This window comes from Pinus tabuliformis, chromosome 2_2 (assembly GCF_031772625.1).
Source record: "Pinus tabuliformis cultivar Carrire ecotype Pingquan chromosome 2_2, CPIR1, whole genome shotgun sequence".
Taxonomy (NCBI): Eukaryota; Viridiplantae; Streptophyta; class Pinopsida; order Pinales; family Pinaceae; genus Pinus; species Pinus tabuliformis.
In genome coordinates this window covers 1166742563-1166814651 of record NC_142300.1, presented here as the reverse complement: position 1 = coordinate 1166814651, position 72089 = coordinate 1166742563, and the positions used below count along the sequence as shown (strand labels likewise).

The following is a 72089-nucleotide window of genomic DNA, read 5'->3' as shown; positions in this document are numbered from 1 at the left end:
GGGCTTCCTGGTTGTGATGCTGGTTCTGTTGTAAGTCAATTGAACTTGTGGTAGCTGTAGGTTCCAGTTGGCCCATATACTTAATTCCTATGGTTGGGTTGGAAAGTCCTCCGTTGTCCATTGATGCAGGGCGAGAGTTTCCTTGATGTTCTGACATAGGTTTGTCCATATTGTTTCTAATGGAGTTTGATGATTTTTAAAAATTCACTTATTTATTTCCTTCCAAATTGTCCATAGAAGGAGGCCTGGAAGGATGGTTCATAACTTATTGAGAATTTTGCTATTGTAGGGCGCTGGAGTCCAGTTGCTGATGGTGCTTCTAAGATCTCCAAGAATTCTGCACGATCTCTGGCACCTAAATGTGAGCTTCTCCCAGAGGTGATTTGCCATACTGCAAGAATCCATTAGGTGCTGAATACTTTCTTCATTGTTTCGACAGTTGGGATAGTAAGAAGGACCATGAAATCCTCTTTTAATTAATTTATCCCAAGTGAGAATTCTTTGATGATACAGTAGCCATATCAAAGCAGAGACTTTGGGCCAGATCCCTGTGGTCCATATTCTTTTCCAGACGAGATCAATTGGTTCCTGAGATTGGCATAATATTTGGTATGCCTCTTTGGTGGTGTATTTTCCTTTCGGTGTGTAACCCCATCTTAGAACATCACTTTCTGTATGAACTCTGATTTTTCTATTGGTAAGCTCTTTGTGTAGCTCTAAATGATACTCTTCCATTGCTTGCTGTACTATTTTCCTTGCCGGTTTCCATTGCCTGTATCCTTGTGTATTTCTAGGAGTCCAGAATTGTGCAACATTGTCTGCCTGGTTAATGTTATTTGCATGATGGCTTGTTTCTGGTAAGAATGCTACAATTTTGGGTCTCTGTTGCCAAGAGTCCATCCAGAAATGAGCCGTTCTTCCATCCCTTATTTCCTAGAAGCTATGCTGGTAAATTACCTCTCTGTGTTGCTTGGCCGCGTTCCAGATTAAGGAACCTATAGGTGTAGTCGTGATTCTAATTAGCTCTTGTTGCGGTCTATTGTTAGCATACTTTGCTGTCCATAGTTGCGCCCATAGCTTCTTTGGACAGGAGACCCATTGCCACCAGATCCTGGCTCCCATCAAAGTATTGCTTTGTTCAGGATCTCTTAAGCCGAGGCCACCCTGATTTTTAGGCTTGCAGACTTTATCCCATTTGACTAGAGCCCACTTTCTGTTTTGTCCTGTGGAACCCCATAGGAAGTTGCGCTGCAAATTGCGAATTCTTTTCAGAACCCACTTCGGCGCTGCAAGCACTGAGAACAGATAAAGGGGAATAGCTTGAAGAACAACTTTGATCAGGACTAGTCTACTTGCCAGATTGAGAGTTCTATATGTCCAAGATACTAGCCGGTTTTCCATTTTCTCAATGAGTTGATGCCAAGAAGTATGCTTTAAAGCTGAGTCTATAAGAGGGGCGCCTAAATACTGGGACGAAAGCTTGGCTTGAGAGAAACCAATGATGCGAGTGATGATTCTTTGGGTGGATATAGGAGTATGGAAGAAAAAGATCTGAGATTTGGAGGTGTTGATGGTGGTGCCCGAGGCGTCTGAGAACGTGTCTAGAATAGCTTTGAAGGTCCTGGCTTCTTGTACAGAGGGGTGACCAAAGAGCATATTGTCATCAACAAATTGTTGATGGGTAATGGCAGGGGATCCATGGACAGAGATTCCTCTGAGATCATTGGATTGGACTGCTTGTTTTATGATACGACCTAGACCTTTAGCCATGATTACAAAAAGGAAAGGGGACAGTGGGTCACCTTGACGAATGCCTCTGGAAGGGTTATAAGGTTTAGAGGGGATACCATTGACAAGAACTGAGCAAAGAGGGGAGGATACGAGAGACATTATCCATCGAACCTAAGTTGGACTGAAGCTAAAGGCTTTTAGCATCTGACTTATGTATGTCCAGCTGAGTTTATCAAAAGCTTTGGAAAGGTCGATTTTCAGCAGCATACCTGCTTGTTTGTTTGATTTGAGCAAATGAATGGTTTCATGGGTTAGAATTATACCATCCAGAATTTGGTGACCTTCTACATATCCAGATTGCTCGGGAGAGATGAGGAAAGGAAGGAGCATTTTGAGGCGATTGGCTATGACTTTCGAGATAATTTTTTAGATTACATTGCAGAGGGCAATATGCCTGAACTTCTCCGGAATGCTTGGTTGTGCGACTTTGGGAATAAGGGCGATGAAGGTTGAGTTGAGCGAGGGGAGTAACCAATGCATTTATCTAGATTCCTCTACTACCTTCCAGACATCCGCTTTAATAAGATCCCAGAAATGATGATAAAAGTTGGATGTGAAACCATCAGGTCCTGGCGCCTTCCCGGCCTTGAGCTGATTGGACGCTTCTTCAACTTCCAGAACTGTTACTGGTCTCAGCAGTAATTTATTGTTCTCCTCAGTAATGAGTTTAGGTATGTGCTGTAGGATATCATTGATGGCACTTTGTCTGTCTACGGGTTGTTCTTGGTGAACAGTTTGAAAGTGCTTTATCAACTCCTTCTCTATGTCTTCCTGTTTTTCCAGTTTATCTCCTTGAGGGTTTAGAATATGTGAAATTGTAGTGTGCATTCTTCTTTGTATTGTTGTGTTGTGAAAGAACTTCGTATTTCATTCCCCTTCCTTGAGCCATCTGATTCTTGATTTCTGTCACCATAACAGTTCCTCTTGTTTGCCTCTTTCATCTAGCTAAGATAGAAGTGTTTGTCCCTGCCTTGCATACTCCTCTGTTCTGCCTTCAAGTATGATTTTTTGCTGAAGTTCGGTCATACTCTGCTCCAAGATTTTTTTCTCTTGGAAGATGTTGCCAAAGGTGGTATGGTTCCAGATTTTGATTTGTTTTTTGATATGTTTCAATCTTTGCTGAAATTGGTACATAAGTGAGCCTCCGTTGGGAATAAAGCTTTCCCAAGCGTCTTTAACCATAGTATTAAACTCAGGATGGGTAAGCCAGAAAGCTTCAAATTTGAATGGTTTTCTGTTGGAGTTTCCTGTATTCTTCCATTGTAAAGAAATAGGCCAATGATCCGAGCCAGCTAATGGAAGGATAGAGGCACTTATATCACCACCAAGATGGACGAAATTGTCTGAGAGTAGAAACCTGTCCAACCTGGATGCTATTTGGTGAGTACCTTCTCTTTTGTTGTTCCAGGTGAATATTCCATTGTCAAAGGGTGGATCCATAAGACTATTGTGTTGAATATATGCTTTGAACTCATTGCTTTCTTTGTCCAGCTTTCGTCTGCCGCCCTTTTTTTCCTCCAACTGTGTTATCATGTTGAAGTCTCCTCCTGTTATCCAAAGTGGATGGGCTCTTGGAGCGTTGAGGATCTGCAATGTTTCTAATTGCTTTATCTTTTGAATACTTTCCTGAGGGAAGTATACATTAGTTAGATGTCCATGTATGTTGGTGCCAATCAAGTGGAACATGGCTTGAATGAAATAGTGTGAAGCATGGATATTTTTTAGAGAAATATACTTTGAGCTCCATGCTATGGCTAGTCCTCCTGATGCACCAGTAGCGTCGACTATCGCAAATTGACAGCCCGCCTAGGCTTTGGAGAGAATTAGTTCTAAGGTACTGGCACTTCATTTTGTTTCTTGCATGAGAAAAATGTGTGGTTGTTCTTGCAGGATCATGTTCTTCAGCATTCTGTACTTCCTGGGACCATTAAGTCCTCTTACATTCCATGAAATGAGCTTCATGGTTGACTGTTTGGTAAGGATCGGTAATACTTGTTCAACTTGGAGCATCTTCCGGACTCCACTAGCATTTCTCCAATTAATATGGTACGTTGTAGATCTGTCTTTCTGCCTCTTTTCTTTCCATCTTTAATAATGTGTTTCCCATCCCATTTGCCTCCTTGTTGGATGCCCAAAGTATTGTGCTAATGCGCCCTTGAGAGCACTACTTCCAATTTTTCTGTCTGTCCGGTATTGAGTTGAAATCTTTTCTTTTGCAGGCTTGCTCTAGAGTTAAGATGTCTACTTCCCCCAGGTCAAAGCTTTTTGGATCCTCTTCCATTGAACTTTGCTGATTTCCCTCATCTTGGTGTGTTGATGGCTGAGAAGGTTCTGCCTGAGTATCATCTATGTCCATATTTTTTTCAGACCCCAAGGCTTTGTGAATAACAGGATTGGGGTGTGGATGCAAATCGGAGGTCAACTTTTCAGAGGGGATGTCCTTCACTGGATGACTAGTGGTAGCTTGGGTAGGAATGGGGAACAGAGGTTTGGAAGGAACAGAGTGAGGGTTTTCTAGCCTGGGCTCTTCTGAATCAAGCTGTTCTAGATTCGTCAGAATATGAAAGCTGTTGCTGGAGGAAGGCATAGCCGAAGATGGATCTACACTTTTGTGTGCTATTGGAGGCTTTTTGTTATGCTTTTTCCTGTTAGTTACCTTGGTGAAGCCTTCTGGATCTGACTTGCCATAAGAGTTTGTGGATTTAGGCAATATATTTAAGGGGCAGTCACGAAAGAGGTGACCGTGGGTATGGCAACACCTGCAACGAAAGGGTACATGTTCATAGTCAAGGGGCTGAATCCATTCAAAATCGTCGTGAAGAAGACTTACCGTGTCCGGTAGCTCATTGCCAAGCTTCATGTAGACGCAGATCCTCACATAAGATGTGTATCTCCGGATCTTAGTTTCCTCTGCTGCCTTTATAAACTCACCTAGTCCATTGCCAATGGCTGTTAGGGAGTCCTCATCCCAGTATTCCAGAGGAAGCGAATACAAGCGAACCCAGACTGGCGCCCAGCTGAAATCTTCCTTGTCGGGGTTGAATCTTTCGACCCAGTCACGCAGATACAAACCCGCTGCGTTGAAGAAGTAAGGTCCTCCATCTAAGATCCTATTCTAGTCTTCAAGGCAGTTGAAAGTGGCAGTGAAGAAGCCTTTAGGTCCCAACTGTAGAGTTACATGACCCTTGGGCTTCCATTTGGAGGAGATCCATCCTTGCAGAGCTTTTTCATTAGGCCAAAAGCCTATAAATTTGCCAATCAGGGCATGATCTTTCATGTATTGTATTTGTGCATTGATCCTGTGACCCGGTAGCTCGATCTTGGGCCTTTCCGTAGCGATGCGCTTGCATGTGGTCGATGAAGCCTTCGTCGGCTTGTCTGGCGACGTTGGTTTATCCGGTTTCTCATGTTCCACGTCTTCTGGTTCATTCTCCTCCGGCTGCTGCGCAGGCTGTGTTTCATCTTTCTCTGCTGTTTTAGTTTCATTCTCAGTATGGTTTTCCTTATTGTGCATTTTGGGGGAAGGCGCTGATGCCTCCCCCATTGGACTGCTCATTGTCCTTTGCTATCAAAGTTCCAGAGTCAGAGCTAACAGATCTGTTGGTGGATGTAGCGCTGTGTGCTCAGTCTGTGCGTCGTAGAAAAGTTTGTCAGGAACCCTAGTTCCTCAATGCACCGAAACAGATGTTAATTAATAATTTCCACTTGTTGACTTGCTCGATTAATAGTAATAGTGGATTCATTTAAATTGTCAGCAATATTATCAAGAGGAAGATTAAGATCAATAGTAGGATGTAGATCTATGCATTGTTGAAATTTATGTTTATAGATTGTGCATTGTTAATTTGATTTAATTTGGACATGCTATTCAAAATGGATGGATCTTCAATTACCAATACCTTTTCCTCACAGGGAGAAGGAAGAGAAAGGGATTCTTCTAAACATTCTATAAATTTGTCATTCGTAGGTTGATCTTCATAATCGAATTTTAAACATTACCAATTTAAATCTGAGAATGAAATCAACTAATTCTTTGTTTACTAACTTTCTCAAATTTTCAATTTCTTTGCATACTTGATCATGATTACAATTTGCAAATGCATGAACGAATATTGATGCATACTCATCCCAACTGTGGATTGAGGCAACCGAGAGCGATTCACACCAATGTTTAGCAACTCCTGTAAGAGTCATGGTAAAAATCCTACATAAGATAAGTTCATCAAGATCAATATTTGAATCAAAAAAATCTAAAGAAAATTGAAGAATATGTTCAAATGCAAAGGTATTACCTTTACCATCGAATTTTACCTTCGTCAAGCGTTTTGTGATTTCGATCGGAATGTTAGAATTCAAGGGTTGAGGGATACAACTCCAAAAAAAATGTTTAGTATGAGTCCTCTAGGAAAATGAGACTTTCTTATTCAAGACTCAACAAATACACTTTTCGGAGGCCCTCCTTTTAGCACCAAAAATGTTGAGGGCCAAAAATGTTTGCCTCAACATTGCGGGATAACCACCTGGTCAGGGACTTGAATACCGTCCCTTATCCGTTTGGATTAGTGGCTCTGAGTGGTTTAACTAGGTCCAATTACCTTCTCTCAATCTCCACTGATTTAAAATATGACTTTCATTCATCAATGGAGAAGAGACATCAGATTAACCCTCTTGTTGATTAGGTAAGAAAGTGATCCTTAAGCTGATTTGGGGCTCAGCTAAGCCACGACTAAGTTGTGACTTAAAATTAACCTAACTTATTCTAACCTAACTAACTCTATGGTATTAAGTTAATATTAATTGTTAATCCTATATGATGCTATGATAATGTTCTCCCTATGAAACTTGTTAATTTAATACTATTTATTGATCCTAAAGTAACACAATGTTAATACTGTACTATCATTAAAGTCATGTTAGGTACTAAAGTATTTCATATTTATCTCATATGTCAAATCTAAACTAATATATCCTATGATATTATACTAATTAACTAATTATACTATATAAAAAAATATACCTTATACTATACTAATACTATTTTATAATAGTCACTATACTATAATATATCCCAAATATTTCTAATATAGTTCTAACAATAATATTAAATATTTAATCTAATTTATTATAAGATTATAATATATCTATAATAAACTATAAAATGAATGTCAATTAAACTAAATAATGTTACTGTTATTCTAAGGAAACATTTAATTCAAATAAGATCTAATTAAATACACTAAGTAAAATTAAAATTATTCTAATTCTTTTATGTTATTTTTATTTATTGAAAGTTAATGTTAGAAAATTAATTAGTAATTTAGTATGATAAAATTAACTCTAAAAAAAATGAGAAAAGTAATTTCAAATGTTAAGTGTTATTGATTAAAAATAAATAAATTAATATACAATATATTACATTAATCCTCATGATTGATATTTTTAATGTTTTGAATAAAGATTAAAATCAGTGAAGAAGTTTGATTAATATAAGGGTTCAATCATGCCACTAAAGATTAGGATGTTTGCCTCTAAAGAAAGAGTCCTTTATGTAGAATTAATTTACAAATCAAAAACTAATTTAAAACGAAAATCCTATCTCAAACTAGAACGTGATAGCCCTCTCCTAATCCGAGAGTAAATGAAATAAACAGGGGGAAGGACTGGTTTATGAGCGAATTTACCATGTGATTTCCATTAACCAAAAGAAATAGTTCATATTAATTAATGGAATAAAAAGCAAAATACATTTGGGATTAAATGATAAATAGTTATCATTTATCTCATATATACTTCAATGAATTCATTATAGATTCGATCTCGTTTTGCCTCTTGGAGATAGCTCTTGTAAAGCTTCAATAACATATCAAAATAGAACCAACAATAGTGTTAGTATCAACAAGAAATACTATTTAGAATAAAGATCAAAATCAATTACAAAACTTTGACAAAAATAAAAATAAAAATTCAGCATTCCAGCGATAGTATGCATGAATGGAAATTCATTTAAACAATGCCAAAGCTTTTACAAAATACTCATTCCTTGTGAATTTGAGACCTATGCTCTTACTGCATGCAATAGTGCTAATCAATAAAACAGGGCCAAAAACCCTCTTTCAATCTCTTCAATCACTCTCTCGTGCAAAACAGAAGTGCATGAGCTCAAATTGAATCATAGTAGAAATTCCCCTCCCCTGAATCGCGATCCTTTGTTGTTGTACCCATGCTACTTATATAACTATACAAATTTGTTTTTTTCTCCTTGCGCTGAGGCTTCAAATCCTCCATTCCACCTTCAATAACCAATAGCCAATTGCAAGTGGTTGCGAGCTATTCATTCTGAGAAAAGAGTGGAGAGGATCCATGCCTGATCACATTATACAGTAATCCAATGTTCACGCCATACAATGGAGAAAATTCCAACAGAAGCAAGCGAATAATGGAAACAATACAAGTTCAATTTTTCTGTTGTGAAGTTATGGCAATTCCTATTTCGCACCCTATAGAAATTTTAATGCGGCCTGACATGGGGCCGGTATAAGACGATACAACACGCCGCTAGGTGATGAGAGAGAAAAAAAAAATAGCGGCGTGTTGTATTGCCTTATACCGGCCCCATGTCAGGCCGCATTAAAATTCCTATAGGGTGCAAAATAGGAATTGCCGTGAAGTTATGGTGCCTCATTCCTGCAACACAAATAATTAAATCATTATTTACACAAATAATTAAATCATTATTATTAGGCCAAAAGAAATCTCAACCAGATATGGCTTTTCGTAGTTAGATCACGTGTTCGTAATTTCTTGATTTACGTGATATGGAGTTATATATGGGATTCGTATGAATTTAACTACCACGAACTTCAATCATTGCTGATAATTTGCCATGTTAGTCAATCAATGCTTATCCATATCTCCGTAGTTACTAATACGTGTGGCAAGAATATCATATTTTAATTTTCCCTTTTTGTTTTTTGGTACAAAAGAGATATTACCAGGTTCAAGGCATAATTCGTTAATGGTTTAAATTTTGTTATGTTGTGCCGGAATATGCACACGTTTTTGGAGTTCACACGAACAAAAATTCAATGACTCTTTTCAACAAAACTAAAAAGGGTATAATGTTTGTATTTTAGATATTCTCCACGTTTTAATAAAAAGGGCCATCGTAATTTAGATGGATATGATATATATTTATGTTAATGACTCTTTACACATGTACATGTTTCTTATTTTGTTTTATTATATATATTTTAAATATTTACAAAATATTTTAATTATACATATATACGATATGTATGTGTTACATACAAAAGAGTGGTTTTGTATTATTAAATATATTTACAATATAATACATATGTATTTTATTATGATGTTGTTGTAATATGGGTGTTTTAATTTAGTTTTAAACATTTTGGCTGAATTTGTTTATTATTTATGATGTATTTATAATGTATATCAAAATTTATTTACAATATGGTTAAAGAAAAATTAATTAATGATCTATCTTTTTACGTAAGTAGGTGTCAAATCAAGTATAAAAGAGAAACAACCCATGATTCTCAACTGAAATGTAAGGGAATGTGGCAAACAAAGATGCCACATTGCTTTCTTGTGACCAGTAAGAGAATGTTGTCATGATCGTAAAAGTTAATCATCAATCATACAAGCAACCTATTGCAACAACCCATGCAAAAGCCACAAAGTCAAGTAGTTAGAACACATCTAATCTTCAAACAAGCAATATTCACAATCATCTAATTCAAATGAGCTCAAACATTTTTAGCTAGACATATAAAGACACGTTGAACTCACTTAGGTCATCCACATTTTACAAATCCAATAATAATGTTACCAAATGATCAGTTAAAAGGGTCTCCATGTGAGATTTGAAAGTGAAAAATGGGGGGGTTGTGTTTTACCACAATAGGGCCCTCCACAAAACAGTCGAAAATCTCCAATCAACACATCATGGGAAAACATAAACCAAGCCTATTACTCGCAAACAATTTTAACAAGATGTTCTCAATATTTACATATATCTGCGCACACCCAAAACACAGAGTGGCCATTACTTTTAATACTTCTCTATATAACAGTACGAGAGTTTCAACTCTACATATCTTTATTTCGATCCTATTAAATCAAACTATATCGATAAATAATCCATTTGCTATTTGGAAAAGAAAATCAATAAGATTTCGTGAAAACTTGGTCTCTATCTCGGCAATAATCTTGGAGTTGACTTTAAGGTTGACTGTGTTATCATGGTATCATCTTGAAGGATTGGCTTGAGAGAATAGGAAAGAATCCATGAGGGGATCGTTCCTCGTCCATTCATATCTTCCTTTGCTAAGTTGGAGCATATGAACCCTATTAACAATGGAGGTAGCTATGGAAATCTGGATTAGCTGCAAAAATAGGCCAATTCCGTAGCCAAATGCATACTTTAACAAAACAATAAGGTATATAGACAAATATGAAGAATAATACATTTAAGTGCTTACCTTTAACAAAACATTTTGTCTATTGCATTATTTAGTTTATAGGTATAGGAAAAAAGGAAGAAGTATAGGAAAAAAGGGTGTCAAGGTAAGACAGTCCTTGGAATATACAGTAACCTATCATAAATCAGAGTCATAGATCACATGCATAATTAAAAAATGAAATAAAATATTGATACTTATCTTTCAATCGGTCCTTTGCTTCTACATTTTTCCTTTTTCCTTTTCGCAGATACACTAGATCAATTGGCACATCCGGCAAGAACCAAGTACTTCTCTTCTCTTCAATCACATAGTGTACACCACACGCATACAACCACATATGACATATAACACTACACAATATATGCACCTACACCCGACATACAACACATACACCTACACTCGTCATACAACACAACACATGCACCTACACCCGGTGTAAACACAACACATACACCTACACCTGATGTACAACACAACACAATACATATACATACACAAAGTACAACACAATGAATACACATGTCACGATACCATGACTACCCAATTCACATACATAGTACCACATGTGCACAACACAACATGTATGACATCCACACAATACCACATGTACAATATGTACATAGTAACACCTGTACACAACAACACCTAGGCAATGTTTACACAATACCACATATACATGGCACCACCTGCACAACGTGTACACAACACCACATGTACACAAAACTTCTTACAAAACGCGTACACAAATGACATGTATATGACACCACCTGCACAATATGTACACAACACCACATACACAACATGTACACAACACCACATATGGAAGATGTACACAACACCATATATACATAGAACAACATATACAACATGCAGAACATACCACATATACGAAACACCACAAGTACAACATGTACAACTTATACACCACAATAGTACTGCACATCTAGAGACCGCAATGCCTCTACAAGACAACCTTATAGTGTCTTTCCACTATCCATGCTTATACCAGCATGTCACAGATCACACTACTTTCATTATGTTGATGTATCTCTCAGCATTACCTTCCATGGGATAAACATAGGCATAGTATAATCACATAATATCAATTCGTATTCACACAATACTAACCCCATAGACTTGTTAGGGCTGCTCTTCCCACTTGATTCCTCACGAAACCAGGAACCTCTTCATGCCATCAACTTGCATAAGAAATCATCCCTCAATGAGCATGATCCCTGAAAACCTTATCAGACAATGACATACATACATACATGCACATATACATATATACAGATTAGAAAAATCATGATAATTGTAGAAATTCCCACTGTAGATCACCTGATAATGCAATATACTAAAGCAAAATACTTGATCTACTTCTACAAACAAACTTGCGGAAGCTTAATCGATTATGAGCAAGATCAAATAGAGCACATATAATAGAGAATGAGAAAGAAATCACACATGAACACAGAAGAATACTCTGGGGAAAGCCACAGCTAAAAACCCTAATCTTTGTATTATCATACAAGTGGAAATATGTCCGGATTACACAAAGCTTTAGCTCACAAGCTATCCAGCTCTCAGTACAATCCCTCAGTACAACTCACAGATTGAATAGACACAAGATATGCCTTCCCTCAGCCCTCCTAACCTCCTATTTCCTTGCGCAGTTTCTCTTGGGGTCCAACGCTGCCACCTGTGTGAATTGGCCTCATCACACACTCATCAAACTCAGAAGTAACTGCGCAATCCCCAAGGAATGAATTCCTTTTGCATGCAAGAGATATCTTCAATGGAATATCCCAGCAACTGATAGTACATTGTCCCATCATCTGATCTCAACTGGGTCTCTGATTGAACTGACATGCATGAGTTATTTATGAGAGAATATTCAATTATCTGAAGTGCAGCAGTTACATGCATGCATGCATTAACTAACTGAACTCACAATTAGTTCAACAAACTGTTTGAACTAATCTAACTGGACTTAACTCAATTAACTGAGCTAACTAATTACAACTCAAAGTACAACTCATATTGATCTCCTTTAATCAAGGAGTAACTTCCTCAATCAATGGAGAAACTGTTGCATGTCTTCACATAGACTTCATGTTTGATTTTCTACAACTAATTAACTCAAGATGAATTAATTAATTAGTTTACAAATAGCTGATGATCACTTGTCAAAATCAGATCATCGACATAAAGAACAATGATCAATGGCTTACCTTCTACCATGATGTGGTAAAGGTTCACATCTGTTTCACTCTTGGTGAAGCCCAACTCGGTGAAATAGTTGTCAATCTTGGTGTACCAAGAATGAGGTGCTTGCTTCAGCCCGTACAAAGCCCTCTTGAGTTGGCACACATGTCACTCACGATCAAAGGTCTCAAAACTTTTCGACTGCTCAATGTACACCTCTTCCTCAATCTTCCCATTGAGGAACATTGTCTTCACATCCATCTGATGGATCTTCTAACCCATCTGAGTTAATAGTGCCAACATCGATCTGATAGATGATTACCTTGCTACAGGAGCAAAAGTCTCATCGTAGTCAATCCCCTCGACCTGTGAGAAACCACAGGCAACAAACCTTGCCTTATGTTTCTCAACACTGCCATCAGCTGCTTGCTTTACCTTGTAAAGCCATCTAGAACTCACCACTGACTTGTCCTAAGGTCTTGGGACAACCTCCCACACACTGTTCCGAATGATAGAGTCGTACTCTCTACCATAGCATCAACCCAGACTGGTTTCTACACTGCTTCCTCGAATGAAGAAGGTTCGGTCTCTGTACACTCCCCAACTAGCGCCATGTAACTAGTGTGCCACTCGGGTGACCTCCTCTGTCTGCGCTGAGAAGATGGTTGCCCCACATTCTCTCGCGCATCCATCGTGAACCTGTCAGCTTCCCTTGAGCGTTTCCACTCATCTCTGGAAGACTCAGCATGAGTGGATGTCTCCACTCCCGGATCCTCTGCATGCGGCTGCTCCGCATCAGTATGAGGCTCCTCCTCCTTAGGAATTGAAATTTCCTCCTTTGCATGCAACTTGAGCTCCCTCTCAAGTGATACTCGCTTGGCTTTCTGCTCGTCGAACTTCAGATATCTGCATACCACTGTCCTCTGACTAGTAGGCAAAAACACCCGATAATTTTGGGGTGTATCAGTGTACCCCACAAGTATCCCCAACTCAGCTATTGGATCTAGCTTCTTCCGGGCATCTTTTGTCACATGGCAATAAACTGATGATCCAAAGATCTTGAAGTGACTCACATCTAGTTGCTTCATGGAAAAGACCTCCATAGGTGTCTTCATTCCTAGTATACGATGCAGGCTTTTGTTCTGCAAGTATACTACTGTATTGCATGCCTGATCCCACCAATGAAGTTGGTCATGCAACATCACTCGAGCTGCGCCCATAATCGATCTGTTCTTCCTTTCGGCCACCCCATTCTGCTGCGAGTTATGGGGTGTCGTCAACTCCTGTTTAATTCCTTCTACAGTGCAGAAATCCTTAAACTGTTGGGAGACATACTCTCCACCATTGTCGCTATGCAAGGCCCTTATTTTCTTTCCAAATTATTTCTCTACCAAGGCTTTAAACTCACAAAACCTCAAGAAGGTATGATCCTTCTTTTGCATAAAGTAGATCCAACATCTACGAGAAAAATCATCAATAAAAATAACATAGTACCTTTGTTCAATGGTGGAAGCTATAGAGAATGGTCCACAAACCTCTGTGTGAACTCCCTCCAAGATTGCTCTAGCTCTACTATCTTGATCCTGAAAGGAATATTTTGCATACTTACCTAAGGTACAACCTTTGCATGTATCCGTCTGCTCCAGTTTTCCCTTGGGAAGTTCGGTAGAAATCTACTGCATGATCTTCAAAGCCCCATGGTGCAAGTGGCCCAATCTTCTATGCCATAGCTCACCAACATCTTAGCTCTGCACCAACTCATCTTTGGAACTCAATGTAGCACAGTCGTCTAACTCCATCTTGTAGAGATTCTTTACTTGAATCCCAACCCTCTTGGTCTGTCCAGTAATGATATGCCTCAGGAATACCTTTCCTTTACTAAAGACTACAGCATAGCCTTTGTCTTCCAGCATAGCAATGGACACAAGATTCTTCTTCAGACCCGATACATACTTTACGTCAGTCAAGGTGAGAGGAGATCCATGCTCCCTCAGAAACACAACCGTACCTTCACCTAGAACACGGTACTTTCCATCATCGCCCATCTCGATCCACATCTGGAGATCCTTCTCCTCCAAGGTACTAAAAAGATTCTTGTCGCCGGACATGTGGAAAGAGGCTCCACTGTCCAGGTACCAAACACATCCCACCATGGATGAAACCATGCATGCGATGAGAGAGAAATCCATTTCGAATTGTGAGGCAAGTGCCTCACCATCTAATCCCTTCGAGGATCCCTTCTTGGATTTCTTCTGTGGACAAGTCGTAGCATAATGGCCCACCTCTTGACAATGAAAGCATTGCACTTTCGATTTGTCAAACTTTTTCCCACCATGGGAAGAACTGGATTTGGGATGGGATGCCTTCCCTTTCCCTTTCCTCACCTTACTCACTAAGGCTAGATTTTCTTCATCATATTGCTTTGATGAAGATCCATCTCTGGTGCTTCTTCTTATCTCCTCCTGCATCAGATCTGACCAAAGTCGTTCCCAATCTGGGAGTTTCTCTCTTCCATTAATGGAGTCTTGGTAGCTATGCCAACTCTTAGGAAGACTTAGGAGAGCAAGACTCACCATGTCATCATCGGCTGTCGTGATTCCTACACTTCCAAGCTCATCCCTGCTGGTGGTGAGCTTGTTCATATATGTAGAGATCGTGTCACCCTTTTCACACTTGATTTTCTAAAGTTTGTCTTTCAGTGCCAACTTCCTTTTATCGATGTTGTTGTGATATAGATCTTTCAATATTTTCCACAATGAAAACGATGTCTCCTTCCCATGGAGGCTCGAGATAATGTGGTCTCGAACTCCCTCCAGGAGGATTCTCCTCGCTCTAGCCACACATTTCTTCCATTCTACCAATTCTGTAGCATTAACCACTGCTAGCTTGGGGACTTCTTGATCAATGAAGTCCTTTAGACCGTTTTCCTCTAATACTACTTCCATGCGATCCTTCCAGGCTATATAATTCGAGCTACCATCAAGGGCATACTCGAGTCTTAAACCGTTGAATGCCATTGGTGAAATTTGAGATGTGATAAGAATTCGAATTCTATAATCAGGAACTTGAAACTTCGAACTTCTCCCTTCTTTGTATATTTTTCTTCATTTTGATCACCTTTGCTCCAATAAAATGTAGAAATTCCCACTGTAGATCACCTGATAATGCAATATACTAAAGCAAAATACTTGATCTACTTCTACAAACAAACTTGCGGAAGCTTAATCGATTATGAGCAGGATCAAATAGAACACATATAACAAAGAATGAGAAAGCAATCACACATGAACACAAAAGAATACTCTGAGGAAAGCCACAACTAAAAACCCCGATCTCTGTATTATCATACAAGTGGAAATATGTCCAGATTACACAAAGCTTTAGCTCACAAGCTATCCAGCTCTCAGTACAATCCCTCAATACAGCTCACAGATTAAATAAACACAATATATGCCTTCCCTCAACCCTCCTAGCCTCCTATTTCCTTGCGCAGTTTCTCTTGGGGTCCAATGCTGCCACCTGTGTGAGTTGGCCTCATCACACACTCATCAAACTCAGAAGTAACTGCACAGTCTCCAAGGAATGAATTTCTTCTGCATGCAAGAGATATCCTCAATGGAATATTCCTACAACTGATAGTAGACTGTCCCATCATCTGATCTCAACTGGGTCTCTCACTGAACTGACATATATGAGTTATTTATGAGAGAATATTCAGTTATCTGAAGTCCAACAGTTACATGCATCCATGCATTAACTAACTAAACTCACAATTAGTTCAACAAACTATTTGAACTAATCTAACTGGACTTAACTTAGTTAACTGAGCTAACTAATTACAACTCAAAGTACAACTCATCTTGATCTCCTTTAATCAAGGAATAACTTCCTCAATCAATGGAGAAATAGTTGCATGTCTTCACATAGACTTCATGTTTGATTGTATACAACTAATTAACTCAAGATGAATTAATTAATTATTTTACAAACAACAGCTAAGATCAAATTCGAATTTTAATTCTAAATTTTAGTTTAGGGACTAACTAAAATTGGAATGTATCCCGAAATTCTATTTATAGTAGTGCCATTTTTAGATATCATAAGGTCAAGGTTAGGAGAAATCCATTTATTTTTGCACAATATGCACGTCATTGAAAACAATAGTTCCCAAAATAACCAAAGCATTTGATGCTTCAAATCCACTTACTTTACCTTCATGTTACCTTTCTCACGAGTATCCAGCCACTGTCTACTTATCCCAATGGACCCAACCAACCCAACTAGATCTCATATTCCTACCTTCAACTTCCCTTTACATGCAATGGCTTCATCCGGGTCTTACATTACTTGTCAGTTTTCATTCAGCTTTGCCCGAGCTTTGTTAAATTCCTCTTTCCCCAACCAATTCCCAGACGCTTAAAACATAAAAGATGAACAAAATCAAATAAGAAAAAAACCATGGAAAACCAATAGCAATACTACACGACAAACAAATTGACATGGCCATGCACTAAACATAAACAAAACTACAAATCAAGCACAAAAACATCACAAAGAACCAAAAGCACAAAACTAGCAACAAACACCATGAATCAACCCCATGGGTTCTCAATGCTTCCAAGGGAAAGCTCAACCTGATCCTTCTTCAATATTTCATGGTAGTCTCGTTTTCCATGCAATCCCTGGATTTTACTACTATAAACACATAACTGTCAGTGCATAAATAGACATAATCAACATACTAGTTACCTTACCTTATTGTGCCAAGCACATTGCCTTGTAACTTAACACTTACATATATCATCTCTCAAGGGAAACAAATTCCTTAATTAATCTAATCGTAATTGAAAACTAGTTGTTATACCTATCAAATACATGTTCATGAATATAACACATATTGACAATGTAATGTTAGAGAAAGTCAAGGTTATGAAGACTTCTTGTATTCGTGAAAAACACTCATTCATTTGGAATTGTGGTTCCTAAACATAGCCAAAGGAATTTTCACCCAATTCCTTTCTTTACCTTTTACCTTGCTGCAATTGAGTCTTATTAGATGTTATCACATCACCCAACTATTAGTTATATATAAACAAATAAATTGTTACCTTGTCACGCTAATTCCAAGCATGTTTCCCTACAATTGTTCACACCTACCAGTCACCTATTCCAAATATCACGACATCATATCTATTAATTTGAAATAAACATTTACCAATTCTAACAACCATGTCAAATTTGGAATCAACTCACAATCATAGTCATAATACTAAAACTAGCACCCACTTCCACTCAAGTGTATATCTGCTATCTCAGCACATATGGTGTTAGTACAACAATCATAAAAAATATCATGGCTTCATGTAATTTTATAAACACATACTCATATCATGCAATTAACCAACATTCAAGAAACCTGTAAACATACCATGTTAGAAAAACCAAATAGACGATGTAATCAAACTCATACCTTAATGTATCTCAGGGGAGATATCACAACTCCGCAAGTCAGTCCAGAATATTACGACACAATATCACAAGTATATCGACTCATACATGAATACCATAACCATAACCATCTGCTTAGGTCAATCTAGATTAACACGATACATATAACATCAAGATTTTGAATGCAATAACCATAATCATCATGCATATGACTGCAATGTATAAAACAAAAAGTTACTATCATTCATGACTATCTGACACACGTACATACGATCTTATTGATTAGCTAATATCTATCATGCATGTAACCACAACAACGATAGAATGGAAGGCATGTACATAACCATGACTCTTATAACATATTTCAAAGTTCATCTTTCCAAGAGGCTTGGTAAAGATGTCAGCTACATTTTCACTTGTATTATAATAGACTAAATGAATCTCATTTGATTGTATCTTTTCTCTTACAAAATGATGCTAGACTTTAATATGTTTAATTTTGGCATGATAAATTGGATTATTTTCTAGCTTCATGGAACTTTTGTTGTCACATTTGATGCTTGTTGGTCCTCTTTGTTTTTCTCCAACATCTTCAAGAATCCTCCTTAACCGAATAGCCTCACAAGTTGCATTGGTCAAGGCTTTGTATTCAACTTCTATGGACGACAAAGAAACAATTGGTTGTTTCTTGCTGCTCCATGATACGATCCTTGATCATAAATTGAATGCATATCCAGAGGTTGATTTTCTATCATCAGGATTTCCAACCCAATTTGAACTAGAAAAACCTGTCAACTCAACATTAGATTCATCAATATACAAAATACCAAAATAAAGTGTTCCCTTCAGATATTGAAGGAATTTCTTTTCTACTTTCTAATGGATTTCACAAGATTTAGCCACAAAATCACTAAGGATGCTGACAAAATATGCTATATATGGCCTGGTAATGGTGAGGTAGTTCAAACTTCCCACCAATTGACGATACACAGTTCCATTCACCTCTTTAGGTCCATTATCATTGTACAACTTGGCATTCTATTCCAAAGGAGTAGACATTGGTTTGCATTCAAACATATGGAATCTTTCAAGGATTGTCTTTACATATTTCTTTGTGTGATGATTGTCTTACCAAGCTCTCTCCAAATTTCAAGACCCAAACAATAATGCAATTCACCAAGATCCTTCATTTCAAATACATGTGACAACTAAATTTTAATTTATTCAATCAACTTGAATGCACTTCCTGTTATGATAAGATCATCAACATATAAATATATCAATGCAATATTCCCATCTTCATCTTCCTTGATGTACAAGTTAGGATCACTTTTTCTTCTCACAAAACCTTTTTCATAAAAGAATGAATCAATTTTCACATACCAAGATCTTGGTGCTTGTTTCAAACCGTACAAATATTTCTTTAACGTGCAGAAAAGATGTTCCTATCCCTATTTTAAAAACCCTTCAGGCTGAACCAAACAAACTTCTTTTAAGTCACCATTCATGAAAGAAGATTTGCAATCTAACTGATGCATTTTCCAATTTTGTTTGTAGCTAATGCAATCATGATTCTAATTGTATTAAGTTTAACTACATGTGAAAAAGTATCTTCACAATCAATGCCTTCTTTTTGTGAATAGCCTTTTGCAACCAATCTAGCGTTATATGTATAAATACTACCATCAGCATTAAACTTTGGTTTGAACAACCATTTTCATCCTATGGGAACTTATATTTGGGAAATTCTGTTAATTCCCATGTGTCATTCTTCATTCATTGCATCTCTCCATTATTTGTATCCTTTAGCTTATTCATAACTTGAAGTTTCTACAACATTCATTACATGAGACATCAATGCATAATCTTTATACCTTATAGGTGGTTGAATTTGACGTGATTATCTCCTTAGAGTTTTACTTCTTTCATCCTTCTTTATGTTTTGTGGAGTCCCTTGTTCTCTTCTTGGAGTGTCATCACTGCCGGATTTTTCCTGCTCTTGAACCTGTACCAATTCTTGTACTTGTTCTTGTTCCTATTCAAAACTTACTTCTATTTTGGCATAATCACCAATATCATGCCATACACTTGTGTTATTCATTTTATCACCTTCATCTACATTTTCATGAACCACCACATCCCTACTTGCAAGCAATCTATGTGAACTAGGATAAAAAACCTTGTATGCCTTTTGATCATCATAATAACTAATGAATGTGCATTTAATTGATTTTGCATCATGTTTTCTTCTTTCATCTTTTGGAATATGAGCAAATGTCTTGCATCCCAAAACTCTTAAATGGTTCACTTTTGGTTTATATCCATAAAATTCTTCAAAAGGTGTTTTCAGATTTAAACTTTTGGTTGGACTGCTACTTTTCAAATAAACAATAGTATTAATGGCTTCAGCCCAAAAACCATTAGAGATATTTTTACCTTGAAACATTCTTCGTGCACATTCCACTAATGTTTTTTTCTCCTCTCAGCAACTCCATTTTGTTGAGGTGTATGAGGCACTATAAATTGTTGTGTAATCCCATGACTTTTACAATATTGATTGAATGCTCTTATTTTGTATTCTCCCCCCTGATCAGATATGAGAATTTTGATGTATTTCCCAGTTTGTTTTTCCACCATGTTTTTGAATTCCTTAAAGTACTCGAAAACATCATTTTCTTTCTTATGAAATAGACCAAAGTATATCTGGATCTATCATCAACAAAAATAAGAAAGTACAATGCTCCTCCAAGAGATCTAGTTTGCATAGGTCCACATACATCAATATGAATTAATTCAAGTATTTCTCTTTGTCTTTTTTCTTCATGTACAAGAAATTCCTCTCTATGTTGCTTGCCAAGTGCACATGCTTCATATTCAACATGATTATTCTTCATAATAGGAAGAACTTCAACCATTGTTTTTATTTGAAGTAACATTAAATCATTGTGATTTAAATGCCCATACCTTTGATTCCATAACTCTTATGTTGACATTGTTATAGATGGCAATGCTTGATGCCCTGTCCTGGTCACATCTAGCTTATACAAGCCTCCAACTCTGCTACCTATGGCAATAACCTTGTAGCAATCCTGGATATCTTTAACAACATAGTGTGATTCGAAAAATTCCACCTTTAGATTTTGATCAGCAATTGTGAAACATAAATTAATTTTTTTTTTATACCAGGAACATACATCACATCATGGATCTGTCTCTCTTTTCCATTAGGCAACATCACACCTATTATTCCATAACCTTGAACTTTAAGACATATGGAGTGATGCACCAGAATTAATGAACCAAGCATTCACGTCATTAGTCTCAGTGGACAACATAGCATCAGAAACGAACAATTTGAGATTTTTAAATCCATCATTGATTGAGGTGTCTTTGTCCACAAATTTCCCATTATGCCTTATGTTTCTATGCTTAGACTCATTATATTTTCTTTTATGAAAATCTTTAGCATGATGCCTAGGTTTTCCACACTAATAACAATCATCATTTCTCTTATCATGAACTAGAAATTTAGATTGTGCCATACCTTTCTGCTTTGCTTGAAACTTTCCTCCTTTGATTTTGTCCCATGGCTTGCCTTTGTATGGCTGCTTACCTTAGCTACCAATGCCAAACCTAAATTGTTTGAGCCCAAATTGAAGTTCTTCATCTTTTTTTCCTCTTATAGAAGAATACCTATCAAATCATCAAAAGTGGGAGGCTTCTTTCTAGCTGAAAGACTTGAAACAAAAATTTGATAATCTTGCACTAAGCCATTTAATGTGATGGTGAACAAGTCAGTATTGGACACCTTTTAACCAATGTCTCATAACTTATCACTTAGCTCTTTGACATTGGAAATGAAATTTCTTATACTTTCATTGGCCTCCATTTTAATTGACAAAAGCTTGGTCTTCAAGAACAAAATTCAGTTGGTATTAGATGTTTCATACAAACTTTTGAGAACATCCCATGTTTCTTTGGATGTTTTACAATCCCTAATATGAGGAATGATGTTGTCCTTAACTGACATTCGTAGCAATACCTTTGCTTTTGATTTTCTTTTTTCCCAATCTGGAATTGCTGCAGCAGTAGGTTTGGGCTCTGCCCCACTCATTATGGGCCAAAAATTATTTCCCTCTAAAACTGTTAATACCTTGAATTTCTAATTTGCATAATTTCCTCCATCAAGCCTTGTGAACTCATTCAAATAAGTTTTAGCCAAAAAATTTGACATAATGACAAAAACATTTGTCCCCAATCAACAAAATGCAACTAAACCCACTAGATCTACACCTGAATTCACCAAATCCAAGACCAAATGTACTAGATCTAAAAGAAATTAAACTCAATATTACTTCAAACCAAGCTGATTATAAAATCTTCCACCAACACTATTTTTTTTTAAACCCAACACAATTTACACTAAAAAAAACCCTTGATACAAATTCTTTTCACCCAAATATTTTTTTTTACCATAAAAACAGTTTTAATCCCTTATTTCTCCATATAATAACTTTCACATTCACAATAAGAAACTTTCTTATAAAAATATTTAACACTACCTCACATTACTTCAAAAAATAATGAATTAGTTCAAGGTGGGAGTGAACTATTCAACAACGACAAATAGTATTTTTTTAACTTTTGATTGAACACACCGTGAACTATTCACACCTTTCTTTCAACAACGACAAATAGTATTTTTTTTAACTTTGAACACACCGTGAACTATTCACACCTTTCTTTCAAACACCCCATGGAGAAAATAAAAGCCTTTTCGCATTTCAATGTTTGCCATTAGCATTTCAATGTTTGCCACAGATTGACCGACCAGTTCCCAAACATGTCTACAGTCGATCTGCACGTCACATGCCTGAAACCCATATGTTATAGGGAACTCGTGACACAACCTGAGAATACGTCCCACCTACAGATTCATATGCCTGAACAGAAAGCAACGCCAAGAGAACCGAAGCTTGATTTCACACAACGGCTGCATACAGCCAATGCTTCGACGATTTTTCTAGTTGGGTATGTAGATCTATCTCAGCCAATGAACAAAGAAAAAAATGGGGAGCAATACCATAACCAGATCTCGGAGTCCTATTGCTCTCAGATCTGAAGCCTCATTAGATCTTTTTCCTTCCGATATCAAATTAGAGAATATGAGAGATACACAAAAATGAAATCAAATTTTATCGATCAAATTATTTAGATAACCATTAATTATATAGGTACATATAGACAACTTCTAAGACAATCTAAATTCAAATAATTCCGATCACCAACTCTTAACTACGAAAACACAACTCATGACAAATACACAAAAAAACTAACTACAAAAATACAACTCATCCACTCATCATTTCCCACATATTTTTCTATAAAAACATAAAACATTAAGAATAAGATATTGAAACATAATTAAAAAAAAAAAATCTCACAATGACCATAGTATTCATGGCCACTCCATAATGAGTACTCATTTCATTGTATTCACTTTTCATACTAAAAAGAAAATAGCTTAGCATGTGAGCTTCTCATTAGATTTTTCACATATTAAGTTTTATTAGAGTACATATTCTATTATTATGTGGATAATATTATTGCGTATCTCTCTGTTACAGTTTTCAACATAATTTTAATGAATTTTGTGCCAAAACTAATAATATAATTTTATAATATTTAATAATATTATATGGTAAAAAATTATAAAATATTATAAGTCTTATTGGGTAAGATAATAATATTTAATAATATTATATGGTAAAAAATTATAAAATATTATAAGTCTTATTCGGTAAGATAAAATTGTATACTCGGTTTAATTGTTAAATAGACCATTCAAATTTATTTATATTTTTTTATGGTGATATTTGAATTTAAATATATATGTCAATTTGAATTTAAACATATATGCCACTTTTAATAGGCAAATTTATACTTTTTTCTATGGTGATATTTGAATTTAAAGATATATGTCAATTTGAATTTAAACATACATGCCACTTTTAATAGGCAATTTTAGAGGAAGAATTATTATTATTATTATTATTATTATTATTTTATTAAAAGGAAGTTGAGAAGGATATTAAAAAGGGTGTAGTTTAATAAAATATTCTTTTTTGAGCTAAAATTTTATAATACGATTGATGAGTATATAGCTGTGTCAGTATATAGTTGTGTCAGTATCTAAGAAAAGATTTTGATTTAGTCAAGATAAAATAAAAATTCTATATTATTATTTTTTTTTATCAATTTTTGTTTAGTAGTTAAGATAAATTTAAAATAAAATAAATAAATATTTTCAAGTGTTAAAATTGATTTCACAACATAAAAAACTTTAACATAAAATAAATTTATAATTTCTTTATTTTTATAATTTTAATTATCAATTTTAAAAAATATATATTTTATCAAGTCGATGGAACAGTCCGCTATGTGACACCCACAACGGTCGAGTGGTAAATCTCATTCTCAATGCAGATCAAAGCAACAACAACGAATACATGGGTGGAACTCTATTGGACTACCTTCTGCCATCACCTATCTCACCCAGTTGCAGTGTCTGTCCTTCTCAGAGAACCGGCTGATCGGTCCTATACCACAATCAATTGGAAATCTGTAGAGTTTAACTGCTTTATACTTGGATTCAAATCGTCTCTACTCCTCCATTCCTTCCAGCATCGGAAATTTGAGTTGATTCTCTGTCTTGACGCTGAATAAAACATGTTCTCTGATCCTATTCGGAATCCAGGTCTGACAAGCTTAACCACTTTTGGTGTGTACAGTTTTTACTAACATTTTTTTTTCATTTCAAAAACATTTGCCACTCTACCAACTTTCTTCAACCTAAACCATATTGATCTAAACAGTTTATTTTATTTCTTTTTTATTATAAAAATAAAATATTAAAAAAACAAAAATTAATCATTTATTTTCTAAAAATTAAATAAACCACATTAATCTTAATAAACATGTATCATCAGCATCATCATTGAAAAAGACTTCAATTACTAAAGAAAAACTTCATCTACTGAGCAAAGCAAAAAAAATCTATAAACTTTGATTCTATAATAGTGTTGGGTGCATCTACTTTTTAATGAGTGATATAATAATAAACTTTTATTTTCGTAACTTAACTTGTGGGTAGGAAAATTATTAAAAAAAAAAACATTTGATGTTAGTAAACAAATGTATTTAAAATGTATAGATATGTAATCGAAGAGTATTTAATTTTGTAATAAATTTAATTTTAGTTATTACAAATTGATATCAGCTTTTATTGATACAAAATTTTCATGTAACTTTTTAATGTTCTAAATAAATTTATAATTAGGTAAAAGTTTTAAGGATTTTGAATTTTTTTAATGTTCTAAATCAAAATATATTAGGTAAAAGTTTTAAAGATATTGTTTTACTATGTAGGAATCTATAAATATAGTAAAATTATGTTTATTTCTAAAATTTCAACAAGATTTTTATCATATTTATATTAGAAAAAGAGTTTATCTACCATAGGATTGGGTTTTTATATAAGCTTTTTGTTTAATGATTAAAAAACTCTTCATTGTATTCACCTATAAAGGATTGTCTATTGTTTTGTACATCTTCATTTTGGTCTACTAGTTTCCTTATCACAATTGCAATATCATGAACCCTACTCAAGATATTCCAACGGTTGAATTATTGCTTTGTATTTATAGCATATGATTGATTACTTCCAACAACTTTTTCTTCTAAAATGATTTCAAACCCATGAAATAAGGATAACTCTGAGGGTTCTTCAATTAACCAACATTCAGAAAAAAGTTCAAAATTAGCTAGAATTATCTTTTGATCAAAATTATCATTATTTTTGGAATTTTGTAATTACTCCCTTTAATTATGGCAGGTTCTAGAACTTTGTTAAATTTAGATTTTTTCTATTGCAAAATGAGTTTCCCAAAAAGATATTCCATAGATCCTTCTTTGCGGATTTCCATAGAATAAATATATATATATATATATATATATATATATATATATATATAGATGAGTTGTAGCTCATTTGTGTGATTGTGTGTATCTTTCTCTTAAGTATATACAATTGTAATTTTAGTTAATTTGTTTTCTTCATCAAAGTGGTATCAAAGCTAAGACTTAGAGGAAGATATTAGAAAGTAAGACATGGATATATAAAAGGCTATAAAACCCAATGGAAGTCGACAAGTAATGTGTATAGAAAGGTACATGAGTCCATACCTAAGTGAGTAGAAAATCTATAAGGTATTGGTTTTATGATTTTATCTTTTGCATGAAGGGATTTTGTTTACACTTCAATGCTCAGTGAAAAAATTATTACTATTTAATTTTTAGAAATTTTCTACTCCAAAGACATTTTTGGGGGTCTATAAAAAATCATAGTGATAGGTTGTTAAATGGGTAAAACTGTTATTTAGGATGAATACATGCATAAGCTACACATCGTTGGAAACACATTGTTCACCTCGTTGGAAACCCTTGTTGCCCTTACTAGTACCCCTTCAAGTACTACCACATTAGACATACCAGTATAGGGAATCTCACTTCTTTGTACCATTAGGTACATCAAAAGTTTTGTAGGTATCTTGAAACCAACCTTAGATCAAACACTTGAATTCCTAACTACTATAGTGGCATCAAGAATAACACTTGGGAAGATACTATGATGTACTAGGTTAATTTGATAATATGGCTAAGGGTATGGTTGATCCTCCTTAGTTAGAGCATTGAGATATTTGACGGAGTACTATTATTGGATTGTGTTGGTATATTAGAAAGCTATAGCATAGTAAAAGCCCTTGTCCATAGGGCCCTTAAAGAACTAATGGTTAAAGTTATTACTTCTTCCATCATCAAAACTTTAAAAGCTTAACAATTCAACAAATAATGTCTAGCAGCAATCTAGGATAGCCTCAAGGACTAATTTTGATAGGTGAAAATAGGAAATTTGGTTAATCAAGATGAAAATTTTCCTTCATTCTAATATTGTTGGGATGTAATTATAAATAGGTTCAGAACTAGATAAAATATATTAGAAGACTCAAAATTTCCAGAATTTGTGGTAACAAATTATGCTAAATAAGCATAGCACGTTTTAGAGATTTCTTATCAAGGCGTAGAAAAAGTAAAAATAGCAAATCTATAGACTCTTAGGAGGAGTTCTCAAAATATGAAAATGAAGGCTTTTGATTCCATTTACAAATTTATGACTCGAATGATGAATTTAGTAAACTAGTTAAATAGCATATGGTAAAGATATAATAGATTCAAAGGTTGTTGAGAAGGCTTTGAGGAGTCTACCAGTGAAATTTGATGTTGTAAGGGGTTTTCATTGAAGAATCAAAGAATCTAGACATCATCCATTTTCCTTTTGTGCCAACACCTAGAACATGGCACTTCCATACCTAGCCATTTCTACAAGTTATGGAAGACCTCATTTGTGACTTCACTGGACCACCCACCTACCCTGCAACCCCACATCCCACATTTTTTGATGCAGGAACATCCAACTCACCATGACCAGGTGAAGTCTCTGCCAGGTTGGAAAGTTGTTTAAGTGTTTGGATTGTTTTTTGTTTTTTTTTTTTTTTTTTTATGTTTAGTTTATCAGGACATGGGATAGGATTTTATTTTGTTTTACTATTAATTGTTGTGTTAGTCAAAGTTAATAGTCGGTTAGGGTTGTTATTTGTCCGACAGAAATAAACAACAGTTTAATAATTGTTCTATCAACTTAAGTAGGAAAAGACAAAATTGTCTAAATGAAGATCTTGTCATGTAAACCGAACTGAGAGCTAGAAGTTCCACAACTATAATATTTCTGTTTAACTGAAAGAAATTACAGTTTCCATTAACTGTAAACAAAAGATGTATAAATATTGTAATGTAAAACAAGGAAAAGGTTCAACATTTCCAAAATCAAGGAATAAAACAGAGACAGAACATTTTTCTAAATTGTCCATCTGTGTCATTGCCTACATACTGTACTATTTTATTTTTCATTTCATTGAACTGTTAATATAATGCTAGCAGACAAAGAACGACCACTGTAGGTCGTGTTTCCTTTTGTCCTCATCGAACAGCAAACAATATCGAATTCACGCATAATCAGAGCGGAGAGCAACCGAATTGAATCTACAGCCAAAATAGTAAAGCACAGCGAGAACACCGAGGAGATAACACCGAAACAGAGTGCCGAAGAGAACAAAATAGAACAAAGGTAATTTCAAATGAACCCTTTAAATTTTCATAAGTAAACAAAGATCCATAGAATTGTGTTCATATTGCTATTGTTCAAGTCACACACATATTACAGTCACTCATAAACAAAAATCAGTGCCAGCGTCCATGGAACAGACAAACCCTAGCCTAGGGTTTGATAACAGGAATCATTTTTTTAACCAAAACGAAACAGCCAACCAAAATAGACATTGAAGCCAGATTCAAGCTTCATCCTTGAAAGCGATTCGGACTAAATATGAATGCAAAACGGCGAGCGACAAACCCTACAGAAACTCAAAGAACCTAACTGTAAATTGACGGACTTTAAGAGCCAGAGCCTACCGGTAGAGGGTTTCCACATTTGGAGACCGAACCTGTAAGGAATCCGCGTACCCAGGTCAAGCCATTGACCTGCACATACCAAACAGAGCTCAGTTAGCATACCTATATAGAGAGACCTGAAAATCGAAGCATAATAGAAGCAAAAGGGATATATAACTTACCTGAGTGCAACCAGACCAAGGGGTTTGCGGAACAGAGCCACTGACGAATCGAAGGAGCCTGAGACAGAAGGAGCAGGCTTGGTTAGTGTCAATGCCAGAGGAAGGTCGAATTAAATCAAGGAGAGGACTATTTACCTTTTTGTAGCTACGGAAGACCATCACCCTGTTACCTGAGTTCATGGACACCAGAAGTTAACCAATTTGCATACCGAGCAGGGACAAAGGCAATAACAATAACAGCAAGTGACAATCATTGAACGAGAGACCTTATTCCATAACCAAACCATAGAAGAATGAGAGCACGATATCAAGAAACTTACTGTGTGAAAAGAGTTCGAGTAGGCGCACCTCTAGAGCTAAGACAGGCTCGTGCCACAGGAGAAGTCCACAGACAACCGCATCAACAAGTTTGGAAGGCCGGCATTCATTTACAACCATACCCAAAGAGAAACCAGAGATTTCCATACGCGCCGGAGCAAAAACCATACAGAGTGACAAACAAACCCTTGCAGAGTCGCTCAACAAAATAGAACCATCGCGAATGACCGGGAAGCAGAACCATTTTGGGCATAGACCAAACGGAGGGAATCAAGCCCGAGGACCGTAGATGGGCATTGAATAATGCATTAAATCATTCCCACTTTCCAAAACAAAATATCTGTTATCCACATTACATACAACCGCCGGAAACAACAAACAAACACACCACGTCATAAAGCCCGAAACAGGTGTAAAGCCGAGGCTACGTGGAAGCATGGGCTGGGTCACATTAAAGTGGTATCAGAGCAGTTGTTTATGTTAGTAGGAGGAATGGAGAGAGGAAGGCGGGGTCGTGGCAGAGGTGCTCGAAGATTGGCAGAGGAAGGATTAAGAGAGGAGATCAGAATTCTTGCTGCCCGTTTGGAGGCAGTAGAGGCAGGGAGATGCAGAGATCTGGAAATAGGCGATGACAGCGAAGAGGAGACTGAACCAGTAGCAGATGGACCAGAAGGTGAAAGCCCAGAAGTGAGATTGTTGAGATCTGTTTTAGTGGCAAGCAGTAAACCCAAGCCAGAACTCCCGACTTATGACGGCAGCCTGTCTATCGAAGTTTTATTGGATTGGATCAGCAAGATGGATAAGTATTTCGTGTGCGAGGAAGTTAGCGAAGACCGTAGAGTGAGGTTCACTGCGACAAAATTAAAGGGACACGCAGCCCTGTGGTGGGATAGTTTCCAGAACGACAGGAAAAGATTGAACAAGTTGCCAATTAAAACCTAGTCAAGGATGGTGGCCAAGTTAAAGGGCAGATTTCTGCCGAAGGACTATCAGATTGCACTGCACAGGCAGGTGCAGAATCTGAAATAGAAAGGATTGATGGTAAGGGAGTATACGGATGAGTTCTATCGAGTGAATTTGCAAGCCAGATATACAGAGGATACCGCAGAAAGAACAGCCAGGTATGTCAATGGGTTAAGGTTAGATATTTTGGACGAAATCAGTATTTTGTCTCCGAAAAACATTGAGGAAGCGTATCAGAGTGCGATGAAAGCTAAAGAGAAAACTACCAGAAGGTAGAATGCCCGGAGAGGACGAGGAACCGGCAGGGGAAAAGGCCAGTCATATGGTAGAGGCCGGACTGCTAGTAGCAACGAGGAAGGCAGCAGTTCCAAAGCTTCTGGATCAGCAGACAGAGGTGATAGCGCGAGAGGCAGTAGGTCATCCCAGCGAGGCAAGGGAAATGGCCGAGGTAGAGGGGGTAGTTATCAGTGTTACAGATGTCATAAATGGGGACACCGATCGTTTGAATGTCCAGAAGTAGATCAAGCTGGACAGCGGGGTGCATATGTGGCACAACCAGAGGAAGCAGCAGCACCTCCCCAAGAAGAAAAAAATGCTCTAGAGATAGGGGAAGCTCTGGTGCTGCACAAGGTGTTGTTAAAACCAGTCAAGGAGGTCACCAAACAGACGCAGTGAAAGGCTATGTTCAAAACAATTTGTAAATCACGAGGTAAGTGTTGTAAGTTAATTATTGATAGTGGTAATACTGATAATCTAGTATCCACGGAGATGGTAGAAAAATTGGATTTGAAATGCTTGAAGCATCCCAACCCTTACAGAGTTTCATGGTTGCAAAAAGGCCATCAGTTGTTGGTGGATGAACAGTGCGAGGTGGAATTTCAAATAGGAAGATATAAGGATAAAGTTGTTTGTGACATCATGCCGATGGATGTATGTCACATACTGCTTGGCAGGCCTTGGCAGTACGATAGGAAAGTGGTACACGATGGATTGACGAACTGTTATAAATATGTTAAGGATGGAATCAAGCATTCGCTTGTGCCCATCAAGGAAGAAGGGATAACAGAGACTAGTGAACCAAGAGCATTGTTGGTTAGTGGAAAACAGTTTCTGAAACAAGTTGAGGACAGTGATATAGGTTACACAGTTGTAAAGAAAGCAAGGACAATATTGTTACATACAGAGGTATCAGATTTACCTATAGAAATCCAGCAATTGTTGTAGGAATTTGCAGACATAGTTGTAGATGACTTGCCAGACAAATTACCCCCCAAAAGGAGCATAAGTCATCATATTGACTTCATACCTGGAGCCAGTTTGCCGAACAAAGCGGCATACCGAATGAGCCCCAAAGGCAATGAAGAAATTAGGAAGCAGGTGCAAGAATTGTTGGACAAGGAGTTGATAAGGGAAAGCTTAAGCCCTTGTGCTGTTCCAACGGTCCTTGCTCCCAAGAAGGGAGGAGAGTGGTGGATATGCACTGACTCAAGGGCCATCAACAAAATCACCATCCGGTATAGGTTTCCACTGCCATGGATGGATGATATGATGGATTGTTTAAGCGGGACAACATATTTCTCTAAGATAGACTTGAAGAGAGGGTACCATTAGATTCGGATACGAGAGGGGGGCAAATGGAAGACAACCTTTAAGACAATTGAGGGGTTGTACGAATGGCTGGTCATGCCTTTTGGACTGAGCAATGCGCCCAATACATTCATGAGGTTAATGAATGAGATGCTGAAGGAGTACATCGGGAAGTTTGTGATAGTATATTTGGATGACATACTTATTTTCAGCAGGACAAGGGAAGAACATCTTCAACACGTACGGAAAGTGCTGGAAAAATTACAACAGAATAAACTGCTAATAAATTTGAAGAAATGTACCTTTCTGCAGAAGGAATTGATTTATTTGGGGTTTGTAATAGCAGAGAATGGACTGAAGATGGATCCGGAGAAGGTGGCAGCGATAGTGAATTGGCCATCTCTGAAAAATTTATTTGAGGTACGTAGCTTTCACAGATTAGCAAGTTTTTACAGGAAATTCATAAAGAATTTTAGCGAAATTTGTGCACCTATGTTGGATACCATTAAAAAGGCCAACTAGCCTTTTCAATGGATGGAGGTAATGGAGAGAAGTTTCCAGTTGTTAAAGAGAAAGATCACTGAGAGGCTGTTCCTGAGATTACCATATTTCAAGAAGTTATTTCAGGTTCGATGTGATGCTAGCGAGACAGCAACTGGAGCTGTACTCAGTCAGGAGGATAAGCATGTAGTGTTTTTCAGCGAGAAGCTGAATGAAATTCGACAGAAATATTCATCCTATGATAAGGAGTTCTATTATGTTATACATGCATTAAAACACTGAAGGCATTATCTATTGGGAAATCAATTTGTGTTGTTTTCAGATAATTCTGCACTACAGTATGTAATGCAACAACACAATCTGAAACATAAACACGCCAAATCGGTGGACTATTTGCAGAGTTTCATCTTCGTATTGAAGCATATTAGCGAGCATGCCAACAAGGTGGCAGATGCACTAAGTAGGAAAGCTCTACTTCTGCAGGAAATCACTGTGCAGGTGCTGGGTTTTGAGCACTTACAAGATTTATACCAGACTGATACAGATTTTAAGGAGGCCTATGAGGCATGTCAGAATCCCTTAGTGAGAGATAACAATCCTTGGTTGGACTACAATCTACAGGAGAAGTTGTTGTTTAAGGGAGGACAGCTGTGCATACTTGACTGCTCGATGAGGGAGAATATTATTCGAGAGAAGCATAGTGGAGGTTTGGTCAGACATTTCGGCATGGATAAAACACTCGAGCAGCTTAGTCATTTCTACTTTTGGCCAAAGATGTGGAGATATGTACATCGATTTGTGGCCAGATGCAAAGTGTGCCAATTAGCAAAGGGTCACAGTCAAAACACAGGACTGTATACATCGTTACCTGTTCTAGGCAGACAATGGGATTCAGTCATTTTGGACTTCGTCTTAGGTCTACCTAAGACACAGCGAGGTTACGACTCGGTAATGGTAGTAGTGGACAGATTCTAAAAAATGGCGCATTTTATTCCTTGCGGAAAAACCAGTGATGCCACTCATGTGGCCCACTTGTTTCTCAATGAGATTGTCAGGTTACATGGATTGCCTAAATCTATCCTTCAGATAGGGATGTGAAGTTCACGGGACACTTTTGGCGTACCTTGTGGAAGAAAATGGACACACAGCTGAGTTACAGTTCTGCTTATCATCCACAAACGGATGGACAAACAGAAGTTGTAAACAGGAGTCTAGGAAACCTGCTATGAATCCTGGTTGGAGAGAATTCGCGGATGTGGGATCGAGTGCTTGCACAGGCAGAGTTCGCTTATAACAACTCACCTAACCGCAGCACAGGTTTCAGCCCATTTCAGATCTTGTATGGCATGCATCCTCACGGAGTTCATGAACTGCGGGATCCTGCACTGCAGGAAAGGCGAAGCGCAGATGGAGAAGATTTCGCTAACGCAATGAGAGATTTGCATGAACAGGTAAAAATTAAATTGCAGGACAGCAACTTAAAGTATAAACAACAAGCAAATTTGAAGAGAAGGGAAGTACAGTTTAACGTGGGGGATGAAGTCCTTGTGCATTTGCGCAAATAACGCTTCTCTAAGGGTACGTACAATAAATTGAAGTATAAGAAGATATGACCTTGCAAAGTCCTTCGGAAACTTTCGGCGAATGCCTACGAGATACAGTTGCCACCCGGAATAGGCATTTCACCTATCTTTAACGTAGCAGACCTGTTCCCCTACACGGCTGACCCAGAAGAGAAGGAAGAAGATGGAACCATGCGACCTACACGGAATACCCAGGATCGAGGAGAAGCTTGGAAGAGACAGATGCCTTACGTTCAACCTCTCGAGATCGAGAGCATTCTCGATACTCAGGTGGCTAAACGAACTCGGTGGAAGGTTTATGTGCAATACCTGGTCAAGTTGAAGAACCCTCCTATTGAGGACAGTTCGTGGCTTGATGCCAAGCAGATTGAACGGACAGGTTCTTTAGTCAAGAAGCTCATGGACCGGAGCCATGATTTCTTTTTGCCCTGGGAGCCTGATGCAGGAGCATCCAGCTCACCATGACCGGGTGAAGTCTCTGCCAGGTTGGAAAGTTGTTTGAGTGTTTGGATTGCTTTTTTTTTATGTTTAGTTTATCAGGACATGGGATAGGATTTTATTTTGTTTTACTGTTAATTGTTGTGTTAGTCAAAGTTAATAGTCGGTTAGGGTTGTTATTTTTCCGACAGAAATAAACAACAGTTTAATAATTGTTTTATCAACTTAAGTAGGAAAAGACAAAATTGTCTAAATGAAGATCTTGTCATGTAAACCAAACTGAGAGCTAGAAGTTCCACAACTATAATATTTCTGTTTAACTGAAAGAAATTATAGTTTCCATTAACTGTAAACAAAAGATGTATAAATATTGCAATGTAAAACAGGGAAAAGGTTCAGCATTTCTAGAATCAAGGAATAAAACAGAGACAGAACATTTTTCTAAATTGTCCATCTGTGTCATTGCCTACATACTGCACTATTTTATTTTTCATTTCATTGAACTGTTAATATAATGCTAGCAGACAGAGAATGACCACTATAGGTCGTGTTTCCTTTTGTCCTCATTGAACAATAAACAATATCAAATTCACGCATAATCAGAGCGGAGAGCAACCGAATTGAATCTACAACCAGAACAGTAAAGCACAACGAGAACACCGAGGAGATAACACCGAAACAGAGTGCCGAAGAGAACAGAATAGAACAAAGGTAATTTCGAACGAACCCTTTAAATTTTCATAAGTAAACAGAGATCCACATAATTGTGTTCATATTGCTATTGTTCAAGTCACACACATATTACAGTCGTTCATAAACAAAAATCAGTGCCAGCGTCCATGGAACGGACAAACCCTAGCCTAGGGTTTGATAACAGGAATCATTTTTTTTAACCAAAACAGGACAACCAACCAAAACAGACATTGAAGCCAGATTCAAGCTTCATCCTTGAAAGCGATTCAGATTGAATATGAATGCAAAATGGCGAGCGACAAACCCTACAGAAACTCAAAGACCCTAACTGTAAATTGACGGACTTTAAGAGCCAGAGCCTACCGGTAGAGGGTTGCCACATTTGGAGACCGAACCCGTAAGGAATCCGCATACCCAGGTCGAGCCATTGACCTGCACATACCAAACAGAGCTCAGTCAGCATACCTGTATAGAGAGACCTGAAAATCGAAGCAGAATAGAAGCAGAAGGGATATATAACTTACCTGAGTGCGACCGGACCAAGGGGTTTACGGAATACAGACGCTGATGAATCGAAGGAGCCTGAGACAGAAGGAGCAGGTTTGGTCAGTGTCAATGCCAGAGGAAGGTCGAATTAAATCAAGGAGAGGACTATTTACCTGTTTGTAGCCGCGGAAGACCATCACCTTGTTACCTGAGTTCATGGACACCAGAAGTTAATCGATTTGGATACCGATCAAGGACAAAGGCAATAAAAATAATATAAAGTGACAATCATTAGACGAGAGACCTTATTCCATAAACAAACCACAGAAGAATGAGAGCACGAGATCAAGAAACTTACTGTGTGAAAAGAGTTCGAGCAGGTGCACCTCTAGAGCCAAGACAGGCTCGTGCCACAGGAGAAGTCCACAGACAATGGAATCAACAAGTTTGGAAGGCCGACATTCATTTACAACCATACCCAAAGAGAAACCAGAGATTGCCATACGCGTCGGAGCAAAAACCATACAGAGTGCCAAACAAACCCTTGCAGAGTCGCTCAACAGAACAGAACCATCGCGAATGACCGGGAAGCATAACCATTTTGGGCATAGACCAAACGAAGGGAATTAGGCCCGAGGACCATAGATAGGCATTGAATAATGCATTAATTCATTCCCACTTTCCAAAACAAAATATCCGTTATCCACATTACATACAACCACCGGAAACAACAAACAAACACACCACGTCATAAAGCTCGAAACAGGTGTAAAGCCGAGGCTACGTGGAAGTGTGGGCTGGGTCACATCAGAGTGGTATCAGAGCAGTTGTTTATGTTAGTAGGAGGAATGGAGAGAGGAAGGCGGGGTCGTGGCAGAAGTGCTCAAGACTGGTAGAGGAAGGTTTAAGAGAGGAGATCAGAATTCTTGCTACCCGTTTGGAGGCAGTGGAGGCAGGGAAACGCAGAGATCTGAAAATAGGCGATGACAGCGAAGAGGAGACTGAACCAGCAACAGATGGACCAGAAGGTGAAAGCCAAGAAGTGAGATTTTTGAGATTTGTTTTAGTGGAAAGCAGTAAGCCCAAGCCAGAACTCCCAACTTATAACGACAGCTTGACTATCGATGTTTTATTGGATTGGATCAGCGAGATGGATCAGTATTTCGAGTGTGAGGAAGTCAGCGAAGACCATAGAGTGAGGTTCGCTACGATGAAATTGAAGGGACACGCAGCCCTGTGGTGGGATAATTTCCAGAACGAGAGGAAAAGATTGAACAAGTTGCCGATTAAAACCTGGCCAAGGATGGTGGCCAAGTTAAAGGGCAGATTTCTACCAAAGGACTATCAGATTGCACTGCACAGGCAGGTGCAGAATCTGAAACAGAAAGGATTGACGGTAAGGGAGTATACGGAGCAGTTCTATCAAGTGAATTTGTGAGCCAGATATACAGAGGATATTGCAGAAAGAACAGCCAGGTATGTCAATGGGTTAAGGTTAGATATTTTGGACAAAATTAGTGTTTTGTCTCCGAAAAACACTGAGGAAGCGTATCAGAGTGCGATGAAAGCTAACGAGAAAATTACCAGAAGGCAGAATGCCCGGAGAGGACGAGGAACCGGTAAGGGAAAAGGCCAGTCATATGGCGGAGGTCGGACTGCTAGTAGCAACGAGGAAGGCAGCAGTTCCAAAGCTTTCGGATCAACAGATAGAGGTGATAGCGCGAGAGGCGGTAGGTCATCCCAGCGAGGCAGGGGAAATGGCCGAGGTAGAGGGGTTGGTTATCAGTGTTACAGATGTCATAAATGGGGACATCGATCGTTTGAATGTCTAGAAGCAGATCAAGCTAGACATCGGGGTGCATATGTGGCACAACCAGAGGAAGCAGTGGCACCTCGCCAAGAAGCAGAAAATGCTCCAGAGACAGGGGAAGCTCTGGTGCTGCAGAAGGTGTTGTTAAAACCTGTCAAGGAGGTCATTGAATAGAAGTAACGAAAGGCTTTGTTCAGAACAATTTGTAAGTCAGGAGGTAAGTGTTGTAAGTTAATTATTGACAGCGGTAGTACTGATAATCTAGTATCCACAGAGATGGTAGAAAAATCGGATTTAAAACGCTTGAAGCATCCCAACCCTTACAGATTTTCATGGCTGAAAAAAAGGCCATCAGTTGCTGGTGGATGAATAGTGCGAGGTGGAATTTCAAATAGGCAAGTATAAGGATAAAGTTTTTTGTGACATAATGTCGATGGATGTATGTCACATACTACTTGGCAGACCTTGGCAGTACGATAGAAAATTGGTACACGATGGATTGATGAACTGTTATAAATTTGTTAAGGATGGAATCAAGCATACGCTTGTGCCCATCAAGGAAGAAGGGACAACAGAGACTAGTGAACCAAGAGCATTGCTGGTTAGCGGAAAACGGTCTCTGAAATAGGTTGAGGATAGTGATATAGGTTACGCAGTTGTAAAGAAAGCAAGGACAATATTGTTACATACAAAGGTATCAGATTTACCTACAGAAATCTAGCAAATGTTGCAGGAATTTGCGAACAAGTTGTAGATGACTTGCCAGACAAATTAGCCCCCAAAAGGAGCATAAGTCATCATATTGACTTCATACCCGGAGCCAGTTTGCTGAACAAAGCGGCATACCGAATGAGCCCCAAAGGCAATGAAGAAATTAGGAAGCAGGTGCAAGAACTGTTGGACAAGGGGTTGATAAGGGAAAGCTTAAGCCCTTGTGCTGTTCCAACGACCCTCACTCCCAAGAAGGGAGGAGAGTGGTGGATGTGCACCGACTCAAGGGCCATCAACAAAATCACCATTCGGTACAGGTTTCCACTGCCACAGATGGATGATATGATGGATTGTTTAAGCAGGGCAGCATATTTCTCTAAGATAGACTTGAAGAGCGGGTACCATTAGATTTGGATACGAGAGGGGGACGAATGGAAGACAGCCTTTAAGCCGAATAAGGGGCTGTACGAATGGCTGGTCATGCCTTTTGGACTGAGCAATGCGCCCATTACATTCATGAGGTTAATGAATGATATGTTGAAGGAGTACATTAGGAAGTTTGTGATAGTATATTTGGATGACATACTTATTTTTCAGCAGGAAAAGGGAAGAACATCTTCAACACGTATGGAAAGTGCTGGAAAAATTACAGCATAATAAACTGCTAAGAAATTTGAAGAAATGTACCTTTCTGCAGAAGGAATTGATTTATTTGGGGTTTGTAATAGCAGAGAATGGACTGAAGATGGATCCGGAGAAGGTGGTAGCGATAGTGAATTGGTCATCTCCGAAAAATTTATTTGAGGTATGTAGCTTTCACGGATTAGCAAGTTTTTACAGGAAATTCATAAAGAATTTTAGCGAAATTTGTGCACCTATGTTGGATACCATTAAAAAGGCCAGCCAGCCTTTTCGATGGACGGAGGCAGTGGAGAGAAGTTTCGAGTTGTTAAAGAGAAAGATCACTAAGAGGCCGATCCTGAGATTGCCAGATTTCAAGAAGTTATTTCAGGTTCGGTGTGATGCTAGCGAGACAGCAATTGGAGTTGTACTTAGTCAGGAGGATAAGCCTGTAGTGTTTTTCAGCGAGAAGCTGAATGAAAGTTGATAGAAATATTCATCGTATGATAAGGAGTTCTATGCTGTTATACAGGCATTAAAACACTGGAGGCATTATCTATTGGGAAATGAATTTGTGCTGTTTTCAGATAATTCTGCACTACAGTATGTAATGCAACAACACAAGATAAAACACAAACACGCCAAATGGGTGGAGTATTTGCAGAGTTTCAACTTCGTATTGAAGCATATTAGCGGGCAGGCCAACAAGGTGCAGGAAATCACTGTGCAGGTGCTGGGTTTTGAGCACTTACAAGACTTATACCAAACTGATACAGATTTTAAGGAGGCCTATGAGGCATGTCAGAACCCCTTAGTGAGAGATAATAGTCCTTGGTTGGACTACAATCTACAGGAGAAGTTGTTGTTTAAGGGAGGACAGCTGTGCATACCTGGCTGCTGGATGAGGGAGAATATTATTCGAGAGAAGCATAGTGGAGGTTTGGCCGGACATTTCGGCATGGATAAAACACTCGAGCAGCTTAGTCATTTCTACTTTTGGCCAAATATGCGGAGAGATGTACAACGATTTGTGGCCAGATGCAAAGTGTGCCAGTTAGCAAAGGGTCACAGTCAAAACACAGGACTGTATACACCGTTACCTATTCCAAGCAGACCGTGGGATTCAGTCAGCTTGGACTTCGTCTTAGGTCTACCTAAGACACAGCGAGGTTACGACTCGGTAATGGTAGTAGTGGACAGATTCTAAAAAATGGCGCATTTTATTCCTTGCAGAAAAACCAGTGATGCCACTCACGTGGCCCACTTGTTTTTCAATGAGATTGTCAGGTTACATGGATTGCATAAATCTATCCTTTCGGACAGGGATGTGAAGTTCACGGGACACTTTTGGCGTACCTTGTGGAAGAAAATGGACACATAGCTGAGTTACAGTTCTGCTTATCATCCACAAACAGAGGGACAAACAGAAGTTGTAAACAGGAGTCTAGGAAACCTGCTACGAATCCTAGTTGGAGAGAATTCGCGGATGTGGGATCGAGTGATTGCATAGGTAGAGTTCTCTTATAACGAATCGCCTAACCGCAGCACAGGTTTCAGCCCATTTCAGATCCTGTATGGCATGCATCCTCGTGGAGTGCATGAACTGTGGGATCCTGGACTACAGGAAAGGCGAAGCGCAGATGGAGAAGATTTCGCTAACGTGATGAGAGATTTTCATGAACAGGTAAAAATTAAATTGCAGGACAGCAACTTAAAGTATAAATAGCAAGCAAATTTGAAGAGAAGGGAAGTACAGTTTAACATGGGGGATGAAGTCCTCGTGCATTTGCGCAAAGAACGCTTCTCTAAGGGTACGTACAATAAATTGAAGTATAAGAAGATAGGACCTTGCAAAGTCCTTCGGAAATTTTCGGTGAATGCCTACGAGATACAGTTGCCACCCGGAATAGGCATTTCACCTATCTTTAATGTAGCAGACCTGTTCCCCTACACAGCTGACCCAGAAGAGAAGGAAGAAGATGGAACCACGTGACCTACACAAAATACCCAGGATGGAGGAGAAGCTTGGAAGAGACAAATGCCTTATGTTCAACCTCCCGAGATCGAGAGCATTTTCGATACTCAGGTGGCTAAACGAACTCGGCGGAAGGAGTATGTGTAATACCTGGTTAAGTGGAAGAACTGTCCTATTGAGGACAATTTGTGGCTTGATGCTAAGCATATTGAACAAACAGGTTCTTCAGTCGAGAAGCTCATGGACCGGAGCCATGATTTCTTTTTGCCCCAGGAGCCTGATGCAGGAGCATCCAGCTCACCATGACTGGGTGAAGTCTCTGCCAGGTTGGAAAGTTGTTTGAGTGTTTGGATTGTTTTTTTTGTTTAGTTTATCAGGACATAGGATAGGATTTTATTTTGTTTTACTGTTAATTGTTGTGTTATTCAAAGTTAATATTCGGTTAGGGTTGTTATTTGTCCGACATAAATAAACAACAGTTTAATAATTGTTCTGTCAACTTAAGTAGGAAAAGACAAAATTGTCTAAATGAAGATCTTGTCATGTAAACTGAACTGAGAGCTAGAAGTTCCACAACTATAATATTTCTATTTAACTGAAAGCAATTATAGTTTCCATTAACTTTAAACAAAAGATATATAAATATTGCAATGTAAAACAGGGAAAAGGTTCAGCATTTCCAGAATCAAGGAATAAAACAAAGACAATTTTTTTTTCTAAATTGTCCATCTGTGTCATTGCCTACATACTACACTATTTTATTTTTCATTTCATTGAACTGTTAATATAATGCTACCAGACAGAGAACGACCACTGTAGGTCGTGTTTCCTTTTGTCCTCATTGAACAACAAACAATATCAAATTCACACATAATCAGAGCGGAGAGCAACCGAATTGAATCTACAGCTAGAACAATAAAGCACAACGAGAACACCGAGGAGATAACACCGAAACAGAGTGCCGAAGAGAACAGAATAGAACAAAGGTAATTTCGAATGAACCCTTTAAATTTTCATAAGTAAACAGAGATCCAAAGAATTGTGTTCATATTGCTATTGTTCAAATCACACACATATTACAGTCGTTCATAAACAAAAATCAATGCGAGCATCCATGGAACGGACAAACCCTTGCCTAGGGTTTGCTAACAGGAATCATTTTTTTTAACCAAAACGGGACAGCCAACCAAAACAGACATTGAAGCCAGATTCAAGCTTCATCCTTGAAAGCAATTTGGACTGAATATGAATGCAAAATAGCGAGCGGCAAACCCTATAGAAACTCAAAGACCCTAACTCTAAATTGACGAACTTTAAGAGCCAGAGCCTACCGGTAGAGGGTTGCCACATTTGGAGACCGAACCCATAAGGAATCCACGTACCCAAGTCCAGCCATTGACCTGCACATACCAAACAGAGCTTAGTCAGCATACCTATATAGAGAGACCTGAAAATAAAAGTAGAATAGAAGTCGAAGGGATATATAACTTACCTAAGTGTGACCGGACCAAGGGGTTTGCGGAATAGAGACGCTGACGAATCGAAGAAGCCTGAGACAGAAGGAGCAGGCTTGGTCAGTGTCAATGCCAGAGGAAGGTCGAATTAAATCAAGGAGAGGACTATTTACCTGTTTGTAGCTGCGGAAGACCATCACCCTGTTACCTGAGTTCATGGACACCAGAAGTTAACCGATTTGCATACCGAGCAGGGACAAAGGCAATAACAATAACATCAAGTGAAAATCATCGGACGAGAGACCTTATTCCATTACCAAACCACAGAAGAATGAGAGCACGAGATCAAGAAACTTACTGTGTGAAAAGAGTTCGAGCAGGCGCACCTCTAGAGCCAAGACAGGCTCGTGCCATAGGAGAAGTCCACAAACAACTGCATCAACAAGTTTGGAAGGCTGGCATTCATTTACAACCATACCCAAAGAGAAACCAGAGATTTCCATATGCGCCGGAGCAAAAACCATACAGAGTGCCAAACAAACCCTTGCAGAGTCGCTCAACAGAACAGAACCATCGCAAATGACCGGGAAGCAGAACCATTTTGGAAATAGACCAAACGAAGGGAATCAGGCCTGAGGACCATAGATGGGCATTGAATAATGCATTAAATCATTCTCACTTTCCAAAGCAAAATATCTGTTATCCACATTACATACAACCGCCAGAAACAACAAACAAACACATCACGTCATAAAGCCCGAAACAGGTGTAAAGCTGAGGCTACGTGGAAGCGTGGGCTGGGTCACATCATTGTTCTTATTTACCATTTTGCACCCTATGTTATTCAAATTATGCCATCAAAGTTCCATACTCAGTCTGTTGAGGTGGAATTCTATATAGAACACCACCTTCGAGGAGAATTAAAGTTTCATTTCTAGTGCATCCATACACTCGGGAATCCAAAGAAAGTGAATTATTGCCTATTCTTCTATAATTTATTCAATTAAGGGAAAAGACATATTATTCAACTAACTAGATTGTATAAAAAATCATGTTATGTGACTAAATCGTATAAATTTGTGTAATGTTTTTGTGTAATCCAAAGGGTACGAAGTGTGAGGTTAAATTATGTTGTGCTTTTCTTTGATTTGGTCTCCTAATTTCCTATTGTCGTCTACAATGGAGGAGCATGGTCTAGTAATTCCAGGATTACTACAACTTTTTATATTACTACTTATTATGTCATTAAGCTCATTATGACAAGGAAAAAATGTAGATTTTGTTGAAGAAGACCTGGGTACATTATTATATTTCAAAGCAGGCATCATTCAGGATCCCACTAGAGCTCTTAAAACATGGATAGGAAATGATTGTTGCCAATGGAACGGTCTGTTGCGTGACCCCCACAACATTCGAGTGGTAAATCTCATTCTCAATGCAGATCAAAGAAACAACAACGAATGCATGAGTGGAACTCTATCAAAGCCCATCAGTAACCTCTCTTATCTCAACAAGTTCATTATTTTCAGCTGGAAAATTGTAGGTGGAACAATCCCATCTTCTATTTTTGGCCTTGCAACCTTAGCCCATCTTTCTCTGGACAATAAGAATATTATCGGTTCCATACCTTCTACCGCCCCTGATCTGCCCTTGTCTCTCTCGGGAAATTGACTAACCGGTGTTATTCCTAAATCCATCGAAAATCTTTAGAGTTTAACTGCTTTTTACCTGGATTCAAATCAACTCTCCTCCTCCATTTCTTCCAGCATCAGAAATCGGAGTCGGTTATCCGTGTTGACGTTGAATAAAAACTTGTTCTTTGATCCTATTCTAGAATCCATGGGAACTCTGACAAGCTTAAGAACTCTTAATATATCAGATAATTTTCTTACAGGTAACATTCTTTCACCTTTTGGAAACCTATCTAGCCTTGCTAAGATGTTGGCAAGTAATAATTGTTTGAACGGAAGCATTCCCAAATTGCTTGGACTGTTGGGGAATAATTTGATTACACTCTGTTTGGATGGGAATCTAGTGATAGGATTATCCCACAATCATTCTTCAATTTTACATCCCTTTCCTACCTGGATCTATCCCAAAACACACTCACAGACAACCTACCCCTTTTTCCAAATTCCTTAACATCTCTAGATCTCTCCAATAACAACATCACAACGAACACATGCAATCTCTTCTAGATCATGGTGGTATTAAAATATGTGAATCTGACAATAAATTAATTGACTGGGAGTGTGTGAGTAGGGTGTGGCCCAATTGCTTAATGACATCTGCTAATATGATGTTCTTTTGACTCCTACTATCGACAATGAAATAAAGTGGAGCACACTTCAACCACATTTTTTAGTAAAAGAGATGCTCACCTTCCTATAGATCTTCAAGCTTACTTTGTTAGACCTTGGTGGTGGAAATTGTGGCACTAGGTTTCACATCAATGATTCGCTTCTCGTTGTCTAAGTCTAGTTTAGAGTCAAAACTTGTGTCTAACTTTGAAGCTTTTAGCTCAACCATCGATGACTTCTTTGCATGGAATTTATTAGTGTCATGAGTGGGGCTCTTATGGAACTCACACCACTTTCCTATGCCTTTCTTCATTTTCTCATTACCATTCTTTGTTTTTGACTTTGATGGGAAGCCTTGGGGTGGTCCACCCTAGATCTATCATGTGCTCTATGGTTTTGGGGTGCTGAAGTATTCATATATCCAAAGTTTTGATTGTTCTGTTTGAATTTTTGCTCAATTTTAACAACATATCATTATGCTACTCTAAGCAAGGAGATTCCTAAGAACTCCATTTATATTTGGTTGTATTTGTGGAGACAACCATGATATTTGAGCACCATATGTCACTTAGAATCCTTGATACCTAGCTTGGTGTGAAAGGTATGAAAGATATTTGTGAACTTTGGCACTGCTTGGTCCCCTTCCTTCCATATTGTGGTACATCTCATGTACTATTCTTCGTAGCTTCCAACAGGGTATTATTGTTCCTTAACAACATCCCTAAAAGAGTCGCAAGTGGGTGCGACTAAAAATATTGTGGATTCCTTCATGTTCTTTTGCTCACAGTAAGTTTCCCACCAATTCTTGACATGGGGGGAGATCTTATGGAGGGGAAATGTAATATTTTCCCTATCAAAAAAATTATGGACCGAAAAAAAATCCTTCTAGGAGATTTAATCGTTTGTCTAGAACATTGACATCCATGTAGCCTTTAAATATAGGAATATCAAATTAACTTGTACTTTAAAGGGGGTGGCACCTCCAAAGTGGTCACTTGATGAAGATGCATCACCTATTGGTAACCAGAAAAGGATCTCGGAAAAAATATATAATTATAGAAGATACAATTCTAGAGCAACAAAAAAAAAAAAAACCAAAGAAATAAAAAGGGTGGTAGTATGAACTCTAGAAGGTTGGACTAAAAGGGAAACTTCTAAGAAAAATCTAGATGATATTCCATGGATCATTAGAGAAATTTTGCAGTAAAAAGTAACCTCAAAATAAAATTTTAGTAACAAGTTCAATTTTTAAATTTGAAATAACTAACAATATTCAAGATGATAATGTCGATCATAAGGGTAAACAGTTTGGAGGGAAAGAAAAACTATTTTTTAATTTTTTTTTACTTATCCCCTTATAGGTTTACTCAAATTCAAATATAAAAATACTTTGAATGTATAATTAAATTCAACATCCAATGAATATCCAATTTGGATACCTTTGATAGACCAATAGTGAAATAAATTAGACGTACATAAAAAAATATTTCTTTCATGGATATTCATTCTATCTCACCATGGGTTTATTGAGTCAAGATGCTCATTCTACAACCCAATATGAGAGAGATGTATAAGTATGATTGTGCTCAACATAGAGTTGATATGTGCCTTTCTAAAATAAAAATAAAATATTCTTTGAATAAAAAGACAATCTGCACTATCATAAAAACAGAAAAGAATTTAGATATTTGGTTATTTTTTTATTAAAATCATTATAGAACATCAATAATTCTACCCTCAATATACTTGGTTGTTGATATTACAACCCATATTACAACCAATTATAGTGAAAGTAGAATTATTGAAATAAAAAGACAATAAAATATTCTTTTGAAGGAGAAGTGGTAAAAACCTTTCACTCTCACTTTCAACCATGAATAATATATTTTGATAGTTATATGAAGTAACATAATTTGTTGACTAATTTATTTCAATATCACCTTCAAACACACATAATGTTTATCATAATAAAATATTTCAATCATTAAACTAAAGGATCCCTAAAGTTAAAAAAAAAATCAATTACTTCATAATACCGGTAATAAGAAGGAGATATATAATTCATTTAATTCTTAATATGAAATTAGAATATAACATTTCTAAAATATTGTTAATAATAATAAATTGAAAATAAGTCGTAAATAATATATTTAAAAAGAAAAGAATAGAAAAAAGAGAGAAGAGAAGAAGAAGAAGTTAATATATTATAAAGACTTTTAATATTATAATTTCATGTTGAATGGTGTGTGTGGTTGATCATGGCCTTTCTCTCAATTGGTTGAAGAGGATTATGTAATATGGAGGGTTATATAATATTTACGTGTATTTAAAAATTAACAAATAAGAGAAAATGTAGTGTAGTGTACATAATTCAAGTGCCCAAATAACTTATCAAGACATGAAATTACACTTTGAAAAATGTAATTTAAACAATGAAAAATTACAGTGGGTCTCTCTATACAAAGAACCAATATAGATCTATTTTAATCACATATCTACTAAGCTTTCAAAGTGATTAAATATGTCAAAGAGAAAAAAAATTATTGAAGTTTTGCATTATAAAATAAGTTGCATTTCAAGAGATTTGATCCCTCTCAGCTCTTGCTAGATCCATGGTTAAAATGGATCCATACTGGTGGAAAGTATGCAAAATGGGTAAGAAACACAATTTCTCATGTATTCTTATTATCTATTTATCGGACTATCTAAATTATGTAGTGGATAAACACATGTTTTTTCATGTATCTCTTGTTTATCTCACTATGGGTCTATCAAAAACATGTAGAGTGGGCACTAATTGGATACATTATTTAATTATATATCTAAAATATGTAGTGGATAAAAACATATTTTTCATGTATCTCTTGTTTATCTCACTATGGGTCTATCAAAAGTATGTAGAGTGGGCACTAATCGGATACATAATTTAATTATATATCCAACAAGTTCTTAGACTTGAAATTTGAGTAAATCTATAATAAGATTGATTGAAAATATGATAAAAATGTAGTTTTCTTTCATTCATTGTAAAAATTCAAAACTCTTATTTTATTATCTTAGTTATTATTTTATCACCATAATAAGAATGAAAGAACACAACTATTATTTTATTATCTTAATTATTATTCACTTTTCATATTGAGAATGAAAAAGCACAACTTCTCATTTCTCTAGGTTTTCTTCAAGTGCATATTCCATTTATTATGTCAATAATCTGTGATCACTTATCAAGCTCACTCAATATTCAACCTATTTTCAATTATTTTTGTATTAAAACTAATAATGTAGTTCTACATTCTTTAATAAAATATTAATAAAATATTGCATGTTAACAAAAATTAAAATACTCTATTTGAAATAATTTAAACAATATTAAAATATTATAACTTTTATGGGGATGGCAAGACGAATTAGGTAAGACTTTATACTCTATTTGACTTAATTTAACCTTTCAAGTTTTTTTATCTTTTTCTAATGATAAAATTTGAATTTAAAGATATATATCATTTTTTCACTAGAAATTGTGATTATTACACCAAATAAAACTATTTCATAAATATCATCATTAGACTATATCAATTTTAATGTACAATATTAAAAATAATTATACTTTATTCAAAAAAAAATATAGTTTAATATTTTTTTTTATAAAAATCAACCAAAGTTGATAATAAATCATTAATAAATATAACATATAAATCATTAATAAATATCATACATAAAAAATCAATTTAGTACTACTAATTAAAAGAGGCATTGATGACGTCTGAATTAAACTTATGTTGATTCGCATGATTAAAACATCACGACAAGACTTAGCAAAACTCTGAAGGGGAGGAACGTGATTGCAGACAAAAGAGATTGAAAGTGTCATTTTCCATAGAGCACTGTCACCGTCAACAACAACATTTATCCATTCACGGAATCCAATGATGACCTTACACTACTTAACAGTCCAATGGAAAATGATTTACATGCCAAAGTCTGAAACCATTTGGCACTTTGCAGTTTGGAAATGTAGTGAAGAATGGTTGTTGCTTCATATTGTGTGTAAACGTGGAGTCCACTTACACCAGACTCAAAACACTCTGCAATATCCAGAAATTCTTTTGCGTTGGCCAGTTGGGGATGGAAGAAAAATTCACGTTGGGATGGATGCTATTAAGGGTTTTGATGGGACCACTGTCTCTCTCCACAAATCGTCCACTATATAAATCGATGGGGCTTTGTCACCTGACAGATTTGCAGTATACTCTACAAGAGGGTCCTCTTATACAATCATGGCCACATTCTTGGGACTTGGGCCTTCCGGCCGAATTAGAACTAATCGGAAATTTATAGACATATTAATTTCCGCAGGGATTTCTATCAGTAACACGAAATTGTTATGTTTTTTTAAGAAACCGCAAAGTGAATAATTGTCGTCAATATTGCGTGCAGTTGTGAAGTTTATTCGATCAGCGAAAAATACTTACTTTTCAAACTAAATTTTATAAAATAGCATATTATTCCACTAAATCATATAAATTTCTGTAAAGTGGATGACATAAAGGGTATGAAGTTTGAGGATAAATTCTGTTCTGCTCTGCTCTCTTAACTTCGCCCTTCTCCCTCAATGGAGAAACGCAGTCCAGCAATGCCAGGCGGACTGCAACTCTTTATATTACTGCTTAGCATGTCATTAAATTCATCATGCCGAGCCCAAAAGGCAGATTGTGCTGAAGAAGACCGGGCTGCCTTATTAGATTTCAAAGCGGGCATCGTTCAGGATCCCACTGGAGCTCTTCAAACATGGACGGGCAATGATTGCTGTCGATGGAACGGTCTTCTGTGTGACACCCACAACGGTCGAGTGGTAAATCTCATTCTCAACGCAGATCAAGGCAACCGCAGTGAATACATGAGTGGAACTCTATCAGACTCCATCGGTAATCTCTCTTATCTCAACAAGCTTATTGTTTTCAGCTGGAAAAATATGGGTGGAACAATCCCATCTTCTATTTCTCGCCTCTCCTCCTTATCCCATCTTTCTCTGGATAATAACAATCTTACCGGTACCATACCTTCTGCCATCGCCTATCTCACCCAGTTACAGTCTCTGTCCCTCTCGGGAAACCAGCTGAGCGGTCCTATACCACAATCCATTGGAAATCTGCAGAGTTTAACTGCTTTATACTTGGATACAAATAGACTCTATGCCTCAATTCCTTCCAGCATCGGAAATCTGATTCGGTTATCCATCTTGAAGTTGAATAACAACCTGTTCTCTGGTCCTATTCCGGAATCCATGGGAGCTCTGGCAAGCTTAAGCAGTCTTGATATATCAAACAATTTTCTTACAGGTAGCATCCCTTCTTCGTTTGGAAATCTATCTAACCTTGCTGAGTTGTTGGCGAGCAATAATCGTTTGAGAGGAAGCATTCCTGAATCGCTCGGCTTGCTTGGGAAAAATTTGGATCAAGTTTGTTTGGACAGGAATTTCCTGATAGGCCCTATCCCAGAATCCTTCTTGAACTTAACATCCCTTTACTACCTTGATCTATCCCAAAATATACTCACAGGCAACCTCCCATTTTTCCCAAATTCCTCACATCTTGTCACCCTCCTTCTCTCTGAAAACAATCTAAGCGGTACCATTCCTGACTGGTTAGCCACTCTGCCAGCCCTCCGCTGGCTTCATTTATCATTCAACAATTTCACGGGCCAAATACCCAATTCTTTTGGAGAGACTTCACTTCTCGACTCTGTTTTCATTTCTAACAATAAGCTCACTGGTACCATTCCTGAATCAATCGCCGATATGAAATATCTGGAATACTTGGATCTCTCAAACAACGAGCTTACGGGCACCCTTCCTCAATCCCCGGCTATATATAACCTGCTCTTCCTTAATCTCTCCCACAATAGCTTATCAGCCCCATTGCCAGATCTGGATAAAATTGGGCTGGAAACCCTTGACTTGTCTTACAATAATGTGAGCCTTGAGGTCATCCCCGCCTGGATTACAAGCTCCAGTTTTGTAGTGGATCTGCGGTTGGCTGGTTGTGGTATTTCAATGAGATTGAATGACTGGGAGCCTGCTGTTCCTTCTCTTTATACATCTCTGGATCTCTCCAACAACAACATCACAGGGGACACAGACAATCTGTTCCAGAGCATGGTGGCATTAAAATATGTGAATCTGGCAAGCAATCAATTGGGTGGGAGTATTCCATCGTCCATTGGAAGTTTAAATAACTTGGAAGCTCTGGACCTGTCTCATAATGAACTGAATGGAACGATCCCAGAGGAGATGACCCAACTGACGAATCTGAGGGAGTTGAATGTGAGCTACAACCATCTGTGTGGAATGATTCCAAAGGGCAAACCGTTCAACTCATTCCCAGCTTCTGCATTCGATCACAATGGCTGCCTCTGCGGATGGCCCCTTCCTCCTTGCCATTCAAATTCGGTTTGAAGTGACACCGCTATTGTAAAATTCAAATTCTTATAGTAGTGGTTGCTAATACATTGGCAATTTTCAGGGGCCTACTATGCAATTGTTGGCTGGTTGATAGGGTTCAACCGTTGGATGTTTTTGCAAGTTTTCTGTAAAGCAGATGTGACATGTTTTTCCTTCTAACATGAGTCCGACTCAAGAGAAGCAATTCCTTCGGTTGAAAAATTTAAGATAAATTAAAAATTGTAAGGTTGATGAAACTTAACAGGTAAGGTCTGGTGTCCTAATTTATTCCAATCATATTTCTTAAATGAAAATAAGAATTTTACAAAAATAAAAAAGTGTTTCAAATCAACTATCCCACTCCAAAAAATATAATGAAATGCGCGAGGGTACAAGTCTAAAGCAATTGATTTTGAGGCAATGGGATGCAAATTTTGCAAATGAGATGGCAGGGGAGGGCCTTTTTGAATATAGAATATAATGAAATGCGCGAGGGTACAAGTCTAAAGCAATTGATTTTGAGGCAATGGGATGCAAATTTTGCAAATGAGATGGCAGGGGAGGGCCTTTTTGAATATAGATTACACAAGTAACGTATATCTTGTTGATTTCTTTTATATAAAGTCACTTAAAAGTAAACAACAATTTGACAAGGTATGACATCATTATAGTGTGATAAATTTGACAAGGTATGACGTCATTATAGTGTGATATACAATAATCAGTAATAGTTAGTTTGAAGATGGAATTCAATAGTTTAATAGTTTGAAGATGGAAGTCATTTTTAAAAAAATTTACTTGGCATAGTTTTGACATTAACATTTTATTAATAAACAAATAATTTTTTCATTTACACACTGAAACTTAACCCAAACTGACATTGGAAAACACAATCCACGAAAAAAACCAAGTAACCTGCATTCCCAAAGAGATGAGTAGTTGGAATTTACAACAAACGAGATAAGGAGACACAATGATTTTGGTGAAGTCGCTTTTAACAAAGCATAACTGAGTTCAATCGAACACTCCTCGAAGCGAGGTCATGACAGAGAGGAATGAGAGACGGTCCCTCAACGGATAAGTGTTGGGTGTACTTTTTCTTTTAATGAGTTTGAAGGGTGAAATGTTGTGCTATGAATGCATAAGCTAGATATAGAATTGGAAAGTATATTATTTAGTAATAAATTTTTTAGATATCATTTTTTGGGATTCAACTGCATAAAGAAAGTCATTTATCTATAATCATTTCCATGAGAGGTAGTCATAACTAACTAATTTCTCATAATTTTTTAATAGTCCATTTAGCACTCATTGCATCGGGTGATGAGTGAATAATTTTATATTATTAATTTTGTTTTTAAATTTTATTAATATTATTTAGTCAAATTTTTAATGTTTTGAATCAATTTATAATTAGATGAAAATTTTAAGTATATTGTTTCACTATGCATGAATGTTGAAGCATGGTACAGTTATAGTGATCTCTAAAATTTCAATAGCACTTTTATCATATTTATATTGGAAAAGATAGTTTATCTACTACAAGAGTAGCTCATTTTGTATGGCAAGCTTCTTTGTCTAATGATGAACAGACTCTTCACTCAGTGAACCTCTTGAAGTGGCTTATTATATATTATTTGATCTATATTTTCTTATGTTATTGTGTTGTCTTGTATCTTGATAAATAAAATTTGGTATTATAGCTTTGGATCCTAGGGTTTTGCTGCTTTAAAAGGGTCATCATGGTATTTTCGCTATAATTTTTTTATATGAAGCTTAAGACTGTGAAAATGATATAGCTTGAAGGACAAATCCGAATTAACATTTGGTTGCAATTTTAGAACTTGGTTTTCTATATTGTTTGAGATATTGTCCAAGTAAGTTAGGGTCTTTGCATGCTCCAAAATTCGGTCTCAAACAAGTGTTCTAAGGAAAATCATCTTAACTTTCACTTCGTACATCATATTTGAATTTCCTAAAAAGTTAAGATCATGGACTATAGTTTATCTTGTATCAATTTGATCGTTGAGGTTAAAACAATGAAACATGGGATACTATACAAGTTTTGTTGTCTAAACCACTCCATTATCAAGCCATCATGGGAGATTTGGAGAAACTTCATCTTCAAAAATCCAATATTGGTCTACCTAGTGGGGTTGGAAAAAATACATAGAGGGCTACCACATGACACAATTTTAGATCTTGGGAATCCAAAATCACAAAGATACAATAGTTTCAAGGTTGCCCTTATCAATAAACTCAAAATCAAGCTCTTAAAAGGTGTGTATTTTTAGATTTTCATAATTTTTGTTTGAAAAATTAGTTTGAAGTGATTGAAAGGGCACAGTGAAGGATAGATATCATTAATTGATCCTAAAATTCCTCCCAAAAAAAGTTATACACCCATCAAGCCCTAAAAAATATCTACTATGATACATGACGAAGAAGAAATGCAACATGATATATCAAAGTTACGGGACCAAATGCAACAATGTTTCATATCACAAAGAGCAACCAAAAATGAATTGGTAGCTAGGATTGATGGTTTATAAGAAAAAATGGAAGGCTTAAAAGAAAACATAAAAGCAAGCATGGAATGTTTAAAAAGGTTTCACAAAGTTGCTACAAGAAAAGATTCCTAGTGGTGACAAGGTGGTCCATGAAACTCATGATGAAAACAAAAGGAATTTGTAATCATCAATAAAATAAGAAAATTAATCATACCCTTGGAGATATTTCATCGACATCAACCCACATATATCTGAATCAACTAAGACAAGTATCCATCGCAATCTACTGTCACTCCTTGGAAAAACTTTTTTTCCAAACTTCCCCAACACACATCCTCTACAAACATCATCATGGTTTGTGCTAACCTCTGAAATACATGTCACCATCTCACAAAGAAGTATAAACTCCCCAACTCACATAATCTATAAACACCATCATGCTCTGTGCTTACCTCTAAAACACATGCCATTGAATCAAGAAGAAGTCTAAGTGCTCCTTGATGAATATGGTCCATCCTCCTATTCCATATCTCCCCTTGGTCTCTCAAAATAGCTCTAGAAGTTTAGGACCCGAAAACTGCCAAAAATAGGGACTATCCTAACAGGGGCATCCTGTGGCATATCAAAGTGAGACACTTTCAGACACGGTCCGAAAGTATCCCACTTATGAAAAAGACATGTATTCCATTATGCAGGCCTTCCGACAATGGAAGCATTACAATTTGGGGAAGGAAACGGTCATCCACACACACCACCGATCCCTGCAGTTCATACAGACGCAAGGGAAGTTGTAGAATGATCGCCATTAGAAGTGGTCCACATACCTGCAACAATTCCATGCGAGTATCAAGTACAAGAAGGGTAGCACAAATAATGTTGCAGAATGCCTCAACCGACCACCGATCATGGCGTTAACCATCGTGCTCAACTCTTGTGGGCACGAGACTTCTAATTGGCCACTTCTCTATAAAAGCAACCCAAAATTCGGTCATACATACCATACGATCTTGGAGGGTCAACAAGTTCCATATTTCACCTCCAGGATGCTCTGTTATGCCACCTAGGACACCTTTTTGTTCCTTCAAGTGAGCATACCAAGATGATTTGGGAAGCACACTACAGTCAGGCCATTGTGCATTTTGGGGTCGAGAAAATGGTGGCAGTGCTGCATAAGTATTTCTATTGGTCGAATCTTCGACAGGATGTCGGGAAATACATCAGATCCTGCACTGCCTACGCCATTGCCAAACTGACCATCAAGAAGCAAGGCCTTTATACTCTGCTGCCTACCCATAGTCGACCTTGGGAATCCATCTCCATGGATTACATGTTGGCTCTTCCTTCTCCTAAGCATGGCAACAACTGTTTTTTTGTGGTCGTCGATAGATTCTTGAAGATGGCCATTATGGCGACCTGCAAGAAGAATATTACATCAGAAGCCACTGCTAAACTCTTCTTTGAACCAGTGGGGGTACACTTTAGGATCCCACGGTCTATAATCTCAGATCGGGACAACAGGTTTGTCGGTACATTTTCATTGAGTCTCTAGTCGATGTTGGACACCAAGCTCACTAAGTCCACAACTTTCCATCCCTAAACTGATGGACAGACAGAGGTCGTCAACAGGATGATCGTACACATTCTGAGCATGTACAACTCAAAGCATCCACGCACATGGGATGAGATCCTCCCCTATGTCCAGCACAGCTATAACCAGCTCTCCACAGCTCGACTGAACATAACCCTTTTTAGGTGGGCTTTGGATTCCAGCGACTATGTCCCATTGATGTGGCCATACCATTTGCAGCGACTGAGGTAGATTTGGCTCATGTCTAGTCTGAAGCTGACAAGGCAAATAGCTTCATTGAACACATTCAACACTTTCGCTAATAGGTCCATGGCATATTGGAAAAAACCAATGCTAAGTACAAGTAGTGACATGATCAGCATCAAGTGCCACACAAGTTTTAGGTGGATGACAAAGTTTGTCTACATTTTTAGAAGGAGCGCCTCATTGGGCCCCACCGCAAGATTCGCCTGCTTCGATATGGACCATACACCATCACCAAGGTTGTGGGAGATAATGCTTTTGAGCTCAACATTCCCCCATTCCTTGGCCTGCACCCAGTGTTCAATGTGGATCGCCTTCGGCCATACTTTCCACCATTACTGGACACATCCGACATTACAGAACATATCACACCAATAGAGTTAAATCCCGACTGCATGGAACAAGCTGCAATTGAACTCTAGCATATCTTGGTCCATTCCCTGCCATAGCATGGTCCACTTTATGTATTTGTCTTCATAGCTCCTGACAGGGTAATATTGTTCCTTGATGGTGTCTTGGAAAGAATTCCAAGACGTTGCCGCTGAAAACAATGAGGGTTCACTCTCGTCCTTTTATTCACAGTAGGTTTCCCAACAATCCTTGATGTGTGGGGTGGCTTTAAGAAGTGAAAAAGTAATATTTTCCTGATTATAAAAGTCATGAACTAAAAAATATCCTTCCAATAGATTTAACCATTTATCTATGGTGCTTGCATCTATCAGGCCTTTGAATATGGGAATATCGAAGTTAAATTGTACCTTAAAAGGAGTGGCGCCTCTAGAGTGGTTGTTGGATGAAGATGCATCACCTGTGGGAAGTCGTCGAAGGATCTGGGCAAAGTTATCCATCATCGCATCCCTCTGTCACTCAAGGGCCTCCTCGAGAAACATTTTGAAAGGATCTCCTACCCCCTCGTCTTTCTTTACTTATGCCATGGGAGGTCGCCGAGCTTTGCGAGGTTGATCTTGCAATGGTTCAATCAGATCAAGCCCTAACTCCTTATACCTTGACCTCGTTGGGGACATGCAAAAAAAATAGATAAAGAGCAGACCGCTCTCGTACCACTGATCTGAACTTAAAAATGAATGCAACAACTTAAAAATATGATAATAAACACAGAGATGCAGCAAAAAAACACTTCATTTCATTAATAGAAAAATATTGAATTATGGTTATGAACATAATGGAAATAAGATAGCTCGGGCGATGGTATCTTATCTCTAAGAAGAGATGTGGCAGCTACATGCCTCTAAAATATATTACAATGAGGCTCAAGGGCCTATTTATTATTGGAAAACATGAGAAAACCCTAAACAACCAAAATCCTAACCTAGGAGATGTAACACCAAGAGTTTGTGGGTCCCTTTGGGGTTAGTTGGGCAACCAACTTCTCGGGGTTGTAACTTGGTCATATTATCTCTGTTTGGAACATATGATACCTTGTTGGAAAGGTCCCTCTCAATACTATATGTTTCATCACAGGCCCATGCTTACAGCTACGGGCTTGCCACAGACCCCAAAAAAAACGTCATTTAGAGGGTTAGAACTACTCCACAAGTTCAGGACCCGAAAAACTGCTAAAAATTGTAAATGCTGAAATGAACAAGGAAACAGATGAAATCGACTGGGGAGCCTAGGTGGAATAGGTAGGTGGCCACCAATATCCACCTAGATCACTTATGCATGTATGTATGGACTATTCTGTATGTGTTTGTATGAATCTTAGTCGAAGTGTGTTGTTGGTTTAACTCATCACTTTCGATTGTTGACTATTTTGCTTTCCATCTTGTGATGTCTTTCAGCTTGTGTGTTCCCTTTCAAGTTGCATACTATTACAAGTTTCTAAGGGGTGCACTCCTCTCCCCTTCGTGTGCTAAAGCCTTTCCATGCATATTCCCTAACTTGCTGCAAGATCACACCCTTGTTTCCAACAAGGACATATTACTTACCTCTGCGCGCAACCACAATCAAGGCGATACCATACTACTAGCTGCTGGGACTCCTACTCCAAACAGTCTGAGGTCTACTTGGGACTTTTTACTAGGGATATCCCATGACATGTTGGTGGGTCCAACACCGTCAACACCTTTTCTCTACAGTTTTGGGATGCTAAAGTATTCGTATATCCAAAGTTTTTATTGTTCTGTTTGAATTTTTGCTCAATTTTAACAACATATCAGTATGCTACTCTAAGCAAGGAGATGCCTCAGAACTCCATTTCTATTTGGTTGTATTTGTGCAGACAACCACGATATTTGAGCACCAGATGTCACTTATATTCCTTGATACCTAGCTTGGTGTGAACATTATGAAAGATATTTGTGAACTTTGGCACTGCTTGGTCCCCTTCCTTCCATATTGTGATACATCTCATGTACTATTCTTTGTAGCTTCCAACATGTTATTATTGTTCCTTAAAAACATCCTTAAGAGAGTCACAAGTGGGTGTGACTAAAATAATTATGGATTCCTTCATGGCCTTTCGCTCACTGTAAGTTTCCCACCAATTCTTGACTTGGGGGGAGATCTTATGGAGGGAAAAGGTAATATTTTCCCTATTAAAAAAATTATGGACTAAAAAAAATCCTTCTAGGAGATTTAATCGTTTGTCTAGAACATTTGCATCTATCTAGCCTTTAAATATAGGAACATCAAAATTAACTTGTACTTTAAAGAGGGTGGCACCTCCAAAGTGGTCACTTGATGATTGTAGTTATTGGAGGTTATCTAACAAGAAAGAAATGAAACTGAAAACAACCATACAAGTAATAACTCAGGATTTACGTGGTAAAACCCTGACACAGTGTCAAGGAAACATCTATGAGGCAAGGGATTGGAATTTCTATTCAATCAATGAAATGATTCTTTGTTACAATAGTTCGGGCATTCATCAATTTTATATGAGCCTCCTCAGTTACATAACTGCTGATTCTGTATGAAACTGACTTGTCAATAACTAATACAATTTTCCCAAATTTACATTTACAATAATTTTTTGTCAATTACCAACAAACTCCACCTTGACAACAATTTTCCTAATCCCTTGCCTATGCCCATTCATCATATTTTCTGCAAGCCAAGAGAAGCTAAACACCATCGCAGCTTCTCTACTGTAACTAGCTTTGTGAATGTGTCTGCACAATTCTCTCGTGTAGGGACCTTTTAAAGAGCTACTTTTCCGCCATCAATCACATGTCTCATAAAATGATACCTTACATCAATGTGCTTGGTCCTGCTGTGATAAGCAGGATTTGTAGCCAAGTGAATAACACTTTGACAATCATAAAGTACACTCACTTTCTCTTGTTTCCTTCCAATCTCATCAAGTAGACCCTTTAACCAGATTGCTTCTTTACTGGCATCTGAAGCAGCTATATTTTCTGCTTCAGTAGTGGACAACGCAACTGTTTCTTGAAGCCTTGACATCCAACTAATTTCTCCACTTGCAAGATTAAAGACATAACCTGTAGTAGATCTTCTTTTATCCAAATCACCTGCATAATCAACATCTACATATCTGCAGACTGATCCTTCACTACCATTAAAGATGATGCAATGGTCACGTATGCCTCTTAGATATCGAAACACCCATTTCACTGCTTGCCAGTGTTCTTCACCTGGATTTGCCATGAACTTGTTGACAACTCCAACTACATGTGAAATGTCAGGTCTTATAGATACCATCACATACATTAAGTTTCCTACAACATTTGCATATGGTACATGAGACATATATTGCTTTTCTTCATCAGTTCTAGGACTCAAAACTGAAGAAAGCTTAAAATGGGAAGCTAATGGAACATTAACAGGTTTCACATTATTCATACATAACTTTTCAAGTACTTTCTCCACATACTTCTGTTGTGATAACCAAAGCTTACCATTTTTCCTATCTCTTTGTATCTCCATGCCCAAGATATGTTTTGCTGCTCCAAGGTCCTTCATATCAAACGTCCTAGAGAGCTGAGCCTTTAACCTGTTGATCTCTTCCATGCTTTTGCTTGCAATAAGCATATCGTCAACATACAAAGCTAAGATAATGAATATGCCATTGAAACTTTTGAAGTATACAAAATTATCATACTCACTTCTAATAGAGTTCTGGCTCACCATGAAGGAGTCAAACTTCTTGTACCATTGTCTGGGAGACTGCCTCAGACCATACAATGATTTCCTGAGCTTGCAAACTAATCTTCTGCTGCGACCTTGTAAAAAACCTTCTGGTTGTTCCATATATAACTCTTCATTCAAATCACCATGTAGAAAAGTTGTTTTAACATCTAACTGTTCTAACTCAAGGTTAAGTAATGCAGTTAGTGCCAACACAGTACGAATAGAAACAAGTTTTACAACTGGTGAAAAAATCTCATGAAAGTTGATACCTTCAACCTGAGAATACCCTTTTTCTACCAGTCTCGCCTTATACCTTTCGATACTTCCATCAACTTTTCGTTTCAGTTTGAAGACCCATTTGCATCCAACAACACTTCTCCCTTCAGGAAGTTCTACAAGATCCCAGGTATTGTTCTTGGCTAAGGAATCCATTTCTTCTTCCATAGTTGTTTTCCATTTTTCGCTATCCGTATCATCTACTGATTCCTGATAACAAGAAGGTTCCCCATATTTAGTAATCAAAGAAAAAGATGAAGCATAATCTTCATACCTTTTGGGAGTTTTTCTTTCCCTTGTAGACCTTTTTGAAGTGACTGGTTGCTGAACTGGTTCAAAGACTTCAACAATTTCCTTTGTATCTTCAACACTTTTTCTCCAGAAGTCTCTTCTTCCTTTTGACTATCACCAAAAGGTATAGCCTCCAACTGAATTTGTTGATTTGGAGATACCTGTTCCTGTTCAATTCTTTCAACATTTGATTTTAAAAAAGAAGATTCATCAAATGTTACATCTCTACTAATGACTATATTCTGTGATGTAGGATCCCACAAACCGTATCCTTTCATTGCATAGTCATACCCAACAAAGACATAACATTTCGATTTTGGATCTAATTTTGAACGCTAAGAGAATAAGCATCACGACCAAATATCCTTAAATGTGAATAATCACAAGACTAACCTGACCAAACTTCTTCATGAATTTTACAATTAATTGCTACTAAAGGTGATTTGTTAACTAAATAACAAGTAGTGGATATTGCTTCTACCCACAACACCTTTTGCAAGTTAGCATTGCTGATCATTCTTCTGGATCTTTCCATAAGAGTCTGATTCATATGTTCAGCAACACCATTCTGCTGAGAAGTATAAACAACAGTTTTGTGTCTAACAATTCCTTCATCCTTACAGTATTGTTCAAATTCTATTGAAGTGAATTCACCACCATTGTCAGTTCCTAAACATTTAATTGATTTTCATGTTCTTTTCTCTACCATTGTTTTAAATTGTTTAAAGATATTGAATACATAAGCTTTCTTTTTCAGCAAAAATACCCAAACTTTAGGGGAGAAATCATCAATAAACGTTAAAAAATATAGAGAACCTCCATATGATACAACAGGAGATGGTCCCCACAGATCAGAATGAATATAGTCTAAAATATCTTTACTATTATGATTTCTAGTTTTAAATATCTGTTTACACTATTTTCCATGCACAAAATGTTTACAGAAATCCAACTTCAAAGATTTCATATCAGGAAGTGATTTACGTTTCATCAGTATCTGAATACCTTTCTCGCTCATGTGACCCAATCGCTGATGCCATAGGCGAGTACCTTCTTCTTCTTTTTCTGACACAATCGCTGCTTCACTGACCTGAGTACTTCCTTTGAGTCTGTAAATATTTTTGACCTATTCTGCTTGCATAAAAACTAGGGCACCTTTAGAGACTTTCAACACTCTATTCTGACCTATAAAATTATAACCATATGAATCCAACATTCCCAAAGAAATCAAATTTTTCTTCAAATCAGGTACATGTCTAACACTAGTTAATGTTCTAACTGTGTTATCATACATTTTAATCCTGATAATCCCATCCCAACAGTCTCACATGATACATTATTACCCATAAACACAGAACTACCATTTACATTTTCATATGAAGTAAACCAATTTCTGTGTGGACACATGTGATGAGAAGCACCAGAGTCTAATAGCCAGCTTTCAAAACCCTAAGAGACATTACATACAGGTGAAGTTTCATCTATCATACATAATTCTTCAGCAGATAAAACTTCGTCTATCATACCTGAATCAACTTGATTTGCTTCCTTCTTCGGGTTATCAGACTCTTTTCGTTTCCAACAATCTTTCTTCAGGTGTCCAATTTTATTGCAGTGCCAACATTTTGCCTTACACTTCTTTTCTTTTGATTTAGATCTGAAAGACCCCCTTGTTTTTTCTCCTCTTTCCTTTGACCGTCCTCTAGCTATCATGGCTTTTAATGCACCTGTTTTAGTACTGGATTTCCTTCGTACTTCTTCAGACAAGAGAGCTCACACAACCGATTCAAATTTCAAAGAATCAGCAGTGCTCAAACTGATTGAAGTTATGAAGTGGTCCCATGACTTGGACAGAGAACACAACAAGGTTATAGCTTTGTCTTCTTCCTGAATTTTAACTTCCATATCTAATAATTGGCATATAAGTGTATTAAAAACATTCAAATGCTCTGCAACTTTTGAACCCTCCTTCATTCGAAGACTGTACAATTGCCTTTTCAAATAAATTCTATTGGTTAACGACTTTGTCATATATAGTTTTTCCATTTTTTCCCATAAGCCTGAAGTTATACTTTCTTCAACAATGTTGAAGAGAACTTCATCCACCAAGCATAACCTGATGGTACTGAGAGCTCAGACATCCAAGTCCTCTCAGTTCGAACCTTTCTTGCGAGCAAGTTTCTTATTTACCCCATCTAATGCTTTGTGCAACCCTTGTTGCACTAGCAAATCCCTAACTTTTAGTTTCCATAGAGAAAAGTTGCTCTTGGCAGTGAATTTCTCCACCTCGAACTTTGCATTCGACATCTTGGCCATTTTCTTTGCTATAAATCCTTCTTTTAACTAGGTTTCTTCAAAAAAAAAAACAAAAGTTTAGGGTTTCCTCTTCAAAAGGCTGAGATTTTTTATTATAAAAAAAAAGGCTCTTTTCTACAATTCTGAGTTTTTTTTTTTTTGTTTAAAAAACAAAAAATCCCTATTCAATTTTTTCTGTAACTCTTCTAGAACAGAATTTGCCTCTTTTTTTTTTTTAATCAAAAAACCCTTCAACTGAAAAAAAATACCCATTTTTAGTACGCAAATGGCCAGCAATAGCTCGAGCCAGAGGACTTCCACGTAGGTCCCTTCATGAGCAGGGGCAACATTGCAGTTCTGCTCGACACACTGGGCCAGAGGGCTTCCTTGGCTAGCTTGCAGGTCCCTTCATACGCACAACGATGCCATCTGTAATGGCTCTGGCAGCACGCAGAGGTTTTCGAAGAGTGGTCCCTCATACGCACAACGGTGCCGTCCTTGACGACTGCAACGGGCCACCTCGCTGCTCGACGGTTTTGGACAGGGCCAGCAATGGCTCGGCCTCCTCACTACCTCGCTTCTCAACGGTTCTAGACAAGGCCAGCAACGACTCCCGATCCATGCAGAGAACAGAGTGGGTTCTGGACAGGGCTAGCAATGGCTCCCAGTCCACGCAGAGAGCAGACGGTAATATGCAGCAGTGGCATTGGTCCACTGAAACAAATGATCCAGCCTTCTAATGCATCTCTCCTCCTTCACCAGCGTCTTATGAGGCATCTCCTTAGTCAGGCAGAGGGTCCACGGAGTTCTCAAAGGGGCATCCTTCTGATGTGTCTCTCCTCCTTCACTAGCATCTTATGCGGCGTGTCCTCAACTAAACTCAACTTGCTCTGATACCAATTGTAGTTATTGGAGGTTATCTAACAAGAAAGAAATGAAACTGACAACAACCATACAAGTAATAACTCAGGATTTATGTGGTAAAACCCTGACAGAGTGTCAAGGAAACATCCACGGGGCAAGGGATTGGAATTTCTATTCAATCAATGAAATGATTCTCTGTTACAATAGTTCGGGCATTCATCAGTTTTATATGAGCCTCCTCAATTACATAACTGTTGATTCAGTATGAAACTAACTTGTCAATAACTAATACAATTTACCCAAATTTACATTTACATTAATTTGTTGTCAATTACCAACAATGAAGATGCGTCACCTATTGGTATTCACAAAAGGATCTCGGGAAAAATATCTAATTCTAGAAAATACAATTCTATAGAAGAAAAAAACAAAGAAACAAAAAGGGTGGTAGTATGAACTCTAGCAGGTTGGACTAAAAGGGAAACTTCTAAGAAAATCTAGATGATATTCCATGGATCATTAGAGAAATTTTGAGGTAAAAAGTGACCTCAAAAAAAAATTGCAGTATCAAGTTCAATTTTTAAATTTCAAATAACCGGCGATATTCAAGATGATAATGTCGATCATAAGGGTAAATAGTTTGGAGGGAAAGAAAAACTATATTTTAATTGATTTTTGACTTATCCCCTTATAGTTTTACTCAAATTCAAGTATAAGAACTCTTTGAATGTATAATTAAATTCCACATCCAATGACTATCCACTTTGCATACCTTCGATAGACTCATAATGAAATAAATTAGACGTACCAAAAAAAAACCTTTCATGGATATCCATTCTATCTCACCATGGATTTATTGAGTCGAGAGGCTCATTATACAACCCAATATGAGGGATATGTGTAAGTATTTCCATGCTCAACATAGAGTTGACATGTGCCCTTTTAAAATAAAAATAAATATTCTTTAAATAAAAAGACAATATGAACTATCATAAAAATAAAAAAGAATTTAGATATTTGGTTAGTTTTTATTAAAAGCATTATAGAACATCAATAATTCTACTCTCACTATACTTGGTTGTTGATATTACAACCAATTATAGTGACAGTAGAATTTTTGAAATAAAAAGACAATAAAATATTATTTTTGAAAGAGAAGTGGTAAAAACTTTTCACTCTCACTTTCAACCATGAATAATATATTTTGATAGCTATATGAAGTAACACAATTTGTTGACTAATTTATATATATGTATATATGGAAATAAACTAAACGAAACAAATAGTTTTATGTTTATCATAATAAAATATTTCAATCCTTAATTGAAAGATCCATAAAGTAAAAAAAATCAATTACTTCATAATATCAATAATAAGAGGGAGCTATATAATTCATTTAATTCTTAATATGAAATTAATATATAAAATTTATAAAATATTGTTAATAATAATAAATTGAAAACAAGTCATAAATAATATGTTTAAAAAGAAAAGAAGAAGAAGTTAATATATTATAAAGACTTTTAATATTATAATTTCATGTTGAATAGTGTGTGTTGGTATGTTAAGTACAAGATCATGACCTTTCTCTCAATTGGTCGAAGGGGATTATGTAATATGGAGGGTTATGTAATATTTATGTGTATTGAAAAATTTATAAATAAGAGAAAATGTAGTATAGTGTACACAATTCAAGTGCCCAAGTTGTTTCTCTATACATAGAACCAATATAGATCTATTTTAATCACATATCTATGAAGCTTTCAAAGGGATTAAATATGTCAAAGAGAAAACTTTTTATTCAAGTTTTGCATTATAAAATAAGTTGCACCTCAAGAGATGTGATCCCTCTCAGTTCTTGCTAGATCCATGGTTAAAATGGATCTATGCTGATGGATAGTATGCAAAATGGTTAAGAAACACAATTTTTCATGTATTCTTATTATCTATTTTTTAGAGTATCTAAAATATGTAGTGGATAAAAACATGTTTTTTCATCTATCTCTTGTTTATCTCACTATTGGTCTATCAAAAGTAGGTAGAGTGGGGACTAATTGGATACATAATTTAATTATACACCCAACAAGTTCTTTGACTTGAAATTTGAGTAAATAATAAGAAGATTGATTAAAAGTATGATAAAAATGTAGTTTTTTTTCATTCACTTTAAAAAATCAACTCTTATTTTATTATTTTAGTTATTATTTTATTTCCATAATGAATACTGGTTTCTTTGTATTCACTTTTCATACTAAGAAGGAAAGAGCATAGCATAATGCCAACTTCTCATTAGGTTTTTCCAGGTTTTCTTAGAGTGCATATCCCATTTATTATGTGAATAGATCGCTTATGTATCTTATTTTTAACGATTTATATTTTCAATTATTTTTGTGTTAAAATTAATAATATAGTTCTACACATTCTTATATTGCACAGTAAAAAATAATAATAATAATAATATTATAACTTCTATGGGGATGACAAGAATTCATACTCTATTTCACTGCTTAATTTAACAATTCAAGTTTTTTTATTCTTTTCTAATTGTAAAATTTGAATTTAAAGATATATGCTAATTTTTTTAAAAGAGGTTGTCATTATTACACCAAATAAAATGTTTCATAAATGTCATCTTGGACTATGCCAATTTTAATGTACAATATTGAAAGATAATTATACTTTTTAATTTTTTAAATACTTCATTAAAAAAACGGTTAAAAAAATGTATAATTTAATAATAAAAAATTATAAAAAAATAGTTAATAATAAAATAATTGATAAGTATATCGTATTTTCTTATTTAAAATATATTTTGAAGATAAGAAAATCAGTTTAGTACTATTAAAAAACCATTAAAAGTGTCATTTTCCATATAGCACTGTCATCATCAACAACAAGATTTATCCATTCACGGAATGCAATGATGGCCTTACACAGTCCAATGGGACGCGATTTACATGCCAACGTCTGAAACCATTTGGCAATTTGCAGTTTGGAAATGGAGTGAGGGAATGGTCATTGCTTCATATTGCGTGTAAACGTGGAGTTCACTTACACTACACTCAAAACACTCTGCAATACCCGGAAAGTTTTTTGCGTTGGCAAGTTGGGGAGGGCAGAAAAATTCACATTGGGCTGGATGCATACTCACAGGCAACGTCCCTCTTTTCCCAAATTCCTCAAATCTTCACACCCTGGTTCTATCCAAAAACAATCTAAGCGGTACCATTCCCGCCTGGTTAGGTACTCTGCCAGTCCTCCGATCGCTTCATTTATCGTTCAACAATTTCACAGGCCAAATACCCAATTCCTATGGAGGGACTTCACTTCTTGACTCTGTTTTCATTTCAAACAATAAGCTCACTGGTACCGTCCCAGAGTCTTTTGCTGATATGGAGTATCTGGAATACTTGGATCTCTCAAACAACGAGCTTACGGGCACCCTTCCTCAATCCCCGGCTATATATAACCTGCTCTTCCTTAATCTCTCCAGCAATAGCTTATCAGCCCCATTGCCAGATCTGGATACAATTGGGCTGGAAACCCTTGACTTGTCTTACAATACGTGAGCCTTGAGGTCATCCCCGCCTGGATTACAAGCTCCAGTTTTGTAGTGGATCTGCGGTTGGCTGGTTGTGGTATTTCAATGAGATTGAATGACTGGGAGCCTGCTGTTCCTTCTCTTTATACATCTGGATCTCTCCAACAACAACATCACAGGGGACACAGGCAATCTGTTCCAGAGCATGGTGGCATTAAAATATGTGAATCTGATAAGCAATCGAGTGGGAGTATTCCACCGTCAGTTGGAAGTTTAAATAAGTTGGGAAGCTATGGACCTGTCTCATAATGAACTAAATGGAACGATCCCAGAGGAGCTGACCCAACTGACGAATCTGAGGGAGTTGAATGTGAGGTACAACCATCTGTGTGGGGTGATTCCGGAGGGCAAACCGTTCAACTCATTCCCAGCTCCTCCATTCGATCACAATGACTGTCTCTGCGGATCGGCCCTGCCTGCTTGCCATTCAAATTCGGTTTGAAGTGACACTGCCATTGTAAAATTCAAATTCTTATAATAGTTGTTGCTAATACATGGCAATTTTCAGGGGCCTCCTATGCAATTTTGGCTGGTTGATAGGGTTCAGCCCAATTGATCATCTTGCAAGTTTTCTGTAAAGCAGATGTGACATGTTTTTCCCTCTAACACGAGTAAATTTAAGATAAATTAAAATTCCCTTAGGATGAAAAATTTAAGACAAATTAAAAACTGTGAGGTAAGGTCTGGTGTACTAATTTATTCCGATCATATTTCTTAAATAAAAATAAGAATTTTACAAAGTAAAAAAGTGTTTCAAATCAGCTATCCCGCTCCATAAAAATAAAAAAGTGTTTTACGGCCATGGGATGCAAATTTTGCAAATGAGATGGCAGGGGAGGGCCTTTTTGAATATAGATTACACAAGTAACGTATATCTTGTTGATTTCTTTTATATAAAGTCACTTAAAAGTAAAGAACAATTTGACAATGTATGACGTCATTATAGTGTGATATACAACAAACATCATCATGCTCTGTGATTACCTCTAAAATACTTGTCACCATCTCACAAAGTAGTCTAAACTTCCCAAACTCAAATAATTTACAAACATCATCATGCTCCATGATTACCTCTAGAACACCTGTTACCGAATCAAGAAGCATTCTAAGTGCTCCTTGATGAATATGGTCCATCCTCCTATTCCATAACTCCCCTTGGTCTCTCAGACTGTTATTGCTAACTAGTGCCTTAGAAGTGTCAATTTGCAACCTATATAACTGACTACTCCTCACCCCCATCACTATAGGTGATTACCAATCCTTGTGCTTCAAAAACACTTTCGCCCCTCTAAATATAACATCATATCCTTTCTCCTTAAGGATGGATGTGGAGATCAAATTTATCCCCAAGCATGGCACATGCAATACATCATCTGTAGTAATTATATTTCCATTCTCCCTCTAAAATATAACAATCCCTATTGAAAACTACATTGCACTTGGACTTGTTCCCCATTTTAATTTGGAATATGATGTCCTCCTCCTTATAGCTAGAGAATTAGTCTCTAACTCCTAACGTATGAAATGATGCTCCACTATTTATATACCCAACACCCTAGGAAGTTCAGCTAGACAAGAACAAAATTAATGTGAATTCCCATTTCGTTTTTTTGGGGAGATCATTTGCATTTGTTTAAGTTGCTACACACTTCTTTCCCTCCTTCTTCCTTTGTGGATAATCACTTGAAAATGCAGCGACGCAACCTCAGTTTAACCTTGCCTTGGTCAAACTAGAGAAAATTTGAATTTCCACATCAGTAGAAACTTGGAGGTCGTTAACTGATGCAACATGGCACTTGTCACTCAATTAACTCAGTAAGTTAAAGTTGGGGAAGCTTGAGTTTAATTCATTATGATTGATTGCTAATTTTTAGCAATATATTTCATTTAAGTTGAGTTATTGTTAGTTAAACTAGTTCCAATTGTTGGAGAAACTAGTGGAAGGTCAAGTTGTGCAGCGTAAGTTCAATCACATTCAGTGGTCATCTAGGTAACCGATCAATCAACCCAAAATAACTATTGCATGCAAGGAATTCAAATCACCCATATGAGATGGAGATTACCCATATTGTATAGGCGGTGCATGCAATCAAAGAATGGACCTACAAGAATTGTGCAATCCAATTGAGGAATTTAACTAAAAAATAGTGGCTAATTCCTTAAGGAATGACACAAGGAAATAGGAGCTTGGAGGCTTGAAAAATTGGCTAAGAATTGGCAAGTTTTAGTTAGTCACGAATAGAGATAGACTATACACTTGCAAGTTGTTCTTAGGCTTGAGAAAGCATTATATTTCATCTCTATTATTTGATTAAAGCAATACAGATAATAAGAGGTTTTGAGAATTTTCTTTCCCCTAGATAAATCTTTGTGCATGTGTGATGTTTCTTCTTGCATGTTAATGTTATGTGTTCTCCATCGTGAATTAGCTTCTGCAGATCAGTAGAGTAGCTTCTCGTGTTGTGATTTAGTAAATTTAATAAGCAGTTTATAATATACAAATTAATTTCTGCAATCACTGACATAGTGGCCAAACATGACCTTAGATAGGTTATTTTTCTTCTTTTCTCCTTTTGAGTTGGATCCCTTGTTGGAACCCTTCTTTGCCCTGCTAAGTCCACGTTCTCTTGCTCCCTCTCAACCTTTGGAGTCTTGCCGCTACTACTTCCATTAACCAAGCTGAGCCTAAGCTTATCCTGAGTGAAATCACTCCATAGGTGATCCCGTCCTGGAAGTAAGGAAAATTTAAGGATGGAATTGTATCTTAAAGTTTAGAAAACTTGGCGCATCTTACTAGTCCCTAATATGCAAATTGTAAAAAGGTTGGAAATATTTTTGTAAAAATATTTTGATTTCTAATGAATTTATATTAGTCTATAAATTTTTTTTTTTTCGATTTTTAAGGTAAAATAACTTTTCACTATAAAATGTGGGGTAATCATTTTTAAAAAATGGAAATTGTCGAATCATTTTTTTAGAAAAAACATGGAAAAATGACCCACCTGCGAATATTATCTCCTAAAAATTTCCCTGCCTAGAAGTGTATCTCGCCTAAAAATTACTTAGACAAACATACTCCATTCCTTGGAAAACCCATTTAGTGTTATTCACAGTAGCTCATCGTCACTAGGCTTGTAAACAAGTGCAACTAATTCATCTCTCACAAGTCAAGCTCTAGTGAGGTAGGAAGTCATGTCTTCACCCTTCTACATCTTATTGGTCCTCAAATTCTCTTTGAGCATCAACTTCATGTTCTCTGTAGGATTATGGTACAAAGTTACTACAACATCCCACAACTACTTTCTTCTCCCTTTATCTACGATATGTGGAATAATACGGTCCTTGACTCCATCAAGGATAATCCTCTTCACTTTGTCATTCTCCTTTTTGTAGGTGGACAGCTGTTGTGGATTTATCGGTATAGAAATAAAATTCTCTACATACTCCTTTAGTCTAACTAATCCAATAGGAATGAAATTCTAGCTTTCCACATGCCAAAGTTGGAAGCTCCATCCAACCTATCCTGATATCTCAAACTTGCTGTGACCATCTCTAGAAAATTGGAAAGATAGTGAAAGCCCAAATAAACTAAGGAATAGATTGAATAACTCAAACTGGGTTAAAACCCTCGACTTTTCTCTTCATGCGCCTATGCCTATATTCCTTCTGCCATAAGATTCACTCTAATAACATGTGAAATTTTGATTTATTGTTGTAGTTAGTTGGTTATAATTCTCCTATGAATTTAGATTATTTGTCTTCTACAAATTATTTGTGGCAAATATTGAATAAAACACAACTGCAACTTCACTGAAAAATAATAACCATGAGAATTGAGAAAATTATGTGCACACACAAATAATGAAGAACAATTTTTTGAACAAATGTCCCTGGAAAAACCCTAGTGTGGGGAAAGCCATTTTTGCAGATGATGACTTTATTATTAATTATTCATCAAATTAAGGTGTACATCAACTACTTTCCCGACACTAGAAAATATTTGGTAATTTTATCCACTGGAAAAATAGATATGGAAACATAAAGGTTCTTTCTCCAAAACCTCACAACCTCCTTCCTATAACTAGCACCTCCTACTTGCAACTCGCACTAGAAACTATGTAAATGCACATAACCATCTCTAATACTTGCATTACCTTTGGAATTAGTTCATGCAATGTCTTATTTTTCCCACAACTTGGCCGAGCAACTCACACTTCCTTTGGCAGTTGTCGCTTGAAACTGTAAATCGAACTATTGCATAGCTATGTGCACTAGCTAACTCGCACTCGCTAATGCGACCTCATTGCAAAAAAATCAACATTTATTCCCTTCTCTCAGAATGCTAGAATCTCGTTAAGATTTTCACCAGAAATATCTCCTCAATTTTCTTGCTGAAATCCTTTTGGTTGGTATCCCTACACTTCCTTTGTGCCCTTGCTCTCACTACAATTTTGTGTCTTTTTTGGTGTTCACCAAGTTCCCATCAATTTCCTCCTATAATATCTTGTTGATGAATCAATGGCCATGATCTAATCTCAATCGATGGCTAATATCATCTTAACTCCTTCAAATGACTTTTTCGGAAATCTTTACAGAAAAATTGATTTACCCCAATTAATACTGATTAATGAAGTAATTTCCCTAAGTTAGACTTAGGAAAATTAATTAACTGGATAATTAATTCTAATCAAGGCATTTTCTTATGAAAACTTTTCTGGGTATTTGATAAAATGTGTTCTCTAGCGTTATAAAAAATGTAAGACTAGGACACCTGTCTGAGCTACATAAACTAATGTCCTCAAGTCTACTTTAGGGGTCTCCCAGATCATCTTCGACAAGTTCTCTAGATCAACTTCATGTCTGCAATAAGGGGTCTCCAAATTCCACTTCTATAGATTTCTACAAGGGGTCTTCAATATCAGCTTGAATAAGCATGTTCCAAGGCTTCTGCAAGTCAACCCAAAATCTAAGGCTCATAAAGAATGATCCAACATTCATAGGTCTCCACAAGAATTTTTTCTTCAAATCTGCTTCAATGGATTGCTTTACAAGTATTCAATGGTCAGATTAACATATCCCATAGTGTTCTTAGGTCAAAGGTCTCCAACTTTGTTTTAGTAGGTCTCTAAGGTCTACTCCAAAATCTCCAATATCTCCTATAGGTCATAACCCAAGCTATGCATCAAATTGTTATAGGTTTTCCTTCATAACATCAGAGGATCCATCACAAATACATGTAAAAGTTTGCTTCAAAATTCAGTAACAAGTCGCATATCAAAGTCTGCTCCCAAGGTTTGCTTTAGATTAAGTATTACAGTATGGTCCAAGATCAAGTTAGAGAACTACATAACTTCAAATCTATATCATTGTTTCATGCCATAGGAAACTTGGATCATGTCATTGTTTCTTATCACACAAATTTTGATCTCTGTCACTGTTCATGCTGCATGAAGCTTGGATCATGTCACTATTTCTTAAAAAAAAAAATGGATCTCTTCTTCATAAATAAGCTACAGAAAACTACGCTCCACTTTTCTTGTTTTATTTTTCTTTAAGATTATAGATAATTGTGTCTCTTCGATGGTTGAAATTTATCCTTTTCTTTACCTCAGATCAACAAACACCCTCCTCCATTTGCGATCCACAACAACCTATATATATATATAATTGGAGAGGCCCTTAACTTAGGTCAAATTGAGCACAATAGTATTTGTAATGAGGCCAACCCAAATTAGCAATAGAGCTGAC

The 72089-nt window shown here is 37.0% G+C and overlaps 1 protein-coding gene across 1 annotated transcript; it reads left to right on the top strand.

Annotated features, from left to right (window-relative positions):
- The first annotated feature begins 48674 nt into the window (after window positions 1–48674).
- Window positions 48675–50750, top strand: LOC149197588 (uncharacterized). The gene has a single exon (XM_089403936.1). The coding sequence runs from the start codon at window positions 48734–48736 to the stop codon at window positions 50573–50575; it is 1842 nt and encodes a 613-aa protein (XP_089260062.1). The 5' UTR covers window positions 48675–48733; the 3' UTR covers window positions 50576–50750.
- The last annotated feature ends 21339 nt before the right edge of the window (window positions 50751–72089 follow it).

What these genes read in the sequence shown, in the direction of transcription:
- LOC149197588 (XM_089403936.1), top strand. Translation starts at nt 48,734, where the DNA reads ATGGAGAAACGCAGTCCAGCAATGCCAGGCGGACTGCAACTCTTTATA.